The sequence below is a fragment of the Pongo abelii genome, chromosome 12, assembly GCF_028885655.2.
Source record: "Pongo abelii isolate AG06213 chromosome 12, NHGRI_mPonAbe1-v2.0_pri, whole genome shotgun sequence".
Classification (NCBI taxonomy): domain Eukaryota; kingdom Metazoa; phylum Chordata; class Mammalia; order Primates; family Hominidae; genus Pongo; species Pongo abelii.
The window spans coordinates 68,101,967-68,174,055 of NC_071997.2; the positions used below are offsets into that span (position 1 = coordinate 68,101,967).

Consider the following 72,089-nt stretch of genomic DNA (forward strand, 5'->3'; position numbering starts at 1 on the left):
TCTTTTTCTTTCTCAGATTTAGGATTTCCTGGACTGGTCTTCTAAATTTTTTATTTTTCTGTCTTCTCTTTTTAAACTCTTTGTCTTTTTATTCTACTCTTTGGAAACTTTCATCAGCTTTATCTTCCAGCCCCTCTACTGAGTTTTTTATTTCTGCTACTATGCCTTAAATTTTCAAGAGCTTTTATTTGTTGTCTGAATGTTCCCTTTTTATAGCCTGCTTCAGGCTGGTCAGGTCCTTGAGTCTCAACCTTGGCTGCACATCAGAACCAGCTGGGGAGCCTAAAAAATTACTGATGAGTCTTGTTCCCAGGGACTAATTGATCTGGAATTCAACCTTGGCATGGGGTTTTTGTTTTTAAAGTTCTCCAGATGATTCTAAACTTCGGAGAGCTATTGATCTAGGTTACTATGGAAACAACCTTCCAATAATAGTAATTTCCAATAGCAAAATTATGCTTCTTACTCATCATTATTTCATCATTAATTGGTTGATGGCTCAGTTCTGTGTCTTTTCAGTCAGGGATGGAGGCTGACAGGGCGAGCCTCCAGTGTCTGGAACATCACCACTTGCTGTACCATTCGGTGAATATAGAATTTTGTCCCATTGTCAGTCAATAAAAGAGGAGAGTTGAGTGGCAGCAACTGCTTAGAGTATCAAGCTTCTATTCACCTGTCACTGGTCAAAGCAAGTCACATGTCTACTCAGTGAAGTGCAATCCTACCATGTGAGCAGAGAAAGGAGAACTGGAGTATTTGTCAATGGCCTTAATGACTCCAGTGCTAATGCTCTCTGTATGTGCTTATTAGCCATTTTTGTTTCCTCCTATTAAATTACATTCATGACTTTTTGCCCTTCTTTCTACTGTGTTGTCTTTTCCATGTTAATTCAGAGAGATTCTTTTTATATTTGAAATACTCATCCTTGGTTTTATGTTTGTTTCAAATATCTTCTCCCAGTTTATTTTTTTACTCTCCTAATTACATGTTATAAGGAACAAAAGTTTAAAATTTCATGTATTCTAATGTATGAATATTTTATACTGGTTTTTTGAGCATTTTGTTACGATAATTTTTCTTACTTGAGTCATACAAATAGTCTATATTTTTAATAACATTTTAAAGTTTTGTCATTTTTAAACTTTCATTTAATCTATGTAGAATTGATTTGTGTATATAGCATGAGGTAGAAATCCAATTTTTCTTTCCTTTTTTTTTAGTGGGGGGTGATTATTGTCCCAGCCCCATTTTTGAGCACTCCATTCCTTTCCTTACTGATCTATAATGGCTGCTGTGTTATGAATGAATTTTTTCTCATATGGTGAGTTTATGTCTAAGCTCTTTTCCATTGCATTGGTCTCTCTGTTTATTTCTCATACATCCTCCCCCCCGCCCCCGCCGTGGCTTAACTGCTGGGGCTTTATAGTAAGTCTTGATATCTGCTATAGCAAGTCCCTTCCCTCCTCCTTCAAGATTCTCTTTCCTCTTTCTGGTTCTTTGCCCTTCCATATGCATTTTATAAGCAGCTAGGCTTTGTCTGCATAATATCCATAAAATATTTCTATTGAGATTCTGATTGAAATGATAGATAAACGGGACAAATTAATCTTCATGATATTGGGCCTTTTTATCCTTGAACATGATCTTTTTTTCACTTTGGGGTCTTTTTTACCTATCTTTTAGTAAACTTACATAATTTCTTTTTACATCAAGGTTGAGACAAATTTTTAACATTAGTATCACAACTTGAGTGTCCACATTCTACAGACAATGTGAATTTAGATCTTACCATATGCACAGTGCAATTCTTATTCACCTCTGACTTTGAAAGTTATCTTTTTGCTTTTGAAACTGGCAATTTCCTTTACTTGACTTCATGCTTAGTTATGTATGTAAAACATTTTGATTATATTTTAGCCAGAAGTTCTTCAATGTTTAGAGTGAGTGAAGAGCTTCCACTCACATGTCTCTTATCTTCAACCAAAGACCTTCCTAACTTTCTGTAGAACAGCTAACGCAGTTTCACAGATTAACCAGAGCTTCAGAAAGTTTGTGATAGAAAAGATGGATGTTATGACTTTCTTCCCTGTAGATGACCATGTCCTACCTAGGTAACTTCCATCCTTCTCCTCTTTTTGGGCTTGCTTACATATTTAGATTGTCAATATGGGATACAGCTACCTCTTGAATGTATTAACACTCTAATGACTTTCAAGAGACATTTAAAAACAGCTGAAATAAACCAATTAATGGCTGACTGCTAAGTTTGCATAAATTTTATCAGTCATTTTCTTCATGGATGGAAAAATTAAGAAACATCTATGACATTAGCCAATAGCCAAAATGTTTCAAGTTATATTATAGATCACAGATTTTTATCCCCTCATCTCTTTTTCCTCCTTGAAGTAAACAAAAATGCCCATGAATGCCTAAGGCTATCAGACAAATGCCCATCATACTGACCTTGATTGACCCTTTTTTTACAACAACTGCACACCTGTTAGAAATAATTTGTTGAGCTGCAATCCCAGTCAGCAACTACAATGTCAGTTTTCAGCAAGCTCTTGCTGAGTAAGAAATCAGAAGATTTAACCACATTGGTGAGAAAGTCAGATGATTTGCACATAGGCCACAGGGTTGTGTTGCTGCCTTCCTTCTTTAGAGAAACTCCAGGCAAACAAATTTCCTTTCTTGAGAGAATCAAACTCCTACAGATCCACACTCTCTCCCCAGTTCACAGTGCAGTCAGGTGAAATAGCCCACAGATGAGTTAGGAAAATTCTTTAACAGAGAAGGGTAAGCAGAGGCTATTTCACACAAAATAACAGTGAAGTCAAGCACTGTGATGTCTTAAAGGGAGTGTACACCAATAAATTAAATCAAATAATTAGAAGATGAAGCTCTGTTTCTCAATGGACCTGAGCTCTTCTGCTGTATGAGTTTAGATCTTCATTTGGTGTCAGACTGAATGGGATTCCAAGGGCATTCATGACTCTCAAAATAAAAACATAACAAAGGGGTCCTAAATTCCTGTGATAAGATGACATATACTGTTCAATAATAATAAAGTAAATAAGTAAAAGGGTGAATTAATAAGGGAAATGACCCAATTGAGGGGAGATTACTCGGCGTTTGGAGGAGTACAGGCTCATGCTGTCTTCGCCTCCTCCCTCTCTCTTCCAAGGAAAAGGAAACAGTCCTTGAACCCCAGGAAGAGAATGGTGGTTTGGGCTCCAGGAGACTCATGGGTTCTCAAGTAGTAGGGTAGCTGTTTCTTTGCCGATGTCTCAGTCTCAGAGGTGAATAGCTAGGTGGTAAACCAGAGGGCTGCGGGCCAGGAGAGATGTGGGAGCTCGATGCCAGGACCTGGGGCTATCAACCACTGCAAACACTGAACCTAAGCAAGAAATAGAAGCATCAGAGCAGCTTCTCTCTGAGTGCTGGGACAATGAGCACATCACTGGGTAACCAGTGTGGACTGAAGACAAGGGAGCCTTGTCTGGAAAGTTTTGTTCTGTATAAAATCCCTAAGACCTTCTCATAACTTGGTGGGAATATTCCTGCCCCAATAACTAGTAATCTGTAGAAAGCAGAGGCTCAGGGTGAGATGTAACTTGACTTAGAAAGTAATTTTGAGCAACTTTTGTGTCCAAATTTGGTGTTTGCTAACACATACCTGCCACAATAGCCACTTTTTGTCTTAGTATTTATATGCCAGCCATGGAGCTAAAGAATTTACACGCTTAATTCTTACAAAAACCACTGAAGTATGTATTACTATTGCTTTAGACTTAGCTTTGCGGGGGAGCAGTGTCTGACACCCCACATCCTAGAAGGCAAAAATGTTTTAAACCGTTGGAAACAAGGCAGTGTGCAGATTTTGTTATGTAAGTAATGTAACATAAGTCACGTTGCTACTTATTCTTCGAGGGTGTAAAAACTGAAGCTTTCCATTAAGATAAAATATAAAAACAAAGAAAAACAACAAATACTCTCATAGGAGAGGCTGAACAAGAATCAGCAGTATCCTGGGTTTTGAAACGACTGACCAGCTCAAAAGAAGCGAGCATTCAGAACCATGGACAGAGGCATGACCATGCAGGGGCAGCCCCCCACACCCCAAAATAAAAATGCATTTCAGTCATGCCACCCCTAGGATTATCCCCGCTTTACAAATGAAGGAAATAGGCACAGAGAGATTAAGCAGCTGCCCAAGTTCACATTGCTGATAATGAAAGAGGTAGGAATAGAACGCAAATTCATCTGACCTTAAAGCCTATACAATTTTACTGTTGAAGCCAATCTTTCCCCTCCCCCTACTCCCTATGATTTTTTTGATGGGTTTCGTTACAATTTGACCACTCTCCTTAAGATTGTTCATTCTGTTAGTCACATTCTCAATTAAAAAAAAAAAGAACTGCATCTGCATCTTGGCTGCTGAAATGGCATTCCAGATTTGAAACAAGAGAAGCAAGTGCAGGAGGTGCACTGATATCCCTAAGATGTTCCCTTTTTCTTTCTTTGTTCCCTTTTAAGCCTAGAGCTGTGGAAGAAAGGTGGTGTTGGAGACACACAGAGCCACACTATCTTCAGCTTACTGCTTCCAAAATGCTGTTTCAGAGCTGTTCCATCCCCCCCGCCTCCCCCTGAACCAGCCAGACGTCCTCCCGCCCACCTGCCATGTGCTGGCCAAGTGCAGTTAAGCTGCCTGTCCCTAGCACCTCTGTGGGGTGGCAACAGCTCTATCCTATCAGCGATCAGCTGCAGAAACCACACTGCTCATCAGCACCCCTGCATCTTGAGCTAGAAATAGCCCTGGAGTCTCCATGTACCATGAAGAGCAGAATAGGGAAGGATGTGGATGAATTTTTTTTTAAAGCTATCTGGTACTAAATTGTTTTTCTGTTAGGCTGTGTGCATCAGTTCTCTCCAGTGTCAACAGAGGCTATCCACATTTGGGCAAAGGAAGCCATACACTGTCAGCCCATACAGAGAGCTGGGCAGGCAGGCTAACAGCCCAGTTACCTGCTGCTTCATCCTCCATCTTCAGGGTAGCAGAGTGGCTCTTTGCCTCTTGCTGACAGCTTTGATCTTAGAAGTCCTCTTACAAATCTTTCCTGATTTTGCTAGAGTCACCCTTTGTCACTCTGAGAACTGAATGTGTGGGAGCAAGGCTTAGAAGCATAGGGGTGTGAAGCGGTAATCACAGTTCACAGAGTGAGGCCATCACACTGGGCAAAACCCCAACCCACAGCTTTCTGATTGAACGCGAAGTGCAGGTGCTCTCCACACTCTCCCTCATTACTTTGTCAGTCTTCTTAAGAACCTGGGGATTTCTCACTGGGCCACCTCTGGTCCTTAGGCCACTTTTGACAGAATCTCTTGCCAGGGTTCATGGCTTAGAAGCAGATCCTGGCTAGATTTCAGCCCCTACTTGCCCCCTTGTCTGGGTGCCCTTGTGCAAGGCAATCCCACACAGCTATGCATGCAGCCCCTTGTCCTCTTTGTCTACCTCCTCCTGCTGATGTTGAGATGGTCATTTCTCACATCCTCGTCTGCTTTCCATGCTCTATTTCCTTGAGGTCAATGAATCAGCTGCATTTTCTGTACTCTCTCCTGAGCAGCTTTAATCTGAGAGCTACCAGGAAAGGAAGGTCCCTAGACACCAAGGATCTACATCACAGGGAGGATTCTTGATTACCGAGTTCTAGTAGCTCAGGCATCTGTTACAGAGCCTGCAGTTGCCACATACTGTGGACCATTCTGGAAGACATAAGCCACCTATATATCCAAATGTATTATTGTCTGATGGTCCTACGAAGATATCTTTTTGGGGGGTAGACTGTAACATGAGTAAAAACAGAAAGAAAACAGAAGAAAAACAATAACACCTTGAACAGACTCAAAGCCCTTCATTAATAATTTGTTCACCAAATATGTATTAAGTGCCTATTGTGTGCCAGGAACCCTACCAGGTTCTAGGATACAAGAGTCAACAACAACAACAACAACAAACCCATGAATCCTGTCCTTATAAAATTGAGATAATGGGAGAGAGAGATTAAACAAAAACAAATCCCACAAATGCATACAATTACAAGCTGTAAACGTTCTGTGAATGAGAAGTGCTCACTGCCCTTTGAAGACAGGGAGGGTCTCATCTGTCTTGGCCTCTCTAATGCCTGTTAGTAGGTGCTACATAAATTTTTGTAGAATCAGTGGGTAGATGGGTGGCTACATGAAACGAAGAATGATTGCACAGCATAAGAATCATCTAAAGGCACATCATTTATAAGAGGTTGTGAGGACTGAGAGCCTTTATTCCTGAGTAACTTTCTCACCGTGGTCATTAATTTTACTTGTAACCTCAGACTATCAAAGCTCTCTGCAGGTCAGCTGTAATTGAGAGTGCTATGCAGAGGCCCAGGCATGCAGCATCTCCTCACCGGAACTTGTTTGCTTCTCTCTGAAATTCTTGAACTGGAAGTATCTTCCTGAAAATCAAGTAGTTTTCTTATTTTTATTTTTTTAGAGACAGGGTCTCACTCTGTTGTTCAGGCTAGAGTGCAGTGGGGCAATCATGGCTCACTGCAGCCTCTAACTTCTGGGTTCAAGCCATCCTCCTGCCTCAGCCTCCCATGTAGCTGGGACTACAGGGACCTGCCACCATGCCCAGCCAAAATTAAGTAATTTAAATAGTCCATCAATGAGGTGGAGTAAAACCTGCTGCAGGTGCTGTGGGATTTCTTCCACACTTAGTTTTCATAGCATTCTTTGGGTTTTCCTCTGGGCTTACAGCATTGCGGTCATCTCTGAAGCTTTGATTTCCTACTTGTCTTGATTGAAGACATGCACTAAAAAGAACTCAAATAAAAGTGGGAATTATAAGGAAAAAGGGGGGAATCTCATAGGAACCAGTTTAAAAGTAGAGGTATTATGTACCCTGAAAATATATACATCTATTATATATTGATAAAACATAAGTAAATAGGCTGGGCATGGTGGCTTATGCCTGTAATCCCAGTACTTTGGGAGGCCAAGGTGGGCAGATCACTTGAGGTCAGGATTTCGAGACTAGCCTGGCCAACCTGGCGAAACCCCGTCTCTACTAAAAATACAAAAATTAGCCAGGCAAGGTGGCCCACAGCTGTACTGCTGGCGACTCGGGAGGCTGACGCAGGCGAATCGCTTGAACTTGGGAGGCAGAGGTTACAATGAGCCGAGATCATGCCAGCCTGGGCAACAGAGCAGGATTCCATCTCAAAAAAAGAAAAGAAAAAGAAAAAGAAAAAAAGAAAGTAAATAAATAAACAACAACAAAAACAACAACAAAAAAAGAAAGAGCATTTTTTTCTCCCTCTTTCTCCCTCTCTCTTACCCACACTCTGAAACCATGACATTTCTTGTCTTTTCTTTACTCTGCTTTTCTTCCCCATCTTCTCTTCAGCTGACTTTCTCTGCAAGACTCTTGCTTTGGCTCTCCCAAAACTTGGGCTTGGGCAAGGCTCTGGCTTGCCATGGCCCCAGCTATAGCTTCAATTCCCCATGACTGGACTAGTCAAGACTTCCTGGGATACAGAGTCAAGACTCTCTGAGTTGATACATACTCAAACCAAACTAGCATCAGCAAAAATAAAATAATTCAGGCTGGGCGTGGTGGCTCACGCCTGTAATCCCAACACTTTGGGAGGCTGAGGTGGGTGGATCATTTGAGGTCAGGAGTTCAAGACCAGCTTGGCCAACATGGTGAAACCCCATCTCTACTAAAAATACAAAAATTAGCCAGACGTGGTGGTGCATGCCTGTAATCCCAGCTACTCGGGAGGCTGAGGCAGGAGAATAGCTTGAGCTTGGGAGGCAGAGGTTGCGGTGAGCCGAGATCACACCACTGCACTCCAGTCTGGGCTACAGAGTGAGACCCTATCTCAAAAAATAAAATAAAAATAATAAAATAATTCAATCACATAACTGAAAAGTCTAAAGATACATAGCTGTAGCCACAACTGAATATTTCATCATTAAATAATATGAGCCATCTCTCTGTGCATGTGTGTGTCTCTCTCTCTATCATTCTCACCCTGCTTTTATCGATATTGCCTGATGGCAACATGGCAGCCAGCAGCTATAGATTTACATTGCTCCTCCTCTCAATTTATAATCCCAGAGGAAGAGAAACCATTTTCCTCAGTAGTTCTGGCTACAATCTAGGGGACTCTGGTTGGCCCAGTTTTGGTCATGAGACTGCAGTTGAACCAATCACTGAAACCAGAAAAGTGGAGTCCGTTAATTGACCAGGACTGTGTCACATGTCCACCTCTGAGATTATTCTAGGGTCAGCTCCACTAGAATCACAAGGCTAAGTGCTTTGTAGTTCAAATTTGCAAGAGATTCTGATAGGCCCAGCTTCAGTCAGACGTCTACCCTCAGTTCAATCAGCTGTGGCCAAGAGAGCAAGGTTATCCGGTACAAATATGGTTATCTAGACCCACTTCTTCAGGATGGACTGTGAACGGGGTACAGATTCTCTTAGGGGGCTATGGGTGGTGGGGCAATATCGACTGAAAAAAGTTAAATGTACCTTCCTCAGGTTGATATCTTTATTTTACTTCATTTTACTTTTTTTTTGAGACAGGGTCTCGTTCTGACGCCCAGGCTGGAGTGCAGTGGCATGAACACGGCTCACTGCAGCCTCAACCTCCTGGGTTCAAGCAATCCTCCCACCTCAGCCTCCCCAGCAGCTGGGACTACAGGCATACACCACAATGCCTGGCCAGACACCTTCGTTTGGAAGAGACATATTAAAATGTTTAAGATATAAAAACTAGTGGGCAGTTCAGACTTTGTAGACCCATGCAATTTTTAGGACAGAAAAAGACTGTCGAGATTATCTAGTAACAACCTCCTCTTTTGACAAATGAGGAAACTGAGGCTCTGGAGGATTTGAGTGGCTTGTCCAAGTTTTATAGCTCTTTTGTTGTAGAGCCTGATACAAACCTTAAATCTTGATTCCCACACCAAGATTTGCCTAACACATCAGGATGTTTAGCCAAAGGCTTTAGATATCAGCTTAGCTTCTCCATGGCAGGACTACTTCAAGCTTCCTTGTTTTCCTCCATGGGACCACTAGACCCATTCATTGCAAATAGTTGCTTGCTAGAGGGAATTCAGTTTAATGCAAGTAATTACTGGGGATGACCTCCATATCTGGCAATGGATTGTGTGCTGATGGTACACTAACAAAGAGTATTTAGTATGCTTTGGTTGAATGGAGTTTAGAAAACTATGGTCCCTGCCTTCAAAGAGTTTATAATCAATTTGGGAAGAAAAGGCTTTGATATTTGTAGTGAATATAAATAATAGAAGACAATATTTAATTAAGTACTAAGTTGAATATTAAACACTATTTATACATTTTTTTTGACTCATCCACTTTTTTCTACCTTTAATTACAGTCATTTCTTTTAGAATCTCCCCTCCCTTGGCTTGGGCTGTTCTCACAGGGCCAAGTGCAGAGGCCAGTTCCCATTCATTCTTGGCACTTGAAGACACACCTATGTCCCTTGGGAGCACACCCCCATGAGTCAGAAGCTCTGGAGGTCCCTGCTGAATCAGAGTCCTGTGAGACACTCCTTTCTCCATCACTGCAGTCAGCTGGTCAGCCACCTCCTCCCAGAACACCGTATTGTGAATGAGGGCCCGTATTGTGAATGTGAACAGCAAGGGAGGGTTTGCTGTTGCTGTCATTGCTGGGCAAAATGAGACTGGCCTCTGAAAGCTAAAATGGCAAGAAACACTTCTACTGCGGAGGATGTGGGGGACAACTGAATGAAGTAAAAGAGGGAGTCCTCCTCCTCTAGACCTCCAACCCCTGTGAACAGTATATGGATTAGAAGACTCATGACTCAAATCCCAAATAAAGGATGTTTTGAACATTCTTCTTGGTGATCCTGGCCAGCTAAAATAAACAATGGTACCCATATCTTCCTCTAATTGGCATTAGATTTGCCTGATTCCCCAGGCAAGGGTGAGAGAAAGCCCCAGGAAAAGGGGTAAGAAAAGGGAAGACAAAATTCCTATTTCGCTGCACACATAACCAGGGCATACCACTTCTTCCAATGTGCAAAGTATGGACCACCAGAACTGGTTTCTCAGTGACTGCCTTGCCAAGGTGGATGGCTGCTGCCTGCAGAACCTTGGCAAGGGAGCGGGTGCATAAACATTTTGCGTGTTTGTTTGAGACAGAGTCTCACTCTGTCACCCAGGCTGGAGTGCAGTGGCACGATCTCAGCTCACTGCAACCTCTGCCTCCCAGGTTCAAGCAATTCTTGTCCTCAGCCTCCCGAGTAGCTGGGATTACAGGCACCCGCCACCATGCCTGGCTAATTTTTGTATTTTTAGCAGAGACGGGGTTTCACCATCTTGGCCAGGCTGGTCTTGAACTCCTGACCTCATAATCCACCCGCCTTGGCCTCCCAAAGTGCTGGGATTACAGGTGTCAGCCACTGCACCCAGCCCATATATGTTACAGAATGTCTACCACCATCTCACACAACCTGCATTACAGCCACCCAGGTTTTCAGTCTTCCAATACGCCATGTCCCTCCCACATGTCATCTTTGCATATGCCATCTCTTCCTCCCCACTTTCTACCCTCTTCACCTAGGAACTCCTACTGCTCTCTTAGATCTTAGCTTACATATCACTCCTCAGGCAAGGTTTCTGTCTAATAGACACCATGGCACCCTCTCCTTCCCGGCACCCCACACCATCGCAATTTTCCATTTGTTTGATCATTGTCTGTCCCCCACACTAGAATGTAAAGTTCCACAAGGGCAGTACCAATATCAGTTTTGTCTCTCATGGCATTCCATGCCCAGCACAGTGCCTGGCACTTTGGACGCCCTCAGTAAATATTGGCTGAAGTTTTACGGACTTGACCTGGAGGCTGGGAGGCTAAGCAGGCGGCCAGTATTGAGGGATGGGGGAGAGGCTGAAGCTGAGAGACAAAGTGTGCAGAACCGAAAGTCAGGTCAGCATATGTGAGAATGGGGACAGGGCCAGAAGCCAGAGAAGGGGGCCCAATGTTTAGTACAAAACGGAGGAGTGCCAAGGCAGCTCTGGGGAGCCAAAAATGCAGGGCAAATGGAGACTGCAAGGTGGGGTAAGGAAGTGGGAGGGGTCCACACCAATGCAGGACCCCGGAGCTGCTGCCCAAAGCAGGTTTCTACAGGCCTGGGTAAGCAGACTACACTTAACCAGCTAAGATGAAAGAGTGGGTAGGAAGTTATTAAGAGAACTTACAGAGCAGTGATTCTCAATCCTGGATGGACATTTGAATCATTGGGAGCATTTTTTTTAAAATACAAAGGCCCATGTCCAGAAATTCTGACGTTTTTATCCCAAAGGCAAGAATCAATTGAAGGTTTTAAGATGTGTGTGCATGTGTATGCGTGTGGATGTGTGTGTTGTGTGTGTATGATGATGATGATGATAATAATGTTTGTGGGGATAACACACGGGGGAGACCAGTTAGAAAGGTATTATGCATGGGACTCAAGAATAAGTGTTTTACAAAAGCATCCTATGCATTTAAAATATGCACTAGGGTTGGGAACCATTGTTCTAAAACAATAGTCTTTAATCTTGGCTGCATATTGCATTTGCCTGTGGAGCTGTAAAAACTCTTGATGCCTGACCCTCACTCCCAGAAATTCTGATTTAATTGGTTGAGTATGGCCTGTGCACAGGGATTTTTCAGAGCTCCTCCAGATTTTTCTAATGTGCAGGCAGGGTTGAGAACTACTGCTAACGTTATTCAGGCTACTCAAAGTAGCAAGTCTGCGGACCAGCAGGATAGACATCTGGGAACTTAGACATGCAAATTCATGGGCTACCGAAACAGAAACTCTTGGTGGTGGGGCTATCCAGGTGATTTTGGCACCTGCTACAGTTTTAGAACCATAATTCCAGAGAGACAAAGTAATAATTTCAAATTGGGAACCCAGATTCCCACTAGGGAATCTGGTCCGCTGAATATTTTAGAGGCTTCGGAGTTAACTCGCTTCCCTAACCTAGTGTGTCACTTTGGCTTCCAATCAAACAGACTGAGGATGAATGACAATAGTTTCTCCTCTGTGAGACCCACCTTCCTCCATCTTGGGGCACATCCGTTTGGAGCAGAGGCTTGACATTTTTCTCACGGTCTTTCTGATCTCTCACTCTGGCAGGATCTCTGCCAGAGGCTACATTACCTCCTACCCAAGGCCTGACTTCCAGATGTTTTTCATATGAAACAGAGAAGAGGGGGCAGAGAGAGCAGGGAATTGGGGAATGGAGCAACCCAAGAACTAAGGAAGCAAACACTGCCTGCTCACAGGAAGCGGGTCTTCTCTTGGCAGATCAAATGCACAGAGCACGACCTGGGGAAGTGGGGGAGGGCACTGCGGTTGACTTAAGGAAGAATTCTCCCCACGGGTGCGTTTCTCTGGCTCCCTCTCCTATGTAATAATGTGCAGCTGCAGTCATGATTTGCCCTCAATGCATCCAACATTTTTCTCCCCAGCTTGTGACTTAGCCAGGCATTAGACAGATGGCCAACCTGTCATAAGGGTGAAGGTTTTGGCAATAAAATGAGGGTCTAACATCTCACACTAATGAGATCAAGGCTGGGCTTGACCTCTGTCCTGCTTTGTTGGATTTTCAGGTGTTGTTCAGGAGCATCTGTGAGTGTGCTTCATGCTAGAGGGCAGAGGCTCCACTTGAGTGTCTTATATGGGACAGAAAGAAGTTTTGTGTCTTTATCATTGCCTTCCCTTAGCAGGAAGGAGAAGTCCTTCAGTGAGGCAGAATAAAGACTGATACTTTGTTAGCATAATAATGGGGTCTCATATGTTTCTTTGGGGGGATAATTGAGATATTATTTTGATGTTTGTTCTTGCTATATTTTTTCCCTTCTCCATTCCAAGAAGGTAGCTAGGCCCCTTGAGATTCCTTCTGCCAGAAAAATTACCCAAAGCTTGGAAATGGGCAAAAGAAAATAAGTACTAGGTGTTATTTTAGGACAGTGCTACGGGTGACTTCCTACTTGCTAAGGCTATTTTACAACTCTATAGAAGTGAGGTTAACTTACAGATTTTTATTCAGTAGAGATGCAAATAATTTCTGTTCAGTGCAACAGAGAAACCCAAAAGCTGTGGTTTATGGCCCTGTTGGACATTAACCAGTTTTGTATTTACCCAACAATTTACTAAGTTGCATATATATACTACATTCTCAAATACTCTTTGAACCAGTTTTAACATCTTACTGTTTCCCTCATTCATGGGAGTTAAATACGATCTTTGACATGTGTTCATTTTATATTTACATGAGAGTCATACTCTTTAGCCTTCAAGCATGGTTTATGTTATAGACAACCTCTCTGTCTGCTTTTGTTTTTCAAAAGGCTGAGCTTCTTGACAGGTTTATGTGACATGAGGAGGAAAAGAAATCAGAAGCAGCAAGACAGAATGAGGGAGGTTTCCCAAGACTGGGAAGGTGATGGGCCCACAGGTCCTAAAGGTCAGGTTGACTCCTGGTCTGCTCTCATGCAGAGTCCTGAGAAAGTAGCAGGGTTTCCAGAGGGGAATGGCTGAATGGGGCCCCTTGGAGTCTGGGAACGCGATAGGAGGCTGCATCCCAAGCATAGCGCTCCCAGCCTCCACAGAGATCCAAGTACACAGCAGCCACTCTAATTAAAGTCACTGGATTGAAAGGGCCATGGGAGGTTGGATAACGGGCTTTTGAAGAGAGACTAGAGGGAGTTAAAGACCTGTGGGTCTTTGTTCTGCACAAGATACATGGGACCCTCACATCACCCTGGAGGTAGTAAGACTCCCCCAATAATGACTCAAATTTCCCACCAACCCAGTGGGTTGGGGACTTACAATCAATGTAAATGAAGCAAACTGATGCATCATTTCTCACATATCCAAGATAGTGGAATAAGATTCCTGCCTGTCCCAGAGGCCATTATCCTAAGCAAATGAACACAGAAATAGAAAACCAGCTACTGAATGTTCTCGCTTATAAGAAGGAGCTAGATATTGGGTACTCATGGACATAAGGATGGCAACAATAGACACTGGAAACTACTAGAGTGGGAAGTGGGGGGGACAAGGGACAAAAATCTAACTATTGGGTACTATGCTCAGTACCTGGGTGACAAGATTAATGGTACCCCAAACTTCAGCATCATGCAATCAACCCAGGTAACAAACCTGCACATTTACCCTGTGAATCTAAGATAAAAGTTGAAATTATTTAAAAATTGCCTGCCACATTAGCAAGAGAAAGGTTTGCTCATCTCATGGATGTTCCATTTGGAGATGTCTGAAACACCCAAGAACTTTCCATGAAGAAGAGCACAGAGCAGCTCAGCTCCAAGGGAAGTGCCCTTAGTCTCCAGGGAGACCCACTCACAATGCTGGAAAAATAATTGTCACCTCCCTGGTGAGCAACAACTTATATGCTGAAAGGTGGGATCAATCAAATATGGGGTCAAAGTAATCACACACTAGGATTATTTGAAGTGATGCTCAGTAGGCTCCCCTGACTAGAAATATCAATCTCAGCACCTAACTTTCCTCCAACACAGCTTCATTCTTTCAAGTCTTCAGATATTCAGATTTTAGTACATACATTCCTGGGAAACCATAAACCCTAAGTTAGTGTTTCTCAGGGGTGTTCAATAAGTACACCTGCTTCAGAATTACCTGGGGAACTTGATAAAAAGTATATTCTTGCTTGAACCCGGGAGGCAGAGGTTGCAGTGAGCCAAGATCGTGCCACTGCACTCCAGCCTGGGCGACAGAGTAAAACTCCATTTGAAAAAAAAAAAAGTATATTCCTGGACCTTTCCCCAGACTTATTGAATCAGATCCTCTGGGAATGAGAAGGAGGGCAGGGTATCTGTATTTTTGACAAGTGTTCCAGGCAATTCTGATATCTTCTAAAGTCCGAGAACACCTGTGGTGGGGTTAAGGGTAGGGCAACAATTTGACAATAAACATGTGGGGCAGGGGTTTCTATCCTGGGGTGGCCTCCTGTGGATATGTGACTTCCGCACAGAACGAAGGGTTTGTATGTATGCTTTTGTATGTATTTTTTAGGGAAGAGAGGTCTTAACTCCCATTGGGTCCTCTAAAGCCTTGCTATTCAGAGCGTGGTCAGAGCAACAGCAGCATCAGCAGCATCTATTAGAAACGGAGCTTGTTAGAAATGCTGACTCTCAGGCACCGCCCCAGACCTCCTGACTCTGAGTTTGCATTTTAACACAATCCCCCATGATTCTCTTGCACATTACAGTTTGAACAGCACTGATCCAAGGGAGGAGTAAGGTGATAGGAGGGAAGAAAGGAGGTCTCAGAGGTGAAAAAAAGTATAGATAATGAAAGGTCCAAATCTACCAATTCCCCATTCAGCTAAGGACACTAAATAATTGTGTTTGCATCCGCAGGAGGATGAATGAGACACCCTTTCCAGGGCTTTTGCAGTTCCAGGAACCCAGGGCTGCTCCTGTCTGTGGCTCTATGGCTCAGCCAGCCCTGACCTCTCACAGGGCAGCCAGGGCTGTCCCCTGCTTCCTTGCCTGAGGCTATCTACTATGGGGGTGAGGTCAGTGTGAAGCCAGAGGGTTGAAGATGCCCCTTGGCTCCCAGGTCTCCCTGGCTCTCCTTCCCAAGCAGCCAGCAACTGTGCCCATCTGCTCCTGTACAAGGGCCACCAAGGGGAGGGGGATTCCTCCAGATGGCTGCAGGGGCAGTCACTCGGAGCGGCAGGCCTGAAAGGTAGTACAAAAAATGAGTTAAACTGCACCCCCATCCCTTTGGTCGCAGATGATGTAGTAGAGAGAAAAAGGGGAAGCGGGGGTGGCACCTGCCAACCCTTCCCTTCCTCCAGGCTCCCACTGAGTTTGCTCGGCTCTGAAGTTGGTCCTGGCTGCCCTCCCGCTGTTCGGCACTCACCCACATGGTCCTTCCTCTCCAACAATGCTGCCAGAAGAGTTGCCACTCTGCTCCCAATATGTGCCTGGCCGGGGGCCAGGGACCGGCTGCCGACCCACTGACTACCACTGAACCAGACCCATGGCTTCCCCTCCTAGAGCTGCAGCTGGCATTTCCTCTCCGCTCCCTGGCCCCTTTGGGCTGCAAAGGAGCCCTCTGGCTCATCTTAATCTGGGCATGGCTGGGGGCTGCTCTTGGGGTGGGCTTCAAAGCCTTCTTTGCTCCATTTTGCAAGTCAACACCCCGCACACCTGCTCTCTCCCTTCCTCTTCTCTCTGTGTTCATCTCTGATTCCTTCTGTTGTTATTTCTCCCCATCCCACCCCTTCAATCCATTGTTCCCATCTACACATAGATATATGTCAGGATCATGCCTCTCTGAGATAACCTCCTTTAACCTCATATACCCTCCTAGCTACTGCCCTAGTTTCTCTCTCCTAACAGTAAAACTTCTTGGAACAATCATCTTCACATATTCTCTCTTATTCCTGCCTTCCATTAATTCCTTTACTCGCTGCAACTTGACTTCTATCTGCACTGCTCCACACAAACTGCTAGAACCAAGGACCCGTGTCCCTGTATTGTAAATCCAGTAGACTCTCCAGTCTTTACACGCTTGACCCCTCAATGGAATCAGACACAGCGACATGTGCTGTCCTGAAATGCTCCCATCTCCCTCTCCCATGGCATCCCGGACACCCTGTTTCCTTTCTAGCTCCTTCTTAGCTGCTTGCAGCAGTGTCTCTTTTTCTATCTGATCCATAAATGTTGCAATTTATCTGCACTCAGCTCTTCTTCCTGCCTTCTCTTCCTCAAATTTAGGGCCTAAGTGATTTCATTACAGAAAAATGAAGTCATTTTTTTCTAACACATTTCAGTGTGGACTGGGATTCATCGCTAAAGGACAGGCAAACGTAAATCTTTCATCTCAAACCATGATAAGTGCTTGGAAGGAAAAATTTAAACAGAAAGACTGGGGCAGAGCCTAACTCCGCCTAATTCACACTGGGGTAGGAGTAGGGAGGCCTCCCTAAGGAAGCAACATTGGAGCTGAGACCTGACAGAGGAGGGGAAGTTGCACAGGTGCAGGGTCAGAGGAGAAGCAAAAGCAAAAGCAAATGAAACAAAACAATAAGTGGTAAAGGCTCACACAGATGGCACACATATCCCTACCTTCAACCCAGACCTCTTCTCTATGCTGTCGATTACTTATCTACCAACCCTTCCTACCTTCCGAACATTTCCATTCTGGCATCACTCAGGCATCTCAAAAAGTCTGGATTTCCTCACAGGCACTTGTTTTCTCCCCAGACTTCCCCTGCTGTGTAAATGGCTTCATTTTCCCACCAGTTGTTCAAATAGAAACCTGAGAGTTCTTACCAACTCTTCCTTTCCCTCACTCCGCACATCCAACCCAATGGCAAAACCTGTTCCTTCTACCACTAAAATATATCAAGAACCCATCCACTTGCTCCACTGCCCCCAGCCTGGTTTCAGCCACCATCTGCTCTCAACTGGAAGATTGCAATAGCCCTTCAACTGCACTCCTAACCTTTGCCCAGGACAGCCCCCAACCCCAAGCAACAATTAATGTGACCTTTAAAGAACAGGAACTGCTTAAAAATTCTGAAACAGCTTCCCATGTCACTCAAATACAAATCCTCTGGCCCGCACTACACAGTCCTGTGTGATCTGGCCCCTGCCTGTCCTTCCAACCTCACCTGGGCTGCCTTCCCCTCACTCACTGGATTAAACTCTTATGGCCATCTTTCAGTTCCTCAAAGCCTTCCCTCTCTTGCAGGCTACTTGTCACAATTCAGGTGACTAAGGCCTATATTTTTCTCTAAAGCATTGAGTTCCCATTCTATGGAGTGGTAGAAACGTATCTCAGCCAACTTGGAGTTTCTTTTCTTCTCTGGCGTTCCTCGACAGTTAAGTTGTGCCAGGTCATTAGGTTGGTGAAGGCCTGTCAGTCTTCAGTCACCTGTCCACAAGGGTGTCCACTGAGACATCTTTTATTCTCATAATTGTAGGTCATTGAGGCACATAGATCACCACTTAGATGAGTTCCTGGTGTCTGTGCCCTTTCACAAATGGTGGGCAATCTCCTTACGGCTTTCATGTCTCACTTGGGAGCCAGGATTCTGCCTGGCTGTGTAAGAACAGTTTGTTCAGACCCACTGCACAGCTATTTCCCAACCCCGCTCCCCACTGGACTTCAGGACAGATGACATCTCTGGTCTCCTCCTGTCCCCTCTACCTCTCTTTCCACAGGCCTGGGGGATATTTTCTGGTCCAGGGGAGACCCTGCTCTCCTCAATCCCCACATCCCCCAAATATTTTGGCTATGACTGGAGTCCTATACAGTTCCCGGGGGGCTTTTAGCCTTTTAGGGAACAGAGCTAGGAAGATTCATTTATTTCTGTTACATCCACCTTAAAGCAATGGGCACCAAGTGCCAAGCAGCTTGGCCTGAGGGATGGGCAAAGGGGAGAAATAACAGGAAACTAGGACATCAGTAAACATTCAGAAATACTGTATTATCCCACCCCATTTGTTCAATGCTCACCTCTCTCACTCTATTGGAGACTTCTCCAGAGAATTTTATATATATGTAAAGCCAGATTAAGTCCTTTAGGGGCCCTAAAGCCACACATCATTTAAAATAAAATAATTACTCAATCATAAGTTTAAGAAACTCTTGTAAGTTAGTTTTCTCCAATGATGACTGTTTCTATGCTTTGTCTGAGATATCAAACTCTTTCTAAAATTTATTTCTTGCAGGGGAGAGGGAGAGGTTGGCATTTGCTTTGCTGGTGGCTGAATCCCAGGCTTATTCTGCGTTGTGTGATCTCATACTGCCTTCCATCCGTGGTGGCAGGGGGTCATGGGAAAGGTGAGCAGCAGCTTAGCCCACCTGCTTATGGTAGCCACAGCCTTGACATTCCTAGGAAGCCAGCCTATTATCCACTAATTTAAAAATTAGTTCAACTCAGTTCCTTGGAGAAGTAATAAAGCTACTAATCATCTGATCAGAACTTCTATTTCCTTAAGAACTCATGGAATACTTATAACCGATTCATTCCTACATATTTTCTTGTGTTCTAGACATAAGAATATAAGACCAGTCTTATCCGTACATTTCACTTATCAGGCAAGCAGGGTAGGGGAGACTGGGCAAAACCTGAAACCAGAATTGCCTGATCCTTATCACCTGGTTACATAATGTTCTTGTAACCCAAATAGACTTAATATTGCCCCTTAGAACTTAAAGCATTCAAGGCAAAGTGGACCTTGAAAAGAGTCGATTGTGATTGTAAATAAATCCCAGTAACTACTGCCTTTTCTCTTATTAGCTACTTCTTCAATCCCCATTTTTGCTTCTAGGGCTTGTTAGATTAAAGTATAATGGTCCCTCAGTATCCATAGGCAGTTGGTTCCAGGATCCCCCCTTGGATACCAAAGTCCCAAGACGCTGAAGTCTCATTATATATAATGGTGCAGTATTTGCATGTAACCTACACACATCCTCCTGTATATTTTAAATTATCTCTAGATTACTTATAATACCTAATACAATGCCTACATATCACTTCATTCATGTGGGTTCAATGTAGTACTCAGTGCATGGCAAATTTAAGTTTTGCTTTTTGAAACTTTGTGGAATTTCCTTTTTTTTCCAAATATTTTCTATCCTTGGTGGATTGAATCTATTGATGAGGAACCCATGGATACGGAGGGTCCCAGCTGCTACTTGATCTACTCCTTAATGTCTTAACTATGTTGACTGCTATACAAATAATATTCCACTTTGTATAGAAGAGATGTGAGGATGTGAGCTGCACTTGTGCAGCTGTGGTTCCAAAGTTGCAACTAGAAGAAGGTGCCCACCACTTGTGAAGGGGCACAGACTGTGCAACTGGCCATCTGGGCTGTTTGGGAGCATGGCAAGGACATGGCAACTGCCTGACTTGCCTCCTAGGAATGTCAAGGCTGTGGCTACCATAAGCAGGTGGGCTAAGCTGCTACTCACCTTTCCCATGACCCCCTGCCACCACGGATGGAAGGCAGTATGAGATCACACAACGCAGAATAAGCCTGGGATTCAGCCACCAGCAAGGCAAATGCCAACCTCTCCCTCTCCCCTGCAAGAAATAAATTTTAGAAAGAGTTTGATATCTCAAACAAAGCATCGAAACAGTCATCATTGGAGAAAACTAACTTACAAGAGTTTCTTAAACTTACGATTGAGTAATTATTTTATTTTGAGTTATGTGGGGCTTTAGGGCCCCTAAAGGTCTTAATCTGGCTTTACATAAAGGAAACGCAAGGATAAGATAAAAGGAGGAGTCAACAAGTTAATTCACCAATAAATGTTTAATGAGTCCCACGGTAGGTGTAATGATGATACAAAAAGCATGTGAACTCTCCCCAGAGCACTTTACTAGTTAGGCCTGTAGGTTATTTGGATGGTGGGGTTGAGGGAGAGTGAAGCTTTTGTAAACCTATACAATGCATGAGAAATAATCTTGAAAAATGGATCGTAAGAACAAAATCAGGCATGAAAGAAAGCTGTTGATGAGAACATAAAAAACCTAGACCAAGGCAAAGAGGGCCTCACTGTGGGTAGAGACACCAACAAGATAACTCCACGTATGTGCCAGATTTAAGTGCAATTGTGGACATACAACAGTAAAACAAACAGACAAACAACACCCCCGACCAATCTCACCCTTACGGAGTTTAATTACTGGGTGTGATAGTAAATTTTATGTGTCAACCTGGCCAGGCCATGGTGCCCAGATATCTGATCAAAAACTAGTTTAGATATTGCTGTGAAGGTATTTTTTTAGATGTGATAAACATTTAAATAAGTAGACTTTGAGTAAAGCAGATGACCCTTCATAATCGTCTTGGATGGTGGCCTCATTCAAATGGTTGAAGGCAGTAAGAGAAAAGACTGAGATCCTCTGAGAAGGAAAGAATCTGCCTCCTGACTTTGCCTTTGGAATCAAGGCTGCAACATCAAGTTTTCCCTGGGTCTCCAGCCTGCCCTACAGATTTTGAACTTGCTAGTCTGCACAATCGTGTGAGCCAATTCTTCAAAATAATCTCTCTCTATATATATATATAATATATATAATTATATATGTATAATTATATATCCCCACATCCCCCAAATATTTTGGCTATGAATGGAGTCCTCTACAGTTCCCAGAGGGCTTTTAGCCACATATATATATATATATATATATAAAATGTTGTATATTATATATTATAATATATAATATATATTATAATATATAATATATTATAATTATACATATGTAATTATATATATTTTATGTATGTACACATATATAAAAAAGGCTAAAAGCCCTCTGGGAAGGATAAGACTTTTTTTTAAATTTTGCATTTGTGAATGTTCCAGGAATTGGAAAGAATTGAACCAGGCAGATTTTAAACATTCACAAGTTGATTATATCAATGTGAGTTTGCCTCTGACCATTTAGGGCAGTGGATATACATCAAGTTGTTTTCTTCCCCTACACTGTCCCTTTCTGGAATTTGGGACTTGAAATCTAGATTCTATGCAATAATATAGAGCTGAGTTGGGATAAAAAGTTCAGTCAGGACTGAATCCTTAGATCTAGGCAGATAGTGAACAATTTTTAAAGTGGACACAGATAGTGTCCAGTTTTTAAGGTAAATGACCTGTACAATTTGAAGCACACTTTAATTCTCAGTTGTACATTCCAAGTTTCAAAAACAACAATAAAAAACTGAAAAAAGAACTGCAAATCTATTGGCTAAGATAATTTTTTGAAAATAATATACAAAGTAACAAAGAATTGCAAATCTATTGGCTAAGATAATTTTTTTTGAAAATAATATACAAAGTAACATGACAAAAACCATATAGTTTCTGTAAGTGGCAATTTTATTTACTTGTGTTCAAGTGATGAGGCAAGTAGCTGATAAATTAATTAGATGTTTCAAATAAAGTGGAGATTTTAATTTGTTTCCCTAACTTTCTAGTAGGCAAATTAAATCCTGTTTGATGTCTTTATATTTACTAATGAAGAATGTGTGGTAATGCATCACATATATTCTGGCTCTGCTGTTAATAATGGACATGAGTAACTCCTTAAAATCATTCTTTTTGGAGGCTCTACTGTTGAAAAGAATGAATAATTTTTCTATCTCAAAGCACTCAACAAGAGTTAATGAGGAAAGTAAGAGTGCCATAGTGCTATGTTTGTAATAACAAGTATCAGCTTCGTGGTGACACCTGCAGTGGTCCCCATATTCTGTAGGAAGTAAAAGAATAGAACCGGGTAATAGTTCACTATTTGACCATAGTTGAGCATCTTTTATTTGGAATACAAATGGCTTTCTCTGCTCTCCTGGATCAACATATGAAAAATTTGAGCAAAATATTTTTTTCTTGCCAGCACCTTGAATTTCCAAAAACATCAGTTAAATTCCTAATTGTTGGAATATTACTGTCCCCAATTAAAATGTTTTCAGTTTTCATCCACTTAGGGAAGCAATGAGTAATGAAAACCAATCTCAAAGATAAAGGGAAAAACAATAAGAAAGTCCCATTCCAAATGGAGTCAAGCATCTGGAATTGGGTTAGATTCATTTTTGGTGGGAGACTCTCCCAGACACCTGTCTTTCCATTTCTTTTTGTACTCTGTAACTCCACTGGAGGCTGAGAAGTGCCAGAAAGTGAGGATTCTTCCCACAGGCTAAATATTGGAAGAATCTGTAACACCAAGTGTGGAAAAAGGAAACTCCTCAGTATTCATGCTGTGAAAACTGCAAGGTGAGCCGCTACTGCTGATCCATAAAAACAGGTGAAATCTTATTTCCCGAGGCTTTTTCAGAAAGAAAGAAAGGGTAAGAGGAAGAAAAAAAGGGGGGGAGGGAGGGAAAGAAAGAAGGAAGGAAGGAAGGAAAAAGGAAAGAAAGAAAGTAAGAAAGAAAGAAAGAAAGAAAGAAAGAAAGAAAGAAAGAAAGAAAGAAAGAAAGAAAAAGAAAGAAAGAAAGAAAGAAAGGAAGGAAGGAAGGAAGGAAAGGAAGGAAGGAAGGAAGGAAGGAAGGAAGAAAGAAAGAAAGAAAGAGAAAGAAAGAAAGAAAAGAAAGAAGGAAGGAAGGAAGGGAGGGAGGGAGGAAGGAAAGAAAGAAGGAAGGAAGGGAGGAAGGAAGGAAGGGGAAGGGAGGGAAAGGAAATCATGAGGTACACGGAGCACCAACCAGATGCCAAGTTCATGTAACCAATAGATCTTAGATTCACACTGGGCCCAATCACAGAGGAGGCAATCAGTGGCTAAAGGTGACTAAGCACTTTAGGAAATTATCACTCTGGTTTCTCAAACAGTAGGTCTGATTATATTTTCACATACTGGGTCACGCCTCATGGTGGCACAGCCTCGTCCATGATCACCCCAGAGCTGGTGTGGGCCAGACACCAGAGCCTCCCTGGCTGGAGAAGGACTGTGAGAGACTAATTGTCTATGGAAATGAATGGTTACAGTCACTGGGCTCTCAAAACTTGAATGCAATTTATAAAGCAGAGCATTATTATTCCAAAACCCACATTCTGCAGAGGAAGTGAAACTTCTCCATCTGGTTGGTGAGCTTCTCAGTTGTTTACCTCTGGGCTTCGGTTTCCAAGGGCAACTTATTTCCTAGGCCTCACAGGCCATAGGGAAAGAAATCGAGGGCCCAGGTTACAAAGAGGTATTTGATTTCAGGCACTACCTGGCTTCCCAGAATGCCAGATTTCACCAGAGTCCATGAGAGGCTGCTCGCGCTGTTCCTGCCTGGGGTCTGAGTTTTCTGGCCCCGTGCTGAGGCAGGCCTCCCCTGCAGACCCTTTCAGATCTACAGCTCTTTCTGATAAACCCAAGACCAGTCCCAACCAAACCAACTGGAAAGGGTCCAGGGTCAATTCTCAAACCCTTTTGGGGACCCTGAGCCCAACCCCTCCCACTCGGGGTGCCTTTTCCATCTCATAAAGGAGTTGAAGAGCAGTCTCTCATTTTTTCTTCCCCTTTATGTGAGGATTTCTATCCCGAGTCCAGGACTTGGAGAAAAGCCTTTCTTCTCCTCAGACCCTCTTTGGAGCAAAGTCCTGGTGGTCTCTTGGATGTGCCAGGTCCCTAAGCTGGGCAGGCAGGTGAGTTCTGGCTGCTGCCCTCATTGTAAGCAAGCATTTGGGTGCCCTTTTCATGACAATACTTGCCGTTAAAATACAGACATCTTATTCAAACAGGACATTTACATTTTTTGCATTCTTTAGACAGGGCTAAAGGGGATGCCACAGGAGCAGCAGAGCAGATGAAGAATCTGTGGAATGTGAATGTTCTTCATACTTTTCCCCCTGTTGGTAATCATTTTGTTTCTCTATCCTCCTCATCCCCAGGTGTGCCAGCAGCCCACCTTCCAGAGCCTACTTTCACGCCTCACAAGGAAACAGCTTGGAAAGGACTGGGGCATACCAACATGTTTACAGAGTCAGCCTTTGGCATTGGAATAGACCCAGTTTCAAATCTCTAGGCCACTCCATCATTTAAAGGGTAGAGGTTGGCCAGGCGCAGTGGCTCATGCCTGTAATCCCAGCACTTTGGGAGGCTGAGGCAGGCGGATCACCTGAGGTCAGGAGTTTGAGACCAGCCTGGCCAACATGGCGAAACCCCATCTCTACTGAAACTACATAAAATTAGCCAGGCATGGTGTAGCCATGCGCCTGTAGCCCCAGCTACTCAGGAGGCTGAGGCAGGAGGAACACTTGAACCTGGGAGGTGGAGGCTGCAGTGAGTTGAGATTGCATCGCTGAACTCCAGCCTGGGCAACAGAGCAAGACTCCATCTCAAAAAAAATTTTAAATAAAGGGTAGAGGTAGAGGAGGACTAATCAAAGGGCAAAGAGGAGAATCCAGAAGGCCTGGTGTTGAGAAAGCTAGGAAAAGTGATATTGCCTGTTGCAAAATGGACAGAGAAGGCAGGTAAGTGGACGGGGTCATGAGGGAATCGACTGCAGGAGCTCAGCTGTGAAGGAGAAGAGAGCATTTCATTTTAAAGGAAGATTCCTGACCATGTTCCCATACTTCAAGGGAGGGTCCAGAAATGGAGAGAAGAAGAAAAAAGGAATAATGGAGACAGCAAAGGCTCATGAGAGACTGGAGCTAGAGCACCAGTGAGGGCCCTGGGCTGGTGAGAATTCAGCTTTTCTTTGAAAATACAGGAGAGGGCTTGGAAGGTGAGGTGGCCGCATAAGAGCCTGCAGCTCTGAGGGTGAGAGTTCAGGGAGTTTGTGAAATAGAGGCTGCTATAGATTGAATGTTTGTGCACCCCAACCCAACTACCAAAATTCTTATGCTGAAGCCTTAATTAATCCACAGTGTGAGACATTGCGAGGTGGAGCCTTTGGGAGGTCATCAGGGTGGAGCCCTCATAAGGAGATTGGTACCCTTATAAGAAGAAGAAACCAGAGCCCTCTCTTGCTCTGCCAGGTGAGGACACAGTGAGAAGAAGGCCATCTGCAAGCAGGAATGGGTCCTCACTAGGAACCAAATCTGCTGGCACCTTGATCTTGAACTTCGCAGCTTCCAGAACTGTGAGAAATAAATGTCTGTTTTTTAAGCCACCCAGTCTATGGTGTTTTATTATAGAACACCATAATTCTAAAATAAATTATAGAATTTATTATATATTTATATTATATTATATATTATAAATTAAATATTTATAATTTATTATAATTATAGAATTTATTATAGAATTATAATAAATTATTATAAATATTTAATAAATATAAATTATTATAGAATAAATTCTAGAATTTATTATAGAATTATAGAATAAATTCTAGAATTTATTATAGAATTATAGAATAAATTCTAGAATTTATTATAGAATTATAGAATAAATTCTAGAATTTATTATAGAATTATAGAATAAATTCTAGAATTTATTATAGAATTATAGAATTTGCCAACATGGCAAAACCCCATCTCTACTAAAACTACATAAAATTAGCCAGGCATGGTGTAGCCATGCGCTTGCATGACTATAGAATTCTATAATTCTATGATAGAATATAGACTATGACTAAGACAGGAGCCTTGGTGGTCTGCTAAGAGAAAGGTGGTCGGGGAGGGGACAGCAACACAGCAGTGAGGGTTTAAGATGAGAGAGAAACAGAACAGGAGGAAAGGATGCTGACCAAGGGCCTGTGAGGGGTCACTGTGCTAAGAACCCAGCTGAGGTCAGAGGCCCCAGGTTACGTAGAACCCAAACCACAAAAGTGTGTATTCCTCTAGCCACCTTCAGGAGTCCTTGAGTAGGAAGAAAGAGGGAAAATGATTCACAGAGAAAACTGATTCACAGAGAAAGGTTTGCAAGACTGACATAGCAAAAGGAAGGGGAAAGTGGGTTGAGGTTGCTGGCAAGAGTCACAGAAGACACACATGTATACATATACATACATATATAATTATATAGAATTGTATGTGTATATATAATTACATATGTGTGTATATATATGCTAGAGAGAGAGAGATGGATTGATCACAAATGTAGAACAGGTCTGAGTTGCTAAAGTGGAGTGGAGTTGAAATTTTTTTTGATAAGGCTCTTATCAAAGAATGCTTCTGGAAGATTAATCTTTTTTTCTGGAAGGAAATAGAGGTAAGTGCACCATTTAGCAGGCTGATGTAATGGTCCAGATCAGAATTAGTAAACACACAGAATGCAAGTTGCAGTGAACCACCTGTGCCTCTGGCAATCGTCACCAATGGACAACCACACTCTGCTGCTGAACTCAAAATCTTTCTCAACACAGGGCTCGGATAGCCACTACCAATTAGTTGGAATTGGCCCAGGAGATGGAAACCGCTTTCAGTTCTGGTCTGGATGAAAGGTAATAAGCCTGGCCTAGGTTTTTAGCAGCAGGCATGAAGTGACTGCAATGTGGAGACCACCACAGGGTAAGAGAAAGAACATCTCACAGTCAGCCAGCCTCTGATCACTGGGTTCCCAGAACCCTGAGAGAGCTGAGGGTGGTGCCAGAAACGATCTCTGGACTCAGAATTGCTCTGGGGCACACCCAGAAGGCCAGTTGCTACTGAAGCCCCCGAGCTCACCTGGACAGTCTCTCAGAATCCCAGGTCAGTTAGCCTTGGCTGGCTTCTGGAAGTGGAGAATCAGACAAACCACAGATCTCATGACTCAGTGATCTTCCATAAGGGAGTAGATGAGTGTTTCTGGCACTGGCCTGGTAGGAGCTCATGGGAGGGTGCCAATAATTCCTTTTAGTTACTCTGGGTCATGGTGTCCTAATAGCTAGAGCCAGCCTGAGGCCACAAGGAAACAGAAGCAGCTTTGGGCCCATCTCTGAGAAATACCTTTCACTTTATCTAATTCCCTTTCTTTTGGGTGAGCAGCTTCAGCCAGCAGGAAGCTTCATTTCCTTCCTCTCTGCTGGAACTCCTTGGTTCTGGGCCTTTGTTTTTATCAGCCATTGCAAAACTGATCTCTGATTGCACAATATGGGCAATGACATGACAGTGACTGAGACTCATGAATCCCATTAAGCCCAGTGGTGCTAATAGATCAGATATTCATAAAGAGTTTGCAGTATTAATCCCTGACTTGTCACCACAACTTCCTTCAGACTGTCATTAATATTAAAAAGAATAAGTCATCGATATGTCATGCTGGTCTGCAGTTGTTTGGGGCCTTTTGTTGTTACATAATGAATGGGTTCCATGCGAAGGCCTCGGGGAGTTGTTCTTGCTGTTTATCTCTTTGTTCATGTTTGTTTATTTGTTTCTCCTTAGGCGCTTATCAGAAGAACCAAGAACTGAAGATACAGGAAAAAAACTTCTGCAAGTTCAATGTCCAAAAGAGACTAGGATTTAATTGAAACATACAGATCTAGAAAATCAAAGTCTGATTGAAAGAGTTAACAAAAGAAAGCAGAACACTAAGGGGGGTGTGTGTGTGTGTGAGAGAGAGAGAGAGAGAGAGAGAGACAGCAGGGCAGGAGAAAGGGTAAGAGAGCAAAACAGCTTTGCAGGGGCAGGTGATGGTGTGATTTGAAATGCCTATGAGATGCACATCTGGCAGGTCTGAAGCCTGCAAGTAACACATGGAGCAAGTTACCCATCACCCTGGCATTTCCTCAAGTCTAAGCTATATGAGCATCCAGCCTCCCACACGTTTGTCTGCATCCTAACCTAATTAGTAAAAGATTACATTCTCCTGTGTAAGTGGCAGAGTCTCTTGGGTGCAGTCTTTTGGGCTAGGACCCAATAGATAGCAGTGGCTGTGTCATTTTAGATAGCAGTGGGAATTTGGTAATTGATTTAAAAACAAGTCGGCCGGGTGTGGTGGCTCACGTCTGTAATCCTAGCACCTTGGGAGGCCGAGGCGGGCGGATTGCCTGAGCTCAGAAGTTCGAAACCAGCCTGGGCAACACAGTGAAACCCCGTCTCTACTAAAAATACAAAAAAATTAGCCGGGCATGGTGGCGTGCGCCTGTAGTCCCAGCTACTGGGAGGCTGAGGCAGGAGAATTGCTTGCACCTGGGAGGCAGAGGTTGCAGTGAGCCAAGATCGTGCCACTGCACTCCAGCCTGGGCGACAGAGCGAGACTCTGTCTCCAAAAACAACAAAAAAAAGAAGTCAACAGATACATGCAAAAGTTCCCAAGGTGTAGGCCACATTCCAAACAGGGTTTTAATGGCTACCTGCAAGTTTCCTAACCCTGCTTCCCCCCAGTTCAGCAGAGGGATCTTTCCTCAGCTAGCAGGCATTAATTGAATACCTATTAATGAATAGGAAGGAGCTATGGAGTAAGACAAGCTGACCCTAGTCAGTTTACAGACTGATTAGGGAGGTAACATGGGGCAGGGGATGCCTCTGTGAATTGAACTACAATTACTAAAGAGCATGCAAGATGTACTGGAAAGAAATGTGAGGTCCAGAGTAAGAAGATAAGTTTTTCTGAGAACAGCCTATGAACTGATTCTAAAAACGAAGCAATGGATTGTTTTAGTTTTAAAGATAGCTTTGGATTTTTAAATCACAAAATAAATAACAATTTGTTATAGTAAATTAGAAAAAAACAGGTTTGAAAGAAGTTTAAACTTACAGACCATCCCACCACTGCAAAGCAACCAGTGGGGCATCACCCTGAACCCTGGGCCCCATCTTTTTTTTTTTTTTTTTTTTTTTTTTTTTGAGGCAGAGTCTCACTCTGTCACCAGGCTGGAGTGCAGTGGCGCGATCTTGGCTCACTGCAACCTCTGACTCCCTGGTTCAAGTGATTCTCCTGCCTCAGCCTCCCAAGTAGCTGGGATTACAGGCACATGCCACCATGCCCAGCTAATTTTTGTATTTTTAGTAGAGATGGGATTTCACCATGTTGGCCAGGATGGTCTCCATCTCCTGACCTTGTGATCCGCCCACCTCGGCCTCCCAAAGTGCTGGGATTACAGGTGTAAGCCACTATACACCCAGCCCCATCTTTACCCACTGCTTTACACTTCCTCCTACCACTCCAGTCTGATCTACTTCATACCTGTGCAGTGTCTTCATTAGATTTCATTTGACCAAATGTTTCTACTGCTAAAGCAAATTTTAAAACTACTGCTAAACAGCTGGTCCAGGTAAATTCCCTGACTCTTGCTTTCCTTGCATCATTCTCTTCTGATCAGCCTCCAGTGGCAACCTCCTCACCTTGGCCATTCAGGGCTGTCTTGGTCAGTTCAGCTGCTATAACAAAATTCCAGAAACTAGGTAGCTTATAAACAATGGGAATTTATTTTTCATAGTTCTAGAGGCTGGGAAGTCCGACATGAAGGTAAATCCTGTGTCCGGTGAGGATTCATCTTCTAGTTGTAATCTCACATGGTGAAAGGGGCAAAGGAGCTTCTTTGGGTCTCTTTCATGAGGGCAATAATCCCATTCATGAGGGCTCCACCCTTGTGACCTAATCACTTCCCTAAAGGCCCCATTTCCTAATACCATTGCCTTGGGGGTTAGGATTTCAATTTATGAATCCTAGGGGGACACAAACATTCAGATGATAGCAAGGGCCTTCTGTTTCTGGCTACAGTCCATCTTTACAGCTTGATGTCCCATCACCCTCAACAGGACCCTGTCTCTGGAATACCATATGCATGTTCTTACTGCTAACCTTTTGCTTACATCTTTCTACCATGTTATGTGACCAACTCTTCTCTTCAAATATCTCCATACCAATTCTATAATCTGAGTTTGCCTAGCTCCACTGACCTATGAATCACAGCAATAGCAGCTCCCCACATTGCATCTGGCCACACCTGAGTGATGCAGAACCTCTGGGCCCCTCAAAGTCATAGCCAGAAATTTCACCCTGGGGGATGTTTGATGTGTCCTCACAATACCCCACAAATGTGTCTCCTGCCATGTTCTTCCTCTCCTGTTCCAGCCAAACTTACCCTCCTCCCCCTGTTTATGCTTCCAGCTGAGGCAGCAACTCCTGCTCAAGCCTTCCATGAATATCATAATGTCCTCTTTCCTCATGACCCCAAGGCTGCACCCTTAAGGTGCCAGCATTGTGGCCCCTGGAGTCCTCAAGGCACAGGTGCTAGGGATGCCAAGAAACACCACTCACAGCCCTGTAACTAAGATCCTTCCTGAAAGCCACTCCTTTGGCATCTGTCCTCTTCCATAGGCTCAGATCAGAGTCCCTTGACTGGCAGGGGCCTCAACAGGCCCATACTTTCCTTTCCATTCTCCTGTCCCGGTGCCATAGAGAACTCTTGACAATTGACTTATGCAAATGGACATCTGATAGCCCAGCTGGTTCCTCAGATGTGCTCAGAAATATTCTAATCCCATTGGTGGAAACAGTTTAGGTTCAAATGGCCAATTCGACTATATACACTTTTAGATCCCGAGACTCAGTGCCAACCTTCATAAAATCTCTATCTCAGGCTAAATAAACTCACAAGCCTCTGTAGGAGGCATGGTTGTACAGTTGACCCTTAAATAACATGGAGTTAGGGATACCAAACTCCCTTGCAGTCTAAAATCTACATATAAATTTGGAGTCCCCCAAAACTTAACTACTTATAGTCTACTGTTGACTGGAAGCCTTACCAATAACATAAACAATCAATTAATATCTATTTTATGTTATATGTATTATCTACTGTATTCTTACAATAAAGCAAGCTATAGAAAAGAAAACATTATTAAGAAAATCATAAGGAAGAGAAAATATATTTACTATTCATTAAGTGAAAGTGTATCCTCATAAAAGTCTTTATTCCCATTGTCTTCATATCTTTATAGCCTGAGGAAGAGGAAGAGGAGGGGTTGGGCTTGCTGTCTCAGGGGTGTAAGAGGCAGAAGAAAAGCTGCATTTAAGTGGACCTTGAAGTGCAAACCCATGTAGTTCAAGGGTCAACTGTACAATTAATTTGGCAACTATTCATGTATTTCCATGTGACAGCTCTTCTTTCTGCAAATTGGTGTTAACATTTTTATTGTACTAAAAAAGATATATTTTAAAGGTATGTCTTTTTTATTTTGAGCATGTTGAGCAAAGAATGGAAAGTCAAGAAAGACAGTCCTCTTCCACCTCAACCCCGAAGAACACAGAGATAGCTTGAATAATTTAAAATTGTCAATGTTTCATGTTTATGTCTTAGCTCATCATTCATGTAAGGCCCATGGTTTTCATCATGATATCCAGTAGGTACTCAAATACCAGTAGGTTCTGTTATTTTAAGAATGTTTAAGGTCATTATCTGTACCTTAATCAAGATCACAGGGGGTAGGGAGAAGACAAGATAAGACAAAGTAAAACATGGGACAGAAATAAAACTATACAAAGCAAAAATTTCCAGAAGAAAATTTACCTTAGCATTTTGGTGATAGGATAAAATACTTCTAATGTAATTTGCCACTTCTTAGGGATTTCAAAAGCACATACTGAGTATCTAATTTGCCCATTCAACAAATACCTATTAAGTACTTACTGTGTGTCAAATAGGTTCCTAACAAGACAGCCAGCATCCCTCCCCTCCAGAAACTTCCAGTTTGGTATAGAGAGGCGGAGACTAAACAAGATCATTTCAGACTGTAAGTACCATGGAAAAAATAAACCTAATGACTGGGGAGTGAGGATGAAATGGTCAAGGATGCCTTTTTGAGGAGGTAATACTTAGGCTGAAACAGACTGATGGCAAGTCATCAACCACACACAGCCAAGGAAAGAGTGTTCCCAGGCTGCTATTTACGGGTTGTGAACTGCACATGAACTCCACTTACAGGGACTCCAATGGCGCCCCTGGAGTAGTACAGTAGCTCAGGGTGTTCCAAGCATGTTTAAGTTCATTCACTTGTATAATTAATTTACTTTGCTCAAGTAACTTTGCACATCTATCGACATGCACTTAGTCCAGCTGGATGCAATGACAATCAAATTAACCACGTGGTAATTCAGACCAGCGAAGAAAATGACCCTCAGCAAATTGCAAGCTGGAGTTGATCGTGCAGTTTGTGACTACGTATATGTTTTTCCACTTCTGGAGACATGGGAGACAAGCCTGGCAATTGACATACTGTAAGTGGGAAAAGCTTGAGATTATTTTTGGAACCAATCCATTGTCTACTCCTGTCTTCCTGATGCCAGGGAAAGGAAATATGAGTAATTGCTGTCCAAGCCGAAAGCTGGTTTTCATGGTGAGAATTCCTCCTTCTTTGGTAATGTTCATATGTGGGGTTTTGAAAATAGCTTTTATAATTACAGACTATACTATTAAAGGTGTGCCACTCAATTAATCATTTGACTCCATAGCATGGGGATATCCCATAATGACAGGTTAATGGATTCCATGTTTAATAAAAACAAAAGGGACCATTAGACTTCTAGTAAAGTCAGCAGCATAACTCTTTGCTGGCCATGGATTCCTTGTTAAACTGGCCTCAAAAGCAAATGTATGGAGAGCCTTTAAGATTTCAAACTGGTTTAATGAGTTTCACAGAAATGTTCAAAGGTAGCTTTCCCATCAACTTAGAATTGAGGCAGTGGAAGCTTAAGTGGAGTCTTATGTTCACCTCAGGTCACCTCAGAAGCGGGATACTCAGAAACTGACCCCTTGTTCCTTGAATCTCTCAGCTAATCCTACTTCCTCTCTGAATTGTGCTCACCAGTGTTTGAATCCATTTAAGTCAGTTCTGAGGAGGAAATTCCAGGCACTCTTCCCTACATATTCTGGCATGTAGAATCCAAAAGGAATTCTAGGGGGTGGAGGGCTGGCAGGAACACAGAGTGGGATGGGGCAGAAGTAGTGTTCCTGGGGAGGGCCTGGATATAGGATGTCATGCCCAAACAAGGGAAGGAAAAATGCAGGCCACTCTGGCAGGTAGGGATATTCAAGGGCTGCCAGTTGCGAGAAGTAGGATGGGGTGTTCATCTACCCGTGCCAGGGGGAGCAGGGTTATCCTGGGATATCCAATTCAAAATAGGTGGAAAAATGGGTCAGGGCTCAGGACCTAAACAATGAGGGCTAAAGGACCAGAATTCTCCAGATAGCTACCTAGAGTATGTTTTCAAACTTTCGTGTGAATATGAGTCTCACAGAAAATGCAGATTCTAATTCAGTTGGTCTGGGGTTCTACATCTCTAACACATTCTTAGGTCATGCTGCTGCTGCTGGCTATTACACCACACTTTGAATATCAAGGGGCTAGAGTATAGGGTAAGGTGTCTCCTTTTTCTCCTAAACATCATGGTCCCAAGAGGAATGAGGAAGCCTTGTACTCTAGAGCCTGGGCAATAACACCGCTACTGCCCAATAACACTGCTGAGAAGACACATCAGCCCCCACTGATTGGGGGAGCAGTCAAAGTCCTCTTGTTAATTGCAGGGCAGAAGCTGAGCAACTGGCTACTGGAAGAGACTCACAGCAAAAAAATAGCCCAAAACAATGGGCAAAAGAAAGGTCATATTTGGTGAGTCCAGGGAAAAGGCTTAAGTCTCTACCCCTTTTTAATGCTTTGAAAAAAAAAGGATCTCTCATCACCTGCACTATGGTCAGTGCTTTGAGTAAGGTCCCTCTACAGAGTGAGCCTCAGAGTATGCTGAACAAACACTGTGACCCAGCCCAGCAGACAGGGTTCAGGGGCTACTGCTCTCTCATAGTAATCTAGGAAACTATAGAGGGAAGATTTCTTCCACAGCTGCTTTCCAGGAGCTCTAAATTGGGTACTGTGATGGTTAGTTTTATGTGTCAACTGAGCTAGACTATAGTACCCAGTTGTTCAATAAACACTAGTCTAGGTATTGCTGCGAAGGCATTTTGTCGATGTGATCAACATCCACAATCAGCTGACTTTGAGTAAAGGAATTATTCTTGATCATTTCTATGGGCCTCATCTAATCAGTTGAAAGTTTTAAGAGAAAAACTGAGGTTTCTCCAAGGAGAAGAAACTCCACCTGTCAATTGCAGCTCCAGCTCCTGTGGGAGAGTTTCCAGCCCTCGGGCCTGCCCTATAGATTTCAGACTTGTCAGTCCCCACAATTACACAAGCCAATTCTTGAAAAACTTTTGTAATGTAGAGTTGATCCTCATTATCAATGGATTCTGTATTTGGAAATTTGCCTACTTGCTAAAATTCATTTGTAACCCCAAAAGCAATACTTGCAGTGCTTCTGCAATCATTCACAGACATGCTCAAAGCAGTGAAAAGTTTAAGTCACCCAATGTACAAATTTTTCAGCTGAAGTCAATTGAGGCAGCACTTTCATGTTTCAGCTCTCATACTGTAAACAACTGTCCTCACAGTTCATTTAGTGCCATGATTTTCACATTCTTGTGCTTTTTGTTGGTGATTTCATTGTTTAAAATGACCCTTGAATGTAGTGCTGAGGTGTTGTCTGGTGTTTCTAAGCACCAGAAGACAGTGATGTGCCTCACAGGGAAAATACGTGTGTTAGATAAGCTTCATTCAGGCACGAGTGGTAATGTTTTGGCCATGAGTTCAATGTTAATGCATCAACAGTATATATTAAATAAGGTGTCTTTAAACACAAACACACATAAAACAAGGTAATATCTTGATCAGTTGATGAAAATGTTGTGACCAGAGGTTCATAGGAACCTAACCCTGTAGATCCCCTAAGAGCAATGGCTCAGCATTTGCTATTTCAATGTTTGTGACAGCTTTATAGAACATGGCTATCATGAATAGCAAGAACTGACTTGGGTGGGGGTGTGTGTTTGTGTGTGTCCTGCTGGTTCTGCCTCCCTATGTTCCGCTTCCCTCTGCTTCCCTGGTAGCCCCCTTACTGATGCAGATGCAATAATGCCCTTTCCTCCAGGTCTGGCTATGCCTAGCACAGATGACAAGGGTGTTATGTCCTTTCTGTATTCAGATCCTTGACAATACTCTGCAGATGGAGGGGAGGAGTCCATGTACAAACCTTCTAGTGAAAGTTAACATTCTCTTTAACAAGGAGAGTTTTTCTCTTACTAGTTCAGATTTAGGAACATAAAATATATGCAGGCCTGGTAATTTGGATGTTATTCCATCTCTCTGATACAGTAAGAAGTAGGCTAGACTAGATAATGACTGGAATGCATTTCAGCATTTTTAATGCAATTTGAGTGATGAGTCCCAAATTACTTTTTCAGTGTAAACCAATCAAGTATATTCTAGTTTGAGTGTCTTTACCAAAAATAAACTTCTTTATGAATGTATAAAAAGTAATTAGACTGTCTCCAAGACATTGAGCCTATTCCCAAAGGGTGAAAGAAGCCAGCATGTCTCAGAGAAAAAGGAAAGCATCAATTCAACAAGCCCACTGCCCTTCCTCTCCCCACCCTAGCGGTCAGTTTTCGTTTTCTCGGGCTGTAGTTATGATTCCAGCTTGCCTGGCCTGCAGCTGCAGGCTTCATTCCTAATTCTAAATTTATTGTCTTCCATGTTGCACTGACTGCCACAGGAGGGCCTGGGTGAGAGAAAGTAAGGTCTTAGCTCAAATCTACCCCACTCCCGAGACACCATGCATGCTCACTCCCTCCATGGGCTGGTCCGCAGCCCAGCTCTGCAGCGCGTGCCCGACACCTGAATGGGCTTTCAAAGGCTTACAGATAATTCTCTCTTTACTTCAAGAACATGTCACGACTAAGAATAAGCACCATGCACCAGCCACCATTGATCCTGAAATAAAATGCTGTCTGGACAAAAAAGAAAAAACTTCTTTTATGCACTGATCCTAGGAAATCAGACCACCATTCACTTCACAGACCGTCTGCAATGTAATTCAACTGTCAAAGAGTGTTCAAACAAACAGAGGAAGGGGAGAGCATAATACAGCCTGAAATTTATTTGTATTCAAAAGCATTTCCCTTTAATGTTTAGCAACTTCCGCAATATGAGTAGTACTGTAAGATGCTAGATGGTAGAATGGCAGCTGCCTTTTCCTGTAACTGTGTAATTGATATACTAAATAAGAATGATACACTCAATCAAATGAAAATGAATAAAAAAAGTGTCACCTCACCACCATGAAATAAAAAATTGTAGAAATATATATAGTAAACATATTGAGTCAAATATTCTCCACTCAGAAAAAAATGCCTAAATGGCTAATCAGGACTAGCTCTTATGAAACTTGGCTTTGAGGGTCCACCGTGGCTCTTTGCTCCACATCTTCACACCCTACTGGTCACTCCCCCTTCTGGTACACCAGATGCAAGATGCTCCTTCTCTCCTCCTCCTTCTCCGGCTCTCAGCTGGTTGCCCACTTTGAGAGGATTCAGTTGAGTCAAGGGGCCACAAGCAGCCCACCTCCTGCTGTTTTAAATAAAATTTTATAGAAACACAGCCGTGCTTATTTGTCTGTGTGCCATCTATGGCTGCCTTTCATCCTACAAAGACAGGGCTGAGCAGTCGCAACAGAAACTTTATGGACCATATGCCTAAAATATTTACTTTCTGATCCTTAACAGAAAAAGTTCCCCATCCCCTGAATAAAGCCCTTCACATGAAAGTATAGCACTTTTAAAAGTTACTCCTCCAGGGATGACTTAAATTTTAATAGGGAGATAATTTTCTTAATCTAAAGGAATTAATGGCTAATAACAGAATTTTGGTCATTAGGAATGGAATACTTTAGAGGTGTGTTGGGGTTGGGGAATTTCTTAGGCTTAATAGCTATCACCTGCCCATCACCCAAGTTGTAGATCTACCTATGGAGTATTTTAATAAAATTGAGAGGGTTATTACGACGTGGAGAAAGACTCAAAAGAGAGGTTGGTCTGAAAGGAGTTTGAGAGTGCTAAAGATGGCAGCACTTGTGTGGTCAAAAACACACAACCCAGGAGATTGCCATTTGTCTCAGTCTCACCCAAGTGTTTAGTCTTATTCATAAATTTCACAAAGATATTATATTGAACTTCACAAAGTAAAACTTTTTTTTATAGCACATAGATATTCTCTCTGAAGTCCCCACGAGTAGTGTTATTTATCTCTAAAGAAGTCTCTCACAACAAAACAGCAACAGAGAGCACGGTGCAGCCTTGTTTCCAGAATGCTGGGGCTCACTCCACACCAGCATTATTAAGTAGACTTAGCAAGACTTTGAAGTAGCCGCTGCACAAAGAAAACAAGAACATCTGGTTTCCCATCCCGAGGTGAATCAGAGGCTAAGCATGCATAGGAAGTAATAATCGCTTCTAACATATGCATTTGTTCAGGATATTACAGCTCACAGAAATGTTCGCCAGAGCGTTCTTTTGTTTAATCCTCAGGACAATCCCTTAATGTGAAAATTTTCATCCCCATTTACAGGTAAGGAAATGAAGGATCTAAAGTTTGGGTTAAAAGGCTCACCCTAGATAAAAACTGCTCTTGGAGATGGAGTCAGAGCAAAAACTCAGGTCTTCTGAGTTGTCTCTGGGTAGAGGGTTTATTCCCTAAGCCCATGCTGGAGGGAGTCTCAGGTCTCATCAAGAGCAGAGTAGGCCAGCACAGTCATTCACCCAATTCTTTAAGGCCAAGGTTTTGTTTCTCTTTAGGTACAAGAGTGGTAAGCAGCAACCTAAAACAGGAATGGGCTCCATTCAGGTATGCGCATGAGCTACCTTGTTGGTACCAGGATGCACTGCACATTGCTCCTGGACCCTCCTGGGATGGTGGTCACATACTACTAGCACCTTAAGAGGCCTTTCTGCAAACTAGAAGAAGGCAGACCAATTCCGCAAAGATGCTCCTTCCCATAGCTGACCCAGCCCTGAGCCAGGTGCAGCTCAGCAAGCCAAGCAGGCTAGATCCAGCCCCTGCTCAAGCCCTTCAACCCAGACAAGCCATCATCTCCAGGCACAGCCAATACAAGTGTCAAGTGCCCACTCAGTTCAGAGACCTCTCCTCTCCAAGAAGGGATGTTTCTTAAAAGAAAGAAAAGCTTACTGAGAAGAACTGAATCCATACAATAAACACTACACAGTTTACCAAGAAGGTCACAGCCACCATCTAATCTCAGCGTGGTTTGGGTGGTGATGACAGCCCTTCTGAGCTTGAGAACTGTGGCTGGTTGCAGTTCAGGCCATCTCCCTCTTGCCTGGTTCTCCCTCTTGGCTAAGCTCCTTTCTGTATCCCATTCAAGCCATTTTCCCCATTAATTTAGGTGCTACCATGTTTAACAGGAACATCCTTGAATCAGAGGGGACATACAGCTAGCAGAGGGGTGGAATTATTATTGGTGAGTGGGTGGGTAGCTGTCCCCTTCCGCATGTTTCTGTCACACCCTGACAGGGGATCCTGCTGGGATAGAGTGCCTCTTCCAGGCCCAGACCTTTCCAGGAGGGCATCTGCCATCACAGCACGCTGGATCTCTTCCTGCTCCTCCTCTAAATGTTCTCGGGAGCCCACATCATCACTTAGGTCAGGGGGCAAAGTCCAGCTGAGCTCATTAATCATATTAGAGTCACCTTTCCTGCTCAGGGATCAAGAGCAGCAAGAGCTCACAATCTTCTTTCGAGTAGCTTTTTCATAGATTTGAAGGAAGAATGGATCCAAGAGCAAAACAATAGCTCCAATTAAGCCTGGGAGACTAGAAAAGAAGGTCTACTGAGAGTGCAGCTGGGAAAAGCAGGAGAGTTAGCTGGGGTCCTACCTGATCTCAGCCACACCTCTGTCATGTGTCACGACCAAGCAGCACTGAGAACAAGACCTCAAGGCAGGCAGGTAGAAATGGACCCTCAGACTAAATGTTCAATAGACACTAAATATATTCAGTTTACAAAGTGCCCTGCTAACATTTATACGGTGTGCCGTGTCTTTCCAGTCCCACTCTGACGGCTACCACCACGTCCAAGGAGAATTGTTGAGCAAGTTGAATTTGCCTTCAATAACTTCCTAGCACCTTTTCTACACACTTCCCTTTAAACTCTATTTTCTCTCATATTCAGATTTAGGTTTTAATTATCTTGTTACTGGATGTGGGGTTTAGTTACCACTTTCGTGACAATATCTTATGGTGGCTTTAGATCCCTAATTATTAACTTTTGATAAATAACGAGGTATCTAGAGAACGCTGAAATTTGACAGTATTTTCAGGAGTATATCCCACTCCAGGTTAGATTGTACCTTTGTAGTATTTACTGCCATCAATTCAACCAAAATTATGTAGGTAAAATATAGCCAAGGTATGTTTATTGATGACATAAGAGTTATTAAAATAATTAATAACAGGTTTATGGTTTTTGAAATGATTATACATAAAACAGCCTTTGATCCTGTGTCAATTCTCTTCAAAATATATTAATAAATATTCTTAGCCAATAGACCTTTGCTCCAAGAGTAGGTTTACACTACCAAAAGCCACTGATGCCACAAAATTACTTAATTTTTGCCGTCACCAAGGAAGGGGCTTTTAATTTCCCACAATAGAAATACTAAGAAAAAACTCATTCAATGAATGTTTTGGTTTGGGGACAATTTCACAGGGTGAAGATGGGAGGGCCTTGCCCCAGCATTGACCATGTGGATTCACCTCCTGTAACTCATACAGTTCACAGAGTCCTCTCCTGCACAGACACCCGCAGCACAGCCACTTGCATTTGAAACTCACCAGGTTCCAGGAAAGGCTTGTGGCCGACAGGTCAGTGCACTAAAGCTGTGAGCTAACAACAGGGACTTCCACTTCTGCTTTCCGAGATCAGGCTGTCTGGGGAAAATGCTGACGCGTCTCTACTTCTTTTCCTGTCTCTGTCTTCCTGTTGATCTGTGTGTGCTTTTATAGCTTTATCACTTATCACTTGTTCCACTTCATCCCAAAAGAATAAAGGAGATGAGTAACGAACTCAGACAACCTGCTAGTCCCAATTCAGTTGAACCCCTCTTAAGGCAGCCAAGAGTAAAAATCTCAGATTTTAAAAGATGATGGACACATTATGAGGTGATTATTCACACTACAAAACAGTTTTTAGAACCCAGAATGATAAAGCTGAAAAGGGATCTTAGAAATCTTTCATTACACTCACCCTCTTTTATAGATGAGACTACTAAGCCCACAGAGGGAAAATGACTCAGCCAATGACCTTCTCATTCTTAACTCATTCTTTGCAGAAAGGAAAGTTTTGCAACTGGAGCTCTAAATTTTTAGAGCGATTAAAGTATGATTATTGCCCAGGTGCAGGGGCTCACTCCTGTAATCCTGGCACATCGGGAGGCCGAGGCAGGCAGATGGCTTAAGCTCAGGAGTTCGAGACCAGCCTGGGCAACATGGCAAAACCTTGTTTCTACATAAAATACAAAAATTATCCAGGCATGGTGGCACACACCTGTAGTCACAGCTACTTGGGAGGCTGAGGTGGGAGGCTCACTTGAGCCCCAGAGGCAGAGGTTGCAGTGCATCAAGATCACACCAGTACACTCCAGCCGGGGCAACAGCGCAAGACCCTGTCTCAAAAAAAAAGTATGATTTTATTTAAAACTATTTAAGTTAGACACACATTCCTAGGAAAACACTATTACATGTACTGAGGGACAATGGCTTGTGAAATGGAGTATGAATGCATGCAGTACCACATTCATATATGTGGTTCCATACTCTAGAATAATGAAAAACATTCCACATCCACATTTGTTTTAGTATTTCCTATTAACAACTTGTGTTTGGAATAAATACATGTTATTAACAGAACCATCCAGTTAGGCAATTAATGAACGTCCTGGGGGTATATAATGACACAAATATATTTTAAAGTCTTGAGAGGAGACAAATTACTAACAAGGTCAAGGCCACTTCATTTGCCCTTGATAGCCTTGTGTGAACATACCCTCAGCTGCCTTCTGAACACTCTCCAGGTTCAACTTCTACAACCTGCCTCTGTGATTTATCAGGTAGCAGCTGTGTGAGCAACTAGCCGTGTGCACATGGGCACACACACGCACCCATACACAATGCTCCTAGGAACAAAAGCTGGCACAGAATCTTAACTGAATTCAATAGAAAAAAAATGATTTTTTTTTAAATTGATATAGGCATCCTTCTGAGGGCCACACTGTCACTCTGGGCTTTTGTACTGGCTGGCTCCTGATTTTTCAATGCATGCTGAAAACACCACTCCTGCACACACACTCCCCGGAGGCAGCTTTGGCTTGCTGCCACTTGCCCTCACTGTATTAAGAAGTGTGGATCCATTGCTATTATGGAGCCTGAAGCAGAGCCAAGAAGAAATCTCAAAGGACCCACTCCCTAGACATATGTGAATAGAATAAAAATGAGACACAAATGATAGCACGAAGCCTCCAGCACTCTACGGACAAAGTGAGGGGCTGTGTTGCAGGTCAGGAGAATGTTCTTGTTCTTGGGAAAGAAATAAAATTAAAATATGCCATCCGTTACATAGGAAGTTCCTTCAGACCTATCATCAACAGAGGGGGTCTTTTTTCTGTTGTTTTCCTCCAAGTAGGAGTTGGAATTTATTAAAGCAAAGATATACATTCAAGGCTGAGTTTAGAGGTGTCTCCACGACTACATACCGAGGGTTCCCAGCCTGCTGATCAGATAACAGAGGAAGCAATCTCATATGCTCATTTATACTAAAGTGTTAAAGATTTGATGTGTTACTTCTCCCAGAGGTAGTTACTTTACAAAGGCCCATGGACAGCAAACAATATTTAACCTAAAGGAATATACAGAACTTCAGACACCAGAATTTCAGGTAGAATTTCAGGCACCAGAGCTTTTTAACCCTACCCAGGAAACCATTTAATTAATACATGGTGTATCTAAACATATTTGTCTGATGCAGTGACAGAAAAAAAAGAGTGTCATACAAAGCAAACCTACAAGAGCAAGTCATGGCTTCTGCTATTTTTTCTTTCTCTTTCCCTTATCCATTCCAAACCCCTAATGGTTCCTGCAACCTCATGTCTCTGATTCCACTGTCCCATGTGATTGAACCAGTTGTGAAGATTCAGCAAAGCGTTTCTCACACGTTTCATTGGTAAAGATAAACCCAGTGCTGAGATCACTGCAAAATGAAATTAGAGGTCAAAAACAATGTCACAAAATAGAACAAAATGGCAAACATTCAGGCGGAAATGTTAGGCTACACAAGAGCTAGCACAAATAGTGCACAAAACTGCAGGAATCACCAATGTTTTTATGACAAAGGAGGCATTTAAGCTAATGATTTAAGCTAATGATTTAAGCTAATTCCACTGCAGTGTGGTCCCAAGGGCAGGGCAAGAATATGGGTCCACCCCCCAGGGCAGGCAATCAAGGGGTCCATGGCCTGGAAGGGACTTAAAAACAATAATAAAACCCACTGAAAGCCAATGTGCTTTTTATTATCACCACTGCAAGCAATTCTAAACAATATCAGTGATAAACTGCTCTCCCCACCACCAAAAAAAATCTTTTGTTGGTCTAAGTTCTACACAATCGCTGAAGTTGCAGTTGAATTTTAGGAATATAAATGTATGCTTCAACTCAGCACTTTTTAAAATTGTGCCTTCCTTAGTAAACATTGCATTCTACATGGGAGTTGATTCAGAGAATTAACTCCATGCATTTATTTTGAGAGTAAGTACAAAACAAAGCTTGCTTTGGGCACAATTCGTGTCTCAGCCTCCCTGGTACTGTACTACATATTCCTGTTTTCAAACAATTGATTGAAATAAACAATGATAGCTCAGTGATTGTAAAGACAAACAGAACTTGAGTTACTTCAACTCTGTCATTCTATGTGACTGCTGGAGTTTTTTATTGTGTTTAAATTTTCTGGAATTTATTGTGAAATGAGATTTTATGTATTTCTGCCAAATGTATCCTTATGTTTACGGCTTTTTCTTATTTATTTAATCTGTTCCTTCATGTGAAAGAAAGCTTTCAAAATTAAAATTAATGAAAAATGTTCTTTGATCAAAGATAGATAGAAACTTCATGAATATGGGAAGAAAAATAACTCTGACAAAGCCATTGACAAATTTGCAGAAGTTAATCACAAAAACAGAAACCAAAAAATCACTATTCATGACTGTGAAAGACCAATATGTAGGTATAAGTTTTCATCCCTTTATTCAAAAAAAATACACTAATGAAACTAAAAATATTATACTATAACTTTCTTTCCTTTTTTGGATTGTAGCATTTACTGTATTTTTAGTTTTTATTGATATGACACAAAATTTCATAAAAGAACATTTCTGGCCAACATTATTTTCATTTCATGTTGTGATTATTACTAAAAACAGCTTTGACATATAGAGCAAAGAGGTTTTAAAACTGATGCGGTCTGGGTGTCAAACACTAGCCCTAGCGCTTCTAATCTGTTACCTGCTTTGTTTTTGTGGTTCCCTGACTGTCTCCCTCCCTTTAGTCTGGGCCTTCCCCTCCCCCCACCCACACCCCCATCACTCCAAACAAGACTTGTTAGAAAGGTAGATCTGATGCACTTAAAATAATTCACCTCTTCTCTCGGGTTCTTCAGTCTTTCTCCCACTTTTTCTTATAGAGAGTCAGGTTACGAAACTAGAAGGGTTAAAACTCAGTCCTTCACTCTCTTTTTCCTATTTGCCGCGAGTAGAGATGAGCTGAAGCATAATTGGCCAGGACTCACCAATCCACCTATGAGAAGCTGAGCCAGGCTGGGGAGAGTGGGAGAAAGGATTCAGACAGCACAAACCCTACTTTGACTCTGACCCCAGGCATGCCGCCTCCAGCCAGGAGTACTCCTGGCTTTCCTTTCTGGAAGAGCATCTGAGAAAACATTGTCCTGAGATGTAAAACTGCCCTCCACACTCAGGGCCCCAGCATCACCCATCACTTCAGAGACAATAGAGTTTACATTTTAATGCATGCCCCATCCCACACCTCCTCCCAACTCTGAAGTTCCAACTCTTGTTGGCCCACTGCCCTTAACTCTGAAGAGTCGACTCAAAGTAACAGGGGATATATTTCCCACCCAAATTTGGCATAGGAGGATCATCCCGCTTCAGTCCCCTGAAGGATCTTAAGTTACCTAACAGCGATTTATTATGTCATGAAGGGTCACGTTTCCTTCATGTTAGTGATGAGGGGAAAGTTATAGTATTTATTTTTCATTTTGACTTAGCTGAATATAATGAATTCCGCTGATGGCCTATTTCTGAAATCCACCAATCAAAGGAAATTGTAAAGTTCACCATAGTAACAGCTCTGTGTCAGCGGCCCGCGTGAGAACCACACAGCCTGGGAGGCACCGCAGCTGAGGAGGCACTGGCCAATGGTGGGGCAGAGTGATGTTACCATCTCATAGCAACCAAGGGATCTGCATGGCAACATCAGTTGCTATATAAAAGAAAAATTAGCAACAATATTCTGTTAGGGAGAAATAAAGATATTAACTGTTAAGTCATACTTGAGTCACATTTATGAGGACCTATCCCAAAATATCCACCTAAACATAGCTCAGATGATACCTGCCAGATTCAAGTCCACATGCCAGGAACATTCTCCCCCACCAACTAGCACCACCTGAGGACTGAGAGAGAGGAGCATGTCCAGAGAACAGACTGCTTCTGCATAGGAAGGAGAGGGCTCTTTGAATACCAGGAACCACAGCGCATATTTGCGGGGTAAATTACACATAAATCATCACATTTAGTCCTGTGAGGGAGGTAGGGCAAAATTATTATTATCATCAAGTTCTCCACCTATCTCCCATCCCTTCCTCCCCCGGCTTTCCCATCTCAGTTAATAGCTACACAATTCTTCCAATTGCTCAGGCCAAAAACCTCTGAGTTCTCCTATTTTCTTTCTCTCACACCCACATCCACTCCATCAGAAATGCTATTCATTCTTCCTTCAAGCTATCTCCAGAATTCAGCCTTTTCTCACCACCTCCACAGCTACACCCTGGTCCACTCCACCACCTGTCACGCAGAGGCAATAGCCTCCTAACCTGTTTCCCTGCTTCCCGGGTAGGCCTCCCTGTGGTCTATTCTCAACACAGCAACTAGAGTGACCCTTGCAAAACGTAAGTCCTTGGCTCACAACCCTCCAATGACTTCCCATCCTATCTCAATGTAAAACCCCAATCCTTCCCAGGACTACATGGCTTCACACACCTTGGCTAGGGAGCTGACCCATCTGCTGCTATTGTCTGCTTCTCTCAACTGCTCTAGCCACACTGGCCCCCTCACTGGCCCCCTCACTGGCCCCCTCACATCAGGCTCCTTCCTACCACAGGGTCTTTGCACTAGCTACCTCTTGCAGAACATTCTTCCCCCAGAGACCCTCACTTCATTCAAGTGTCTACTCAGATGTCACCTTCTCAGTGAATTCTTCTCTGACTTATTTTAAAACTGGACTCTCTATATCCATAGCCCCTAACCCCCATCCCTAGCCACCAGTGGGCACCTAGAACAGTGCTGGCATGCAGTAAGTACTCACTCAATATCTAACGATGAATAAAGGAAGCACTGTTTTACAGATAATCGGGCTCAAGAAGCTAAATTATTTACTCAGAGGCTCCCAACCAGGACGCATTAGAGCCCAGACTTGAACCCAGACTTACTCATGCAGTGACTCCCACACTGGGCTCTACCCTCTCTACCTCACTTCGGTTTCCTTTTCCAGATCTACCACTGCTTCTAAGTGCCAGGAAAGCATGAATTCTCCGGGAAGGGAAGAGGAATGGCTGGGCTGATGGCGTGGCTGTGCAGACAGCCACAGCAGGAATAGAGAGTGGGGGTAAGCTGGCCCAGACCCTGAGCAGTGCCCTGAGTGGAGCCACCCTTCCAAGGGAATCAGCAAGTATGGCTGAGACCATGTCAGCGTGACTGCCAATGACACCTCATTGATGATGACCTCTCCCTCCCTTCCAGGCCACTTCTCTTGGGGATAGAAACAACTCTTTTGAACATTCAGCATTCCTACCCAATATTTGGATCAAAAACAAATATTTAAATGGAATTTTTAGTCTGTAGAGTGTTTTATCCTCATTTTTGCTAGTTTGTTATCAAGGAGTCTCAGAGTTGTATTAAGTGTATATTGCATGACTGATTAAAAAAAAATAGAGAAAATTCAGTCACCAGATGTTTTTTGGTCTAAACAATAAATAGTTTTTGTTAACAGAAGCAGCCTAGTATTGTGGGATTATGAAGAATAGCATTTTTCCATTAAAATTATGCTGAACACTGGTAATAGCACGCCTATATTCTCTACCCTGAATCTGGTGGTGGAGGGTAAGTAGTGGAAGAAGAGATGAGGTGGGAGCGGGGGAAGACCACCCAGAAACAAGGCAGGGAGAGGAAAACCAAAGGCAAGAACATTTTGCTTCCATGGCCTATATCGGCAATTAGGAAATCCTGGTGTAGACACAGACATTGTCATCAATCTTGCTGTTGAAGCAAAAAAATTAGTCATGACTCTCTCACCAAGAAACTAGAAACATGAAAGACAAACCAATAACAATAATCACTACTGCTTTTTGAGCATTTACAATGTAGTACACGTTTTGCTAAGGGCTGGCATACAGTTTTACATTTAAGCCTCTTAGCAAACCTGGATGGGAGGAATTACCTCCCCATTTTATAGACTACAGAGAAATTGAGTAACTTACCCAAGGGTCATACAACTAGAAAATGACAGAAATGATCTGATTGCTTCCATAATCCCTGCAATTTTTTTTTCTAATTTCCAGCTTTTATTTTAAGTTCAGGGGCACATGTGCAGGATGTGCAGGTTTGTTACATAAGTAAACATGTGCCATGGTGGTTTGTTGCACAGATCATCTAATTATCTAGGTAAAGCCCAGCATGCAGTAGCTATTCTTCCTGTTGCTCTCCCTCCTTCAGTCTCTGGCAGGGCCCAGTGTCTGTTGTTCCCCTCCCTGTGTCCATGTGTTCTCATCATTCAACTCTCACTTATATGTGAGAACATCCAGTATTTGGTTTTCTGTTCCTGCATTCGTTTGCTGAAGATAATAGCTTCCAGCTCCATCCATGTCCCTGCAAAGGGAATGAGCTCATTCCTTTTTATGGCTGAATAGTATTCCATGGTGTATATGTACCACATTTTCTTTATCCAGTCTATCATTGATGGACATTTAGGTTGACTCCATGTCATTGCTACTGTGAACAGTGCTACAAGAAACATATGCATGCACGTATCTTTATAATAGAATAGAATGATTTGTATTCCTTTAGGTACGTACCCAGAAATGGGATTTCTGGGTCAAATGATATTTCTGCCTCTAGGTCTTTGAGGAATCGCCACACTGTCTTCCACAATGGTCCCTGTTTTTAACTGTTACATTGCACCTCCTCTCTCTACAATAAGATTATTTCATGTGCTATAAAGAAACATGGAATACATATAAAATCAGGAGGTGATATAAGGAAACATTAAAAAAAAAAACTTCAGTGAAAGTTCTGATCCTTTCCAAGAATGCAGAGCCCTGTGTGGAGAGCTAGGCAGGTGTGTGGAGGTCCTGAGGAACGTGCTTCACAGTTCCACTTCTCATCCCCAAGGTGACATCATCATCCCCTCTATTTTGCACCACAAAATTAGTTCAACAATAATGGAAAAGTAAATGCGAATGTCCTGCTCACAAAGGTTCATGTTGCCAAAAGTTGTAGAACACATACTATTCTCTAAACTTTTCCCTGTTGACATAAAACTCACAGGTAAGGTGTTTTGTTACATGGAGAACCCCAGGAGAGTTGAAATAGGGCATAGGGGGACCAAAGCTGTGTGCCCAAAGCAAATGTGTAACAATGAAACAGCAAAAGAACTAACAAAACTAACTCCATTTTTCTTGAAGGGGCCTCTACCCATTCCTGCATGTAGGCTAAGATAATTTTAGAACACTGAGATAATATGCAAAAACAACAATCATGTAGTTTCTTAAACTAACTCTGGGATTAAAGGAGAAGTATGTAAACAACTATGTTTTGTTAAACATTTATAGAAACATTGTGATCTGACCAAGGACAAAGAAATTCCCAACATTCTCAGACCCTCACTGACATGCAGATGTCTGTGATCACTGGTTACCTCTTGATTCTGACCCCCTCCTTTTCCCGTGTTCTTAACTTAAAAAGAGCCTAAAATTTTTACTGACTTAGGATGGTGCTTTAGGACACTAGTCTACCCTCTTCTCAGTTTGCTGGCCCTCCAAATAAACCTGCTTTTGCTCCCACCAACTCTTGTCTCTTGAGTTTTGGCTTCTGAATGGTGAGCAGCTGTAACTGAATGGAATCAGAACACTGGAGTGTTCTGCTGAAACTTTTGGCCTGGCAGGGAGGAAAAAGCAGGCTTATATTAAAGCTGCTATTCTTTCTCAGCTGCATCACATTCGTTCCAGTATTTTGCCCCAGAAGCAAATATAAACCTAAACAGAAAAAAAAAAAAGAAAAAAGAAAAAAGAAAGACGTTTTTTGGATTCCTGAATTAAAAACAAAACTCCAGCCTAACTTTACCCATGAACATGAAACCAACATGCCATAGGACCTGGCATTCTGACACAGTCCAGGGCAGTTTCTACCCAGGCTAGACTTTCTGAGAAGCAAATGTTTTCCTGTATTCAAATGGATCTGTGTTACCTAATATCAGGACTAGCTCTCACCTCCCAGTTTACCTTTGCAGTGAAACTTCTGTTGATCACCCCAGATCTGAATTCCCTTAGCATGAGTTGTTTAGACCAGGCACCTGTGTATTTGCAAATACTGTAGAAGGCAGTATGACTTAGTGCAAAATGTTCTGGGACCATAGAGCTGCAAGCTCAAATTCCAGCTCTGAGATTTGTTACTCGTGAGATTTTTGGCAGGTGACTACCCTCTTCTACCTTTAGCTCCATCACCTGTCAAATGAACACAATTAAACCTATCTTACAGAAGTTTTTTGGTCAGGAATAAGTAAGCTATTACATTGGGAAAGAGCCTACTATAGTGCCTGGAACATATCAACTTCAGTTATTATTTTGCTGAATTATTATTTTAAAAGCAAAATACAGAAATGAACCAGGAGATGGTCAAAATTGTAATGTAGCATTCTAACTGTATCTCAATCCTTGCTGAACTATCCTAATTAATTACATATGTATGGACTCCTCAGGAAAAAAACGGAAGTACAATCAACCCCATCTCCAAAAAGGAGTCATCCTACTCACCAATTTTCGAGAGAAGTCTTCCATTTTTCCCTCAAAATTGAACATCAGCTTTCTTCTCAACATACTCAAGGACAAACCCCCAGTCTAATGATATTAAATATTACATTTAGGCTCAAGGATGATGGGTTGCCCTTATGATCATGTTCTACTGCATTTCGCCAAAGTCGTGGTTAAGGACAGTGTCATCTTTGTCTCAGTATCTGCAGGTCTTCTGCAGGTTAGCCTTTGAGTTCATAAACAAAAAACACCTGAATAATCATGGTGTACATTTCGGGCTATAAATCCTATAAATCCTGTGTAAATGTACTTGCCCAAATCTAGAGTAGGTAGAAATAACCTTTTGACAAAAAGAAATCCCGATTTTAAATGATGTAAAGCAGAGCCTATGTTAGTCCCTCCCATTCTTTTAAACATCTGTGTAAATTATAAACAGTCCCCAACTTGCAGGAATTTCCTTTTTTTGGCATTTGGGATGGTGAAAAAGCCATATGCGTTCAGTAGAAATCATACTTTGAGTACACATACAGCCATTCTGTTTTTCATTTTCAGTACAGTATTGAATAAATTTCACGAGATACTCAGCACTATTATAAAATAGGCTTTGTGTTAAATGATTTTGCCCAACTATAGGCTAATGTAAGTGTTCTGAGCACTTTTAATGTAGGATAGGCTAAGCTATGATGTTTAGTAAGTTCCGTGCATTAAATGCATTTTTGACTTAATTTTTTTTCAACTTAAATAGACTTATCAGGACATAGCCCCATTGGGGAGCATTTGGTATTTGCCATAACCATTGGGAGGGTTAGATGGATGCCCTCCAGCCATTGGGAATAGAAAGACAAGCATCTTCCCTGGTGCTGATGTGAGTTTACCACTAGGAAATTGCAACAGCTTTATGAAGCAGTTGTACCTGTTGTCTGATTATTTGGAGAAAATGTAGTTGAGCATAAACTGTGGAAATGGGGGATGGGGAAGGGGCCATGGTAATCTGCAGGCCCAGTTCAGGCATTTGCCTACTGGGGTGGAGAGTAGGAGCTCTGTGTATTTGCTGGAGGACTCAGTCAGCCCTGAAGGAAAAGAATGAAAAAGAAATCTGTGGGACTGAAGGGAAGTTGGGGAAGCGGTTGAGAACTTGGATGCCTAGATTCTGCCTGGGTGCTCTGGCCGACTGTTGGTGTGGAAGGATGCTTCCAGATAATACAAAGGATAATGCTGCCCAAATAGCCCCTGAGCTAACTCTGGGGCTGTTGTCCCATGTTCCCCAGAAAGAGGGCTATCAGGAACTAGAAAAGACAATGCCCTCCATTCAGGATGCTAATGAAAGAATCCTTAGGAAGAAAGCTCACTCTCAGAGCAGCAGATACAGTCTCAGACAGCAGAGCAGGAGTGGCTCCATTCACAACTGCAAGAAATCTTCCAAGTAAGCATCCAAGAAGAATGTGCAAGACATACTGCCCTTAGGCCCAGGCAAGAGGGGACCATGCTTTGGAGGGCTCCACATGTCACAAACACAAAAAAGACATAATGTTAAAGAACACATGGACAGCTTTGTCTCTCAGCTCTTGCAACTGAGACCCTGACCCTAAACATCAGATCTCCTGACCTTCTCTGTTCAGGCTTCAGGGAAATGTTCCCCACATCTCTTGCCTCACATCCAAATGCCATCAGAGATGTGGATCTTGCTGCTGTGGACTTCAGAGATGGACACTGCTGCAGAGGTTGTATGGGTTTGAGTGGCTAAAATACAAGAGAAGACAACTTCCCCAACCTTTCCTCAGGTACCATCAATGGAATAGACTATTGCATTAAAGATTGATTTGCAGTAGTGTTCAGAGGCAATTTTCTTGCTTTTTTTAAATATTCCAATTCGTGGTTCAAAGAATAGCACATATTTTATAATTTGTTAGCTTGATTCAAAACATTTGAATAACTCTGTTGATACTTTTCTCTCAAACCCCACAAATGTTAGGGTGGGCCTGCCTGTGAGTCACCCAGGAACCTGTCACAGGACATGGGAAAGAATAGGGTGTGACTGAGATTCTGTTTCCTGGGGATTCACTACCTTTGCATCTATTATCCAATGCTTCTGTGTCCTCTCCCAGAGGGTGTGTCTCAAAAAGGCCAGGATTACCAAACAGTGAAACCAAAATTCTCATATCTGGCAAACATTCTCTAATATTGATGTGGATGCCACCAATTAGGCTCATTCAACAGATCAACTCGGAGAGCACATTTGATAGCTGACTTGTTTGACTAAGGGGAAGATTTTCTGTAGCCCTTCTCCCACCCTAATCAATATACACCTCCCTACACCAGGTCTTTTCTATAGAGCTTCTGTGTCCTCCCTTCTGGGGAATGATGGAGAGGGAATCTCCATGTTTTCTCCCTAACTACTTGCTGTTGCTCCTCAAGGGAGGAAGGGCTGATCCAGTTGGCCAGAGCTTAACACTGACTAAGCCCCACTCTTATGTATGGTGGATTACATGTCTCATAATAGGAGGAACAGGCTCCAGCCTATCTAGTTCAAATTCTTCTTGTCCACCCCTGTGCTTCATTTTTCCATATAGTAGCAAAACCAGCAAGGTCCTCTCACAAGGGGAGGCCAACAATTCTCCTCCCTGCCCTGTTCAGCCCTGACCTGGGGAGTGAGATGGACTTTGCCTCCACGCAGGTGGCTGGGTTAGTTGGAATCTGTGCTGCAGGCTTAGGCACGTGCCCAAAGACACACTGGACTTTGTGAGTCCTAAAGCAGAGATTTAGGGTCAAAGACGGGAGATCATAGGTCCAAGTCATACTCCCCAGCACAATTTGCCAGAATCCCTGTTTTTTGAAGGTACATTAGACAAAGTGGGCTAAGTAGCCATGATGGAAGACCCACTAACTCAGAGAATGCAGAAGGTTGCCTCTGTCATATTTTGGTCTTAGATGACTGGCTCAGGGTTGGCAGACAGCTCTGAGCCACATAGTCCTTTGAGAGCTGGTGCAGACAGTGCCTCTTGCTATCTTCAACATGCATCTCCCAGGGCTGCTCTATTCCAGCCACCCAGAAAGGGAAAGAGGACAGTCCAGGGCCAGAGATGACTCTTAAGTACATAGGATGAAAGTTGCCCAAATCAATTCCTCCCAAACTCCAAAGGAGCCTGGGAAATGGGAGCACTGATTCTGGCAGACAGCTAGCATTCTCCACCACAGAGGAGTTACTGAGCCTTTGCAGGATGTAAGTTTAGTCCTTATTCTACAAGAACACATTAAGTGCTTATTTGTTTGTTTGCTTGTTCGTGGTCTGGGTAGTTGACTGGCAATAGTTACAAAAACTTCTCAGCCAAAATCACCTGTTACATACAAATTGGTGCAGAACTCACAATCATTAGCTTGCTTCAATTATTTAAGCAGATTCAAAAATTCATTTTGGGATAAAAATAAATAAAGTTATTTTAATAGGACTCATGAAGCCTATCTTGGGGTAGAAGAGGGATGACCCACCACCTGTAAGTTTCCTAAATTAATACATCTTTGTCAGTTTTATTGGCCATCCTAAAGCTTATCAGTGCCCCTTGAATCAACACTAAGTTTATGACCCCTCCCTGATTAAGCTGTGATACCTTTTAGTTAAGAGACACAGCCTGAAGGATATATTAGTTTCATTCATTTAGGTTCTCCAAACAATAATCCTAACTTTCTATATTTCTAACTTCTCAGCTAAGATAATTGAAAAGCAATATACGTAGGGCATATTGTCTTAGTTCTCCCAACCCCCTCTGCCAAAATAATGGGTAAGTTTTTTTTTAAGTTAGGTACTTGACATTTTGAAGATTAATTTTTTAAAAATCTATTTAACATCATTTGTTTTCAAAGCTTATCCACTACGATCAAGTAGGCCTCATCCTTGGGAGGCAAGGTTGGTTCAACATATGCAAATCAACAAATGTGATTCATCACATAAACAGAACTAAAGACAAAAACCACATGATTATCTCAATAGATGCAGAAAGGTTTTTAATAAAATGCAACATCCCTTCATATTAAAAACTCTCAATAAACTAGGTATTGAAGGAACATATCTCAAAATAATAAGAGCCACATATAACAAACACACAGCCAACATCACACTCAATGGGCAAAAGGCAGAAGCATTCCCCTTGAAAACTGGTACAAGACAAGAATGCCCTCTATCACCACTCCTATTCAACATAGTATTGGAAGTTCTGGCCAGAGTGATCAAGCAAAATAAAGAAATAAAAAGGCATTCAAATAAGAAGACAGGAAGTCAGACTATCCCTGTTTGCAGATGACTTGATCCTAGATCTAGAAAACCCCATCGTCTCAATCCAAAAGCTTCTTAAGCTCATAAGCAACTTCAACAAAGTCTCAGGATACAAAATCGATGTGCAAAACCTGCTAGCATTCCCATATACCAACAACAGTCAAGCCAAGAGCCAAATCACAAACAAACTCTCATTCATGATTGCCATAAAAGGAATAAAATACCTAGGAATACAGCTAACAAGGGAATTGAAAGATCTCCACAAGGAGAATTACAAACCACTGCTCAAAGAAATTAGAGATGACACAAATAAATGGAAAAACCTTCCATACTCATGGGTAGGAAGAATCAATATCATTAAAAGGGCCATACTGCCCAAAGCAATTTATAGATTCAATGCTATTTCTTTTAAACTACCATTGACATTCTTCACAGAACCATTTTTTAAGACTGTTCTAAACTGTAGAAAAAACTGTTTTAAAATTCATATGGAACAAAAAAAGAGCCTGAATAGCCAAGGTAATTCTAAGCAAAAAGAACAAAGCTAGAGGCATCACACTACCCACTTCAAACTACTACAGGGCTACAGTAACCAAAACAGCAAGGTACTGGTATAAGAACAGACACATAGACCAACAGAATGGAATACAGAACCCAGAAATATGACCACACAACTACAACTATCTGATTTTCAATAAACTTGACTCAAAAAAAAGCAATGGGGAAAGGATTCCCCATTCAATAAATGCTGCTGGGATAACAGGCTAGCCATATGCAGAAAATTGAAACTGGACCCCTTCCTTACATCATATACAAAAATTAACTCAAGATGGATTAAAGACTTAAATATAAAACCTAAAACTATAAGAACACTGGAAGACAACCTAGGCAATACCATTCAGGACACAGGCATGAGCAAAGATTTCATGATGAAGGTGCCAAAAGCAATTTCAACAAAAGCAAACATTGACAAATGGGATCTAATTAAACTACAGAGCTTCTGCACAGCAAAAGAAACTATCAACACAGTAAACAGACAACCTACAGAATGGGAGAACATTTTTGCAAACTATGCATCTGACAAAGGTCTAATATTCAGCATCTATAAGGAACTTAAACAAATTTACAAGAAAAAAACAACCTCATTAAAAAGTGGGCAAAGGACATGAACAGACACTTCTCAAAAAAAAGACATACATGCAGCCAACAAGCATATTAAAAAAAGCTCAACACCACTGATAATTAGAGAAATGCAAATCAAAACCACAATGAGATACCACCTCACACCAGTTAGAATTACTATCATTAAAAAGTCAAAAAATAACAGATACTGGTGAGGTTGTGGAGAATAAGGAACACATTGTTGGTGGGACTGTAAATTAGTTCAACCACTGTGGAAGACAGTGTGGCAATTCCTCAAAGACCTAAGGACAGAAATACCATTTGACTCAGCAATCCCATTACCGAGTATATACTGAAAGGTATATTAAATTGTTCTATTGTCTATTACATATTATAAAGACACATGCACACATATGTTCACTGCAGCACTATTCACAATAGCAAAGACATGAAATCAACTTAAATGCCCATCAATGATAGACTGGATAAAGAAAATGTGGTACATATACACCATGCAATACTATGCAGCCATGAAAAACAATGAGATCATATCCTTGGCAGGGAGATGGATGGAACTGGTGGCTATTATCCTTAGCAAACTAATGCAGTAACAGAAAACTAAATACCACATGTTCTCACTTATAATTGGGAGCTAAATGATGAGAATACATAGACACATACAGGAGAACAACACACACTGGGACCTATTGGAGGGTAGCAGGTAGGAGGAAGGAGAGGATCAGGAAAAATAACTAATGGATACTAGGCTTAATACCTGGGTGATGAAATAACCTGTACAACAATCCCCCATGACACCAGTTTACCTGTGTAACAAACCTGCACATCTTGCACATGTACCCCTGAACTTAAAAGTTTTTTTTTAAAAAATCATTTGTTTTTTAATTAAATAGTAATTGCACACATCACCCTTTAAGTTACTCATGATTTCTTATATAAGCATCTATGCAGTAAATTCCTTCTAAAATTTTAACCTGGAAAATTTTATAACTTCAAGTGAAGGTAATGAATCTATTATTTTTTCTTACAAGAACCATACAATCTACCCACACCCCCCATTATCTTAATTTCTAAGATTGGCACTAAACTTAATGATCAACTGTAATAGCTAGTTCAATTCTGGTGCCTGAAACCTATGTCCCGATTTGCTTTACATTTTAATGAATGTTTTACTTTGGAATAATTTTAAATTTATAAAAAAATTATAAAATAATTTGTACGGAGAGTTCCTGTAAACCCTTCACTCAGTTTCTCTTAATATTAACATCTTACTTAACCTTGGTACATTTGTCAAAACTAAGAAATTAACACTGGTGCATTTCTAATAACTAAACCACAGACTTTGGATGTCACTAGTTTTTCCGCTAATGTCCTTTTTCTGTTCCAGGATATCTAACTGCATTTAGCCCAGTTTGTTTTAATTGAAATACAGCGTCCTGGTTGAAAATCATTCCTAAGAAATTTAATGACTAGAAACTGGAAAAACATTTATTTAAGATTCACAAAAGGTTTTCTTTCTCAAACAAAAAAAAATTGTCTACATTTTAATTTTTAAGCTATCATTTAATTTAAATATGGTTTGCTAAATGATAAGGAAATTAGATTTTTATACTTGAAAATTTAGAGAACTTATTAGATGTGGTTCATCAGGAAGGCTTAAGAAGCACATATCTATCATGGAATAAGTTTATAAAAAGAGAAATATCCCTCTTAAAAGTTTTGGCTTTCCTGTACCCCAATCCCAGTGATAGCCATAGAGATTCCTGTTGGCTCATAGCCAAAATTTAAATACTGTCTTGGTCATGCACACCCAAAAAAACACCAGAACAATGAAGTCCTTAGAAACAGAGCCTTTAGATACTTCTTTTGGAAACAGCGGTGGAATAGAGCTTCTAAGTCTTCTAATTGCTATTGCTGACGTAGTCTGCTGTAAAATTACAATAGTGAATAGGCAAGGACCAGAAGATTCCAAATTGTCAAACAATTTGGAGAGGTACTACAAATCATTTCTCTTAAAAAAAACATGGCTGTCAGAGCCTGGGACCTGATTATGAAGACATCCCTGACTGGATAATGCTGATTATGAAAATTGCTGAAAGTTATAAATAAAATGTTAAATAATACAGTACAGCTAATTCTTCAGGTGTTGATTCCATTCTCAAGTAAGAATCTACATGAATCAAGTAACAGCACACAACTTTCCTGGGGTCAAAATCTCTAGAAACATTGTTCACTCACATTTGCTTATGTCCTTTTACTCTATAGTCTCAATGACATTATTATTTCTTGCTTTGTTATTTCTTTTCTCCAATCCACATTAGTAGCCTGTTCTTATGAATAATTCAGCATCTGTCTGAGCATTTGTTTGCAATATTATCTTATATGATGTTATGTAGGAAGAGGGAGAAAAATGCAAAGTATTTTTGAAAGGCTAGTGATGCTTAAATACAGGGAAATAATTTTTCTTTCGATCTTTCACGTTTGCAAAGTGGTTCTGCCACATCCATTGCCTCTGAACTTACACTGAACTTTTGCTTCCAGAAAGTCTGGTTTCATAGACTCCAGCCTGCTGTAAAATTTGATATAACTGAAACTTGATAAGACGGTCCATTGCAATCACATGCACCTACAGAGCTATCTACCATACCTGTAATTCCTGGTGAGCTTGTGTCTATTTGTATGTTCAAACAGGCTTCAAAGGAAGCAAGTCAGATCATCTGTACACACAATGGGGGCAAGGAGAACCATTTTTGCTTTTATTCTTTTCAAATACAATTTTGAGATAATGTTGTTAAAATTTCCAGGGCAATTTAAGACCCAGAGCCAGGTGTTCACATTTGAGATCTGCAGTTGAAACCTTGCTGGCTTACTTCCCACGATACATCCGACAATATTGCCTTGGAGCTGTTGGGAAGCTTGCCACAATTGTAGCGGACATCCAATCTTCCAGTTTCTAAACAGAGTTAAGGAAGACAAACTTTGAAAACAGAATTAAGTCCATGTTGGAGGACTCACACTTTCAACTCTCTTGACTGCCAATGACTAAGAGTATCTTTTTTAAATTATGAAAACCTACAGGAATCCAGGTCAAATGTTGACTTAGAGTTCTTCTCACATGCTGTTTCCTCTGCTTGGATGCTGTTCCCTCCCCACCCACTCCACTCTTAACTTACAATCTAATTTTACTTCACCCTTAGGGTCTCAGCTTCCCTGACACCTCAGAAGAGGCTGGGCACCCCAGTATATGCTGTTTCAGTGCATTCCATCTCTACTTCGTAGCGCTATCCTTATTTTTTTCTCTAGTGGTTGATTGATGTCTGCTTCCCCCAATAAACGTAAGGAAGCTATAGGAGAGCAGAATTATATCTTTCTTACCCACCACTGGCTAGCTAGGCTCAAGGTGGTGGTCCAATAAAGACGTAAACCGATAAATCAATGCATGTGAGTGAAAATAATAATAGCTAGCTAATATTTACATGTTTGTTTACTACATCCCAGGCTCTGTGTGGAGTGTTTTACCAGCAAGAATGAATGAATGACCACAAAAATGAACACTAAGAACATTAGAAGTATCTGAACGAATAGTAGATGTAATCTTACACAAGTTATGCATGAAGCCTTTTTGTTTACATAAAATTTAGGGGAATGTTTCAAGTTCAGTATTTCATGATTTATCTAACCTCAATTGCAGACGAGGGAGAAACTCAAGTTTTATAGGTAAACTGCCAAGAACAAAGCTTGGAAAAAGTCAACAGGTAAAATAGTAGTAATGTGCTCCTATCTAAAGCTGAAACAATAACCAGAGGAAAGAGAAGATGGGGAGCTAGGAAGCCCAAGGTAAATGCACATTTTTATTCAGATTCTCGAAGAGGTATGTGACCCAAAAAGGATTAAAAACTAATGCTATCTATATTATTTTGTAAACTGCATTTTTTTAGTCAGTACATTTTGTCATCTTATCATGTCATTGAATATTCCTCTACAACATCTTTTCAAGTAGCTAGAAGAATTTTATTGTGTGCATGTGCCATTATTTATTTAACTATTTTCCTAAAGTTGAACATTTAGTTTACTTCCCATTTTTGCCAGTATCAACTTGTAACTAAATTTTTGCATACATCCTTAATTATTTGCTCTAATATAGTAAAGGGGTTAAATTACAGGGACCAGGCTGGGCGCGGTGGCTCATGCCTGTAATCCCAACACTTTAGGAGGCTGAGGTGGGCGGATCAGGAGATCAGGAATTTGAGACCAGCCTGGCCAACATGGTGAAACTCTGTCTCAACTAAAAATACACAAATTAGCTGGGTTTGGTGGTGGGCACCTGTAATCCCAGCTACTCGGGAGGCTGAGGCAGAAGAATTGCTTGAACTCAGGAGGTGGAGGTTGCAGTGAGCCGAGATCGCGCCACTGCACTCAAGCCTGGGTGACAGAGCAAGACTCCATCTCGAGAAAAAAAAAATTATAGGGCCCAATATTTGTAATTGTATATGGGAAAAACATGGCTTCACACAGGATATTTCATCCAGGTTTGAGATCATAACCTTCCTTTAAATCAAAGAGCACAAAGCTAGCAACTTCAAAAAATTAACATTTAACAGCATTTGTATTTATTTACATTGAACTGCTTTACCATTTCTTCAAGTTGCTTTACCATTGCTTCAATCAAAGCAGCAAAATGTTAGTAATGCTAAATTGAAAGAAATTCTGAAGGTGCCATCTGGAAATGGCAGCACCTTGGCCCTAAAAAGCATTCTTGACTCAATATTGAAGACACTTGTCATGGTATTTTTTTCTGATTCCGGGTAGTTTTAATATATATTCAATTGAGTGATAATCTTAGAAAACAATCATGGACCTCTTCACTATGTTTCCAAGAAAGATCTCAAGTCTTCGAGATTAGTACAAATCTTAAAAGGTCATATCTGAGTACTTTTGGTTTCTTACCTCCTAAAAGGCAAACCAGGCCATTTGTTGTTTTGCCTGGTAACAAGAGGAAAGAGCTTCTAAAATTAGTGTGAAGCCAGACCTACAGTGAATTAATAATGAATAGAATCACTGATTCCATAAATAACAGGATTCAGGGTCAAGAAGGTCAGCTTGGCTGCACTCCTAAGAGGAGTAAAAGCACCTCCAAAATTAATGCTAGAAATAAAAGGTACGGAGCCACGATGTTTCTAAAGGAAACCTAAAGAAGATCTTGCTGTGCAGGATGAATTTCAGTAGTGGCCATTCTTAAAGTCAACTGCATCTCAGATAATCACAGTCAAAAAAGTAAAGCTAATGAACCTCATCCAACAACTTGGTTTAGGATTATTGTTTGTGATAGCATACTTTCTGTCATGTTAGTCATCACCATGAAAAGCTGTTTTTAAAAAGCGATCCCAGGCCGGGCGCAGTGGCTCACGCCTATAATCTCAGCACTTTGGGAGGCCGAGGCAGGCAGATCACGAGGTCAGAAGATCGAGACCATCCCGGCTAACACGGTGAAACCCTGTCTCTACTAAAAATACAAAAAATTAGCCGGGCGTGGTGGCATGTGCCTGTAGTCCCAGCTACTTGGGAGGCTGAGGCAGGAGAATTGCTTGAACCCAGGAGGCAGAGGTTGCAGTGAGCCAAGATCATGCCAGTGCACTGCAGCCTGGGCAACAGAATGAGAATCCATTTCAAAAAAAAAAAAAAGTGATCCCACTCTCAGAAAACATGAATAGGTTCCCAGCCTGTATAGCCCTCCCAACTGGCTTTGATCTTCAAACCTACATGTTGTCAGGTGAATTAATTTTTCTTTTTTTTTTTTTTTGAGACAGAGTCTTGCTCTGTCACCCAGGCTGGAGTGCAGTGCCGCGATCTTGGCTCACTGCAACCTCCACCTCCCAGGTTCAAGTGATTCTTCTGCCTCAGCCTCCCGAGTAGCTGGGATTACAGGCGCCCACCACCATGCCTGGCTAACTTTTGTATTTTTAGTGGAGATGGGGGTCTCACCATGTTGGCCAGGTTGGTCTAGAACTCCTGACCTCCGGTGATCCACCTGCCTTGGTCTCCCAAAGTGCTGGGATTACAGGCATGAGCCACCACGCTTTTTTTTTTTTTTAGACAAGGTCTTGCTCTGTCACCCAGGCTAGAGTGCAGTGGCACGATCTTGGCTCACTGCAACCTCCGCCTCCCGGGTTCAAGCAATTCTCCTGCCTCAGCCTTCTCAGTAGCTGGGATTACAAGTGTGCCATCATGCCCAGCTAATTTTTGTATTTTCAGTAGAGACAGGGTCTCACGATGTTGGCCAGGTTGGTCTCAAACTCCTGCCCTCAGGTGATCTGCCTGCCTTGGCCTCCCAAAGTGCTGGGATTACAGGCCTTAGCCACTAGCCTGGCCGTCAGGTGAATTAATTTAACAGACAAGACAAAACCCTTAAGGCTACATTTGGATCCCCTATAAAGCTCTGATGGTCAAGGAATCTTGAAAGTAGCCCAACAGCCAAGAACTTGTCTCAAATTGTATTCCGTTTTCTTATTTCTGATGAAACTTGGTTTCCAGAGATGAATAGTAATCTCATTTTTTTTGTACGTTCAGGTGTTCAATTGCTGTTGTTCTTCTAAAATGGTAGTTTTCTTCCCTTTAATCCACTGCTTCATGTCACCTTGTGATATCAAACAAGGATATCACATTTTGAACAACACTTAGCACAGGCCAAATACTTTATGAAATGGGCATGACTCAAACTTGACAAAGTGAAGCATAAAGACCCATGCTGCCCTTTTCCTAGAAAGCTGATGAATCCTTCACCAATTCTTTTCAGTAGTTTCACTCCTGGCCCACAGGGCTGCTCGTTCTTCTCAGCACACACTATTTACGTATCTTTCACTATGGTACAGATTCTTCGAAGACCTTCCCTTTGTATCTCTAAGATAGCTAAGTATTTGAAACACCCACTCCACTTAATTAATGCAACCCAAATAGTAGAGATTAAATCATCCCAGGCTTCCAGGCAAATGGAGGCTCTTTCCTCTGGTAGGTCACAAACACACACACAAATAGAAGCAAATGTACACCTATGTAAAAATACCCAACGACTCCAGAACTGCTCACAACAGAGTCCCGGGAAGCTGCCTTGTTACTAAAAGATCCCAAAATAAAAATACGAGAAAATGGATTCAAGGGAATAAGGTAAAATTTCACCTTTGGAGAGCTGGCTCTAGACAGGATAAACTTGATCCTGAATTTGGTCACAGCATGCAGTTTTTTCATGGGTTGGCACAGAGGACCAAGGAAGAGCAGACCTGGGAATCACAGGAATGCTCTATCTCAGGCTCATGGATGCATTGGCTGAGAGCCCCAAACACATGAAAGTTCTATTGCCATTATCATGGTCCCACTGTGGGAAGACCCACTGTTAAGTCAGGTTACATGTTTGAAATCAAAATTTAAAAGTATGTTCCTCTAAGCTAATAGTATAGAACTGTACATGACCTTGGCCTACTCTAACCCAGTGAAACATTACCAGCTCAGTAGAGCAGAAAGAGGTCATTTTCAAAACTGGTTGAATTATAACAGGATTTCCTGAAGGCCAAGAGGAAACCATGCTGTTTCACTGCAAGCAAAGCAGAGTGGGCCAGGATAATAAAGTACTCAGGAGTGAATCCTGGCACACAGAAAAATTAAAGAAACATGTGGCCAGGCACTGTGGTTCACCCCTGTAATCCCAGCACTTTGGGAGGCTGAGGCGGGCGGATCACCTGAGGTTGGGAGTTCGAGACCAGCCTGACCAACATGGAGAAACCCTGTCTCTACTAAAAATACAAAATTAGCCAGGCGTTGTGTTGCATGCCTGTAATCCCAGCTACTTGGGAGGCTGAGGCAGGAGAATCGCTTGAACCGGGGAGGCAGAGGTTGCAGTGAGCCGAGATCGCGTCATTACAATCCAGCCTGGGCAACAAGGCGAAACTCTGCCTCAAAAAAAAAAATGAAACATGTAGGTGGGGATAAGAGTATTCTTAGGGGTTGGGTGGAGTCACACAGAGGTGCAAAAATAAAGGAAATATATAGAATAGTGCATCCACAGGTCAGGAATACCATGCCTCCACTTGCCCCAGGGTTCTGCACACTGCAGGCACTCAATAAATGTTAATTGACTGAATTAATAGGCTTCATAGTTCCAACATGCAGTCCAGTGCCCAATTAGCTAGTCCAGGCAAGCCCTCTTAATACTATATTTGGAGAATGAGAGACATGAATTGGTTGAGTGACCTCCTCAGGTTACCCTCTGTGTTAGAGGTACAGCCAAGACAGGAGTCGAGGCACAAGCATCCACCAGCCACCAATGAACTGGCCCACCAATGACGAGGCCAGGAGCTGAGGAGGCAGGAACGCTAAGATAAATGGAATTTGAAGTCTAAATTCAGAGAATTTTCAGTTCTCTCGAATCACAAATGAGAACATTTAAAATGAACTCATCAAACTCTCTCATGGGGTGGCTCAAGAAATAGGAGCCTCCAAGTTCAAGTGAGAAGTTGTATAGGAAGAACTCTAAGACGGCACAAGGAAGGGCATGAGCTCTGGAAGCAGGCAGTCCTGGCTTTGAATCTAGCTCTATTACTCACCAGCCATGACCTGAAGCAACTTAACCTCTTCAAGACTCAGTTTCCTTGCCTCTAAAATGAAAATGATAATGATTGTCTCATAGAGTTGATGTGCAAAGTAAAGATGTGATAATAAGCCCCTAACATGATGAGTGGTCCAAAATGGGCACTCAGGTACAAACCCACAAACAAAATGCTAGTTATGACAATGATTCCACTAGGAACAGCAGAGCATCAGTCAGAGGTCATGTAAAGTTTCCACTGACTTGATGAAAGGAAATCTAAAGTAATGAATAAACACAGGAACAGGTCATTCAAACTGCAGATTAGAAGGACAGTTTTTTTCAGTATGAGAAAAATGCTGTTTGGTAGCTCACAAGCAGATTTCACTCTGGAGCAGTGCCCTTGACACAGAGCAGGCTGGGCTTTCTAAATTGTCTGCTCTCTCTCTCTTTCTCTCTCTCTCAGCTTCTGATACGTGATGTTCAGCAAATATACCACATACTGGAGAATGGTATATCATATACCCTGTGACTGCATTTTACGACAGACTCCCAAGATTGAGGGCAGATGTACTATGCACTTGAATATGCCCAAAGTTTAAGAGTTAAGTTACTTAATGCTACATCCAGTGGCATCATTTGCAACAGAGCTGGCTACCAAAAATGCATTTGGGATTCTCACTTTCCAACTAAAAACTACATTAAACCAGCACAGTGCATTGGAATTTTATATCAGACTGTAATAGTTGACAACATCCATATCTCCATATCAAAGAGAAACCATCCCTTTTTCACAAGGAACTGATTTCAAAGGAGTTATACTTCTGAATGAGAGACAGTCCAGTGATCTGGACCTAGAATCTCTGAGACTGCTTAGATGCTGAATAATATTAGTGTTATAAGAACCTGTTATTGTTGTTGTTATTGTTGTTATTATTATTGAGATGGAGTCTCACTCTGTCACCCAGGCTGGAGTGCAGTGGTACAATCTCAGCTCACTTCCACCTCCACTTCCCAGGTTCAAGCAATTCTCTTGCCTCAGCCTCCCAAGAAGCTGGGATTACAGGCACATGCCAACATGTCCAGCTAATTTTTGTCACGCCAAGATGTCCAGCTAATTTTTGTATGCTTTTGTAGAGATGGGGTTTTGCCATGTTGGCCAGGCTGGTCTTGAACTCCTGGCCTCAAGGAGTCTGCTCACCTTGGCCTCCTAAAGGGCTGGGATTCCAGGTGTGAGCCACCTTGCCCGGCCTCACCTACACTTTTCTAAGTCCATTTCTCAGTTCTCAGGTCACATCTGAGGTGTGTGTCAGTAGCATCCGACACAGTGATGACTCCCTTTCCTCTGAAACAGTTTCTTTACTTGGCTTCCAGCACAAACCCTTTCTTCATTTTCCTCCTCCTCACTGGGCATTCCTTCTTGGACTCCTTCCCTGGTCCGGCCTTTTCTCTCTGACCTCATAATCTTGGAGGGCCCCAGGGCTCAGCCCTCAGGCCCCTTCTCTTCCTTATTCACCCTCGGTGATCTCACCTGGTTTCATAGCATTAAATATCACCAGAAGCTGCCAAATGGGCACCTCCAGCTCAGACTTCTCTCCTGAATTCCAGACTTCTTCTTCTTTTTTCTTTTTTTCTTTTTTTGAGATGGAGTCTCACACTGTCGCCCGGGCTGGAGTGCAGTGGCACGATCTCGGCTCACTGCAACCTCCGCCTCCCAGGTTCAAGTGATTCTCCTGCCTCAGCCTCCCAGTAGCTGGAATTACAGGCACCTGCCACCACGCCCAACTAATTTTTGTATTTTTAGTAGAGACGGGGTTTCGCCATGTTGGCCAGCTGGTCTCGAACTCCTGGCCTCAAGTGATCTGCCTGCCTCGGCCTCCCAAAGTGCTGGGATTACAAGCATGAGCCACCATGCCCGTCTGAACTCCAGACCTTTATCCAGCTGCCTGCTTCATGTATCAAACTTAACGAGTCCAAACTTGGACTTCTGTTCTTCCCTTTGAAGCCAGCTCCACTCCCAGTCTGCACTCTCTCAGTCAATGGTGACTCTGTTCAAAACCTTTAGAGTCTTTCTGGACTCCTCTTACTTTTTTTTCTTTTCCCACATCCGAATCTTGCTGGCTTCCTCTTCAAAATATATCCTGCATCCAACCACTTCTCACAATCTCCACTGCTGCCACTGTGTTCCAATCCATTGTCATCTCTCTCTTGGATTATCACATTCCCTTCCCCACGACAGTTTCACTGTCACCCAGGCTGGAGTGCAGTGGAGCAATATCGGCTCACTACAACCTCAGTGATCTTCTGATAGCCTTGTAGTATAAAGCAATTCTTTCTCTTGACCCATGATAGCTGTCCAGGCACCATTTAAAAAATAACAACAACAAAAGGTGACCATTTAGACAATTTAAGAATTACATCCAGAAAGCAAACACATGGAGAAAAAAGCAAAACAAAATATAGGCTAGTGACCACAATTAATTCCTATAGCCAGTTACAAATCCTTGCAACTTTCTCATTCCTTTAGGTTCAGAGAAGTCAGAAGACTTCGGGTTGAGGAAAGCCAGGAATATAAAAGCCAAGGTCAGCTTTTAATTTACCTTTAACATGATCAAAACTAAACTTTTGCCCGGGAGTTTTCTCAGTAACAAAGGTGAGCAATTCCACCTTCAAAGGCATTTTTGGGTCTACACAACAGCTTCAATTGCAGTATACCCTGTTTTCCTCAAAATTAAGTTTCACATTTGTAAATGTTGATCAATAAACTAGTCCTGCTTTCCCAGGTTTCACACTCAATTCTGAATGTCCTTAGGGGGACACTGTGAAATTTATAAGGGCTCTGCTTCTTCTGCCTTCCTTTAAAGGATGGTCTTCCACTAAGATTCACCTTTCCATCTTCCACTCTCTTACCTTAATTTACATACTTTCCCTGGGTAATCTTGCCCACTTCTTCCCCTGTGCTCATGACCCTTAACCCTCTACCTATCTCTAGCTCAGACCTCTCTCTTGAGCTTCAGATCCATATATCCCTGGATGTCCCATTCTCAAACACATAGTGCACGTACAGAGTTCCTTTCTCTCTGCCAAATGTACGCCTCTTCCTCCCTTTCATTTTCCTTACTGGTGCCAAGATTCATCTAATCACTCAGGCCAGAAGCCTGAGCCTGGTGCTATAAGATCACAGAGGAGAATCCAAGGATAGTGGCAATTTGCTGCAGGGTCGGAATGCAGGGAGGCATTCCAAGTGACATAATGTAACTATAGAGATGCCAAAATAAGAAAAAGCATGGTACGTGTGCTGTTAGGATAGAATAGGACAGGCTGAGGTAACAAATAAAACCCCATAATTTCAGTGGCTTTTTCTCATTAAAAAAAAAAAAAAAAAAAAAATATTATGCCAGTTGGTCAGCTTTCCTGCAACAGAAATTCAGGACCCAGCCTGCTTCCATTTTACAACCCACTGAGTTAGAGTTTTGCACGTCCTAGCATATGGACAAAAGAGAATAAGCATGAAGAACTCAGACCCCCTCTTAGTTTTCCTGAACCAGAATGCCATATCCCTCCACTCACTTTTTTGTTGTCAAAAATTTGGTCAGTGTCCCAACCTAGCTGCAAAAAAGAAACTGGGAGATGTCTTCTCATCTGCCTAGGAAGGTGAAATGAGGTAGTGAACATGTAGCATTTTCCCCACTATGACATGTTTAGGAAACTGTAAGAAGACTGGCATACCTGGAAACCAATGGGAATTATGGGTTGGGTTGGGGGTGTAATATGTGTTGTGGAGAGAGGGTAGGTAGACAGTGCTGGGAGACACAAGAACATAAGTACCATGGCCAATATAACTAGAAGGACTGGGTGGAGTCAAGAGCCTGAGTGTCATGCTAAGAATAGCATGCCAGTTCAATGGGAGTTTAAAGACGGGAAGTGAGCAAAGACAGGAGAGGTGGTCAGTGGAGAATCCTAGAGCTCAAACTTCTCAACCTGAGAGCCCCAAGTAAAGGACCAGCTCTTGCTCCAGGACCAGCCTGAGGTTCCAATTGCTTTAAGAATCCATCGAGTGCAGACCAGTATCTGAGACTCTGACCTAAAAACAAACTAAAAAGTTCTGTGTTCATTACCTCTGGACATGGTGTGATCCTTCCTCTAATGGCTTGGCTCCCACAACCTCCCCACTGGCACTCCCCTCTCAGCTGCATCCCATCTCCCTCCGCAGGCTCACCTCCCTTTTCTCTCCGGGTTCAGCCTTTCTTCTTGATTTTGATGGGTGCGGGTTCTTGGCCCCTTCTCATGGGGCTCTGCCTCCAGTAGTACGTGCCCCAGCTGACTTGCATTCTGGTTTACACGCGGCCATCTTCAACCAGGCCTATCCAATCAAAATAATAACATTAGTAAGTAGGATGTACTAAATGGTTACTATATGCCAGGCGCTATTCAAACATGTTTTATAAGGTCATGTGATGTATAACAATATTCAGTCAATATACTATTGTGGTCCCATGAGAGTATAATACTGTATTTTTACTGTGTACTTTTTCTATGTTTAGATGTGTTTAGATACATAAATACTTACCAGTGTGCTACAATTGCCTGCAGTATTCAGTACCGTAACATGCTGCACGAGTTTGTAGCCTAGCAGGAATAGGCTATACCATATATCCTAGGTGTGTAGAAGGCTACACCATCTGAGTCTGTGTAAGTACACACTATGATGTTCACACAACCGCATGATCGCCAAGTGACACATTTCTCCGATCTTGTTAAGCAATGCATGACTGTCACATGACTGTATATAATTATTTATTCTCAGGAAAAAAACCATGAGGTAGGTGGTATTGTTATTGCTTTATGCAGATAAAGAAACAGATGCAAAAAAGGCTAACTTGCCACATTCGTGGCGCTTATAAGTGGTCAAGCTAGAATCTGAATCCAGGATGTCTGGCTTTTAACCAGACATAAGTTAAAAGTGATATTGGTACTACTAAGTAAAGGATGAAGGAGAGGAAAGATAGAGACGACATGGCTTCATGATCTTGAAAGAAAAAAAAATGCAAGTAGCAGTTGTAATCACTAAGAAGGGAGAAGAAACAGTCTCCATTGTAGATAATTGCGAAGAAGGAGGCGCCACTAGAGGATAAAAAGCCTCCAATCATTCACACAAGGGATATTTGTTTCTTAAAAGGGAGACAAACTCCTGGAAGAGAATAGATAAGCCTGATTTTTTCTCAGTGGAATTTCACTTGCCCTGGCAGGTGGGTGGCAGGGAGATCTGAGGCCCCTCGAATTACAGCTCCTGGGCCCTGCCTCAGAAAAGACCATTCGTCTCGGTAGAGCCCCTCCCACAGACGCACAATGTGGCCGTCTCGAGCTGGCCCGAGGCTGGACGTGTAGTCAGCCGAGCACACAAAATGAGAACTGTTTCCCTGCGTGCAGCTGGCGCGCGCTTTCCGCTAGTCGCAGCTGCTTGGAGCCCTGCGCGCTGGCGGGGCCACGCCCCCAGTGAATATTCATGCCCAGCTTGGGCTCGGAGCCCGGGATTTCAAAGCCCCTGAAGGGATTTGAATGGGCGAAGGAGCTTCCTGATAGGGAGTTAGAAGGAAGGAAGGAGCCGGGCTTTGGTGCAGGCTTGCTTTTGAAGACTACAAAGAGGAAGGGTCACATGGAAAGTCAAATCCCGGTTTGCTAATCTAGGCTAGGTCAAGTTTGCAATGAGAGCTAGCTCCCTCCCTCCTTGTAATTTATCGAGTCTTTCAATGTCCTTTCACACAGACAACGTGCAATTACTGGTGTTTCGCAGACAGGCTCTCTTTCTAGCACTGGGAAGCATGAAAACAGCCGAGAGTAGGCTTTTAGCTGGGTTTTAAGTGCTTACTTCATAACTCTTACCCAGTTAAACGTCTGCGATGACAACGCTCCTTCTTCTCACATAGGTTTCTGTGCATGGATTTTAATTTGCACACATTCTTTACCTAATCTATGATTTTTAGATACGTTAGTCTGTCATGGGCTAGAAACTTTAAAAAAAAAAAAACTTTTAAAATGCATATACCCTTAAGTCTAGTTGAGACACTAAGTATTAACTCTATTTATTAGTACTCATGTTTGGCTATTATTTTTATTAATGGAGAGATTTCCCAGCACAGATCATCTGAAAGAGTAGATAGTTCCCAAATGCATTTCACGGACTTATAATACTGGGTGGGCTTTTGAGTAAGTGGATTCACTGTCTTTTGTTGTTGTTGGGGCCATAAAAGTGTTTACTTTAGAATCCACTTAACAGAAATTACTGGAGCTTTATTGAGTGCCTCTATTCCATTAATCCCTCCATTAAGAGAGAGGCTCTGCTTTTTACCTACAGATTGGAAATGGAAGAAATAACATTGGGAGGAAACCAAAGAATAAACAGGAATATATTGTGAAAGCATTTAGCTATCTTAAATGAAGGCAAACCCCTCCCCCACCCCACTTCCATACTGGAGAACTGAACAAACATGCAGATGTGAGGGTAGAACCACTGCGAGCAGCCCACAGGATCTTATGGGAAATAGGACGAGGATCAGACAAAGGACATAAACAAATGTCCCCATAAACTTGGATTCTAGCAATTATAGACAGACACATTTGCCATCAATCCCCAGCAAAGTTCTAGACTGAATAGTTAAGCAAGTAGCTAGTGAGCACTTTAAAAAGGTGACTCCTAAGAACCAGTAAGAGTTCACCAGAACTAGTCAAGCCAAACTGTATTTCCTTTTTATTTATTTTTAAAAAACAAAATGCTTGACTTCATCACAATCCCAAAAACAACGAATATCTTGACAAAAGGATGACCTATGTCCCCCAACCTTTTTTTTTTTTTCTATAATGGACTCAGTATTCAGAATTGCTAAATTGAGTATCTGGTTGCTATATTAGTCCATCCTTGCATTGCTGTAAAGAAATACCTGAGACTGGGTAATTTATAAGAAAAGAGGTTTAATTGGCTCATGGTTCCACAAGCTGTACATAGTGGCATCTGCTCCTGAGGAGGCCTCGGAAAGTTTACAATCATAGTGGAAGGCAAAGGGGGAGCCAACATCTTACATAACCAGAGCAAGAGGAAGGCGAGAGGGAGGTGCTACAAACTTTTAAACACCCAGACCTCATGAGAACTCTATCAGGAGAACAGCACGAAGGGGATGGTGCTAAATCATTCATGAGAAATCCACCTCCATGATCCCCACCACCTCCCACCAAGCTCCACGTCCAACATCAGGGATTACAATTCAACATGAGATTTGGGTGGAGACACAGATCCTAAACCATATCAGTAGCCAAAAGAGAATAGACTTTAGAGCCAGAAGGAACTGGGTTTGATTCCAGCCTCTGCAACTTACTATTTGTGTGAGTAGATTGGACATCTCTGAATCTCAGTTGTCACAACTGCAAAATGAGAATAGAATATTTACTTCATAGATATTAAAGAAAATACATAGGTACTCATAGGTACTCAAGAAAGGGCAATCATTATTAAGATACAATTCAAAAGGTACAAATACAAACATAAACTCAGGAAAGAGAAGAGCTGAATCAAATAGTTCATATAGAAATAATTTTTTAATTTATCAAAAGCTCAATATGAAATAACAAAGTAACATGTTTCAGGTGCAAACTGAAGCTTATTAATACTAGTACATGGAAGCCAATAGTAAAGAGTCCCAATTAATTTTACTTGGTCAGATCCTATCTGAAATTCTCTGCCCCCTTTTGGGTAGCACACCTGAAAGAGAGCAAGGAAAAATTAAATAACATCCAGGATGATGTAAGACCCAGGAACCACAATATCTGAGAAATAATTGAAAGAAATGGAGGTTTTTATCTAGAAGAGGTTACAAAATGGCTGTCTTCTGATATTTGAAGAGCTATGATGTAGAATAGGTATAAAATGGGTTTGTATGGCTCTAAATGATAGAATTAGGAGACATGATTAGACGTTGCTATGAGATAGATTGTAGACTCGAACATGTAGAAGAGCTGTTCAACATAGCAATGAGCATTCCTGAAAAATAGTAAGCTCACAATTACTGAAAGAATTCCTGCAATGAGTAGAATTCAGCTGTCAAGGAAAGTGTAGAAGAAATTATGGCATTGGAAAAGAGTGGCCTAGTCTTAGAGTTAGTCATACACCATATACACGCCACCACCCCCAGCAATGGGAGGCTATGACTAATCAATGACAGCTGTCTTCCCTGCTGAGCTAAACTCAGCCTAGCAATCCTTTTCAATACAATGCTCCAAGCCATCCCCACCAATTTATCAGAGTTGACAACCTATCCAACCCAGATGATCCCTTAGTATCTCTAAGATCCTATAACTTAAAATTTTCCCCCCATAGCAAGTCTACAAAATACATC

The 72,089-nt window shown here is 42.2% G+C and overlaps 1 long non-coding RNA gene across 1 annotated transcript; it reads right to left on the reverse strand.

Moving 5' to 3' along the window:
- Positions 1-6,288: 6,288 nt before the first annotated feature.
- Positions 6,289-27,530, reverse strand: LOC129057689 (uncharacterized). Its single transcript, XR_008522400.1, has 2 exons — positions 27,198-27,530; positions 6,289-7,259 (listed from the first exon to the last, which is right to left on the reverse strand). It is a non-coding gene; the product is annotated as an uncharacterized LOC129057689 (long non-coding RNA).
- Positions 27,531-72,089: the final 44,559 nt, after the last annotated feature.